This window comes from Alligator mississippiensis, chromosome 7, assembly GCF_030867095.1.
Source record: "Alligator mississippiensis isolate rAllMis1 chromosome 7, rAllMis1, whole genome shotgun sequence".
Classification (NCBI taxonomy): Eukaryota; Metazoa; Chordata; order Crocodylia; family Alligatoridae; genus Alligator; species Alligator mississippiensis.
Window position 1 is genome coordinate 7,702,488 of NC_081830.1, and position 62,486 is coordinate 7,764,973.

General features: G+C 59.4%; 5 protein-coding genes across 9 annotated transcripts; 2 read left to right on the plus strand and 3 right to left on the minus strand.

Annotated features, from left to right (window-relative positions):
• Nucleotides 1-709: 709 nt before the first annotated feature.
• On the minus strand, nucleotides 710-10,462 carry JPH4 (junctophilin 4). Of its 3 annotated transcripts, none has more exons than XM_019482738.2 (6): nucleotides 10,020-10,462; nucleotides 7,367-9,299; nucleotides 5,793-6,588; nucleotides 4,143-4,261; nucleotides 3,211-3,740; nucleotides 710-2,372 (listed from the first exon to the last, which is right to left on the minus strand). In XM_019482738.2, exons 2-6 carry the CDS (start codon nucleotides 7,743-7,745, stop codon nucleotides 2,292-2,294), a joined length of 1,905 nt encoding a protein of 634 aa, XP_019338283.1. In that variant the 5' UTR covers nucleotides 7,746-9,299; nucleotides 10,020-10,462; the 3' UTR covers nucleotides 710-2,291. The 3 variants fall into 3 exon arrangements, with proteins under 3 accessions (XP_019338283.1, XP_019338284.1, XP_019338282.1); XM_019482739.2 differs by lacking the exon at nucleotides 10,020-10,462 and adding an exon at nucleotides 9,412-10,010; XM_019482737.2 differs by lacking the exon at nucleotides 10,020-10,462 and having other exon boundaries at nucleotides 7,367-10,010.
• Nucleotides 10,463-10,570: 108 nt separating this feature from the next.
• On the minus strand, nucleotides 10,571-16,412 carry LOC102562999 (dehydrogenase/reductase SDR family member 4). 2 transcript variants are annotated; one of them, XM_059730456.1, is made up of 9 exons: nucleotides 16,344-16,412; nucleotides 16,097-16,178; nucleotides 15,112-15,289; nucleotides 14,749-14,850; nucleotides 14,588-14,658; nucleotides 14,447-14,498; nucleotides 13,726-13,860; nucleotides 13,582-13,637; nucleotides 10,571-10,807 (listed from the first exon to the last, which is right to left on the minus strand). In XM_059730456.1, exons 2-9 carry the CDS (start codon nucleotides 16,159-16,161, stop codon nucleotides 10,591-10,593), a joined length of 876 nt encoding a protein of 291 aa, XP_059586439.1. In that variant the 5' UTR covers nucleotides 16,162-16,178; nucleotides 16,344-16,412; the 3' UTR covers nucleotides 10,571-10,590. The 2 variants fall into 2 exon arrangements, with proteins under 2 accessions (XP_059586439.1, XP_059586440.1); XM_059730457.1 differs by lacking the exon at nucleotides 10,571-10,807 and adding an exon at nucleotides 13,050-13,240.
• Nucleotides 16,413-18,571: 2,159 nt separating this feature from the next.
• CARMIL3 (capping protein regulator and myosin 1 linker 3) lies at nucleotides 18,572-40,502 on the plus strand. The gene is made up of 40 exons (XM_059730458.1): nucleotides 18,572-18,660; nucleotides 20,614-20,708; nucleotides 20,879-20,929; nucleotides 21,169-21,228; nucleotides 22,138-22,259; nucleotides 22,354-22,433; nucleotides 22,693-22,763; nucleotides 22,992-23,065; nucleotides 23,555-23,630; nucleotides 23,868-23,956; nucleotides 24,170-24,264; nucleotides 25,179-25,265; nucleotides 25,472-25,581; nucleotides 26,144-26,221; nucleotides 26,307-26,383; nucleotides 26,505-26,609; nucleotides 27,375-27,444; nucleotides 27,656-27,737; nucleotides 27,851-27,947; nucleotides 29,053-29,107; nucleotides 29,360-29,532; nucleotides 29,709-29,777; nucleotides 30,810-30,903; nucleotides 31,003-31,101; nucleotides 31,807-31,935; nucleotides 32,663-32,776; nucleotides 33,404-33,579; nucleotides 33,698-33,785; nucleotides 33,951-34,085; nucleotides 34,217-34,280; nucleotides 35,033-35,253; nucleotides 37,667-37,779; nucleotides 37,854-38,154; nucleotides 38,221-38,346; nucleotides 38,594-38,654; nucleotides 38,744-38,833; nucleotides 39,102-39,229; nucleotides 39,370-39,523; nucleotides 39,625-39,729; nucleotides 40,123-40,502. The coding sequence occupies exons 1-40, from the start codon at nucleotides 18,621-18,623 to the stop codon at nucleotides 40,245-40,247; spliced, it is 4,179 nt and encodes a 1,392-aa protein (XP_059586441.1). The 5' UTR covers nucleotides 18,572-18,620; the 3' UTR covers nucleotides 40,248-40,502.
• A 2,125-nt stretch (nucleotides 40,503-42,627) lies between these two features.
• CPNE6 (copine 6) lies at nucleotides 42,628-54,107 on the plus strand. The gene is made up of 17 exons (XM_019479149.2): nucleotides 42,628-42,699; nucleotides 44,853-45,010; nucleotides 45,217-45,384; nucleotides 46,125-46,199; nucleotides 46,615-46,689; nucleotides 46,956-47,039; nucleotides 47,119-47,208; nucleotides 47,736-47,834; nucleotides 47,920-48,006; nucleotides 50,964-51,023; nucleotides 51,114-51,247; nucleotides 51,789-51,843; nucleotides 51,938-51,989; nucleotides 52,655-52,785; nucleotides 53,102-53,335; nucleotides 53,562-53,696; nucleotides 53,804-54,107. Exons 2-16 carry the CDS (start codon nucleotides 44,858-44,860, stop codon nucleotides 53,673-53,675), a joined length of 1,611 nt encoding a protein of 536 aa, XP_019334694.1. The 5' UTR covers nucleotides 42,628-42,699; nucleotides 44,853-44,857; the 3' UTR covers nucleotides 53,676-53,696; nucleotides 53,804-54,107.
• A 1,566-nt stretch (nucleotides 54,108-55,673) lies between these two features.
• NRL (neural retina leucine zipper) lies at nucleotides 55,674-59,151 on the minus strand. Of its 2 annotated transcripts, none has more exons than XM_014604506.3 (2): nucleotides 58,105-59,151; nucleotides 55,674-56,985 (listed from the first exon to the last, which is right to left on the minus strand). In XM_014604506.3, exons 1-2 carry the CDS (start codon nucleotides 58,483-58,485, stop codon nucleotides 56,647-56,649), a joined length of 720 nt encoding a protein of 239 aa, XP_014459992.1. In that variant the 5' UTR covers nucleotides 58,486-59,151; the 3' UTR covers nucleotides 55,674-56,646. The 2 variants fall into 2 exon arrangements, with proteins under 2 accessions (XP_014459992.1, XP_059586442.1); XM_059730459.1 differs by having other exon boundaries at nucleotides 55,674-56,967; nucleotides 58,069-59,151.
• Nucleotides 59,152-62,486: the final 3,335 nt, after the last annotated feature.

The window sequence follows — 62,486 nt, forward strand, 5'->3', positions numbered from 1 at the left end:
CTGCTCTAACCTTGTAGATCCCGCTTCCAGATGTCCAGGCTCCCAGCCCCTTGTGTCACCCAGCCAGACCTTCCCAGAGTTGGTTCCTAGGTCTCCAAGTTCCCAGCCATTCTGCCTCTAACTGGCCGGACACAGCTCTCCTCCATGAGCTGGGGAGAGAACCCAGGTGTCCTGGCTCCCAGAAGCTCCACAGCTAATCACGGGGCCTTGTAATCCCAGTGTCCTCCAAGGCTCTGCCCCACCAAAGGAGACCTGGTCATCTCCACTGCTTCAGACCCCCCAACCCCACTCCACTCCCAGAGCCAGGTCTTTCTGGATCTGGCAGTGGCTGGGTGACTGCTGGCAGCCGCCCTGTAGATCCCACCTAGTTCAGAGGCCCTGCCAGTGGGAAGAGAATCCAGGAGTCCTGCAGCAGCTGCTCATCCCAGAAGCAGCAGTGTGTGGACCAGGAAGTCCAGGTCCAAAATAAGGGCTATTTCCCATCCCTGTTCAGCTGGATAGGTTGAGTGAGGAAAGAATTCAGGTGTCTGGGCTGAACTGTATTGGGGTACAACCCCATTTCCCTGTCCCTGTACTGGGATACAATGAAGGATCCAGGACATCTGTGTTCTTTCCCAACTGCAGGAGGTCAATTGGGCTGGACCTGAGCTTCTGGACACCTGGGTCCTTACCCTGAAATAAAGTCATTTCAGTCCTTTTCTTCCTTTTTTTTATTAATATATTCTTTATTTTTTATTAAATTTCTCTTTTTTTCTGCAAGACGGTTTCTTTTTTCAATCCCAAAGACACGATATAAGAAATAGACATTGGAAAAGGCTTTTCGGAGGGCAGGGAGGGAGGGGAACAAGGCCTTGGAGCAAGGTACGGGGGAAGGTAGAAAATATTGGGGTTGGGGGGAATGGAGCAGATTATACACATTCCCAAGATACAGAGCACGCAGCGAGCGAAGTCGGATTTCTCATGCATTTTCCAAGGGGGCCGAGAGGGAGCATCCTGCCGGGGGAAGTGTCCCCATGATGGTGGGGCCCGCCCCACCCCCCGACTTCCTAACCCTACCTTCTCCCTTCCTCCCCCACCAATGAATATCAATTCTACCTTGGTGTGGTCTCACCTGCCGCTACACCATCAGACAGCGCTACCCCCAAGCCCCAGGTTGGCCTACATCCTTTCTCCTTGCCTCCCTGAAGGCAGGACTTCCTGTTTCACCCTATGGGGAGAGTTTACTCACCCTCCATGGGGTGGGACTTCCTGTATTGCACCATCTAGTCCCTGCAAAAAGCAGGACCCTGTTGTGCCCCAACCCCTGCAAGGAGAGTTTGGTCACCATCTATAGGGTGGCACTTTCTGTATTGCACCATATGGTCCCTGCAAAAGGTGGGACTTCCTGTCTCACCCCCTACAGGGAGAGCTCTACACCATAGAAGTCAAAGCTTCCTCTATTGCACACTCCCTTCCTATTTTCCATCCTCCCAAAGGATGGATTTCCTATTTCAGGCTCTGGGAGGCCCTTTCCCAAGCTATGGGAGGTGGGACTTCTTGTCCCGCACCTCCAGGCCCTTCCCAGCCCCACAAGGAGGCCAAACTTCCTGTTTTGTGCCCTCTCCAAAATGGCCTCCCAAAGGTGGGACTTCCTGCTTTGCTCCGATGAGCGCGTTATTCCCCACCATGATGGGGGCCGGGCCCCTCTTTCCCCCATGGCGGCAGGACCCTCCTCTTCACCCCTCATTAACTGGAACATAACTCGTTAGTTATTCCGACAAGGCGAGGGAGAAATCATTTTCCATTAAAAAGCAGAAATTAAAGGGGGGGGCAGGGAAATTCACCCACTTTTGGGGGTGTGGTGGGCAGGGCCAAGGCTGAAAGGCTTCCCCCCTTGGCTGGGAGACCCCTGCCCACCTTATGATCTCCCCTGCCCCCATGGTACATTCCCACCTTCAGGGTTGCCCCAACACCCAGGGTAGAGTGTGCCACCCTCCGGGGATCCTGGGCCATGAAACACCCCAATCCTGACCCAAGCAGGGTGCCCCCCCAGTGGTGCCCCCCACTCCGATCCTCCTGCCCCAGCTACTGATCCCCCCCAAAGGCAGGACGGGGGGCGAGGGGGGGAGAAGGGGAGAGGGGAGATTTTGCCGTGGTCTCAGAGGCAGAGAGGGAGAAATCTCTGCTAGAAAGAGCCCTTTGTATGTAAACCATTGCGACGAGGAGGGAGGCTGGGGCCAGGGCAAGGAGGCCCAAGACCCCTGGGAGAGGGGGCATCTGTGGGGAGATCCGGGTCTTCCCACCCTCTGGCCTCAGGTGAGTAAGAGAGAGAAGAGATGAGCCAAGCACACGTCCAACAGCACCACCGCTACCACCACCAGGGGGCTGGCACCCTGCAAAGCAACATGGGTAGGTGGGTGGGTGGGGGGAGGGTCTAGGCATGCCCCCTGCTCCCACAGTCCTGCTGAGGCAAGGCCCCTGCCCGATGGACTCCTGCTTCACAGCCCCCACCCTGCCCCATGGCCCCCCATGCCACTGCCTTCCCAGAGAACCCAGGTGTCTGGGCTCCCCAGGCATCCTGAATCTCAGCCTCTGCACTCCTAACGCACCAGACCCCCATCCCCTGCCTCCACCTGCAGATAAGGGAGGGAGCCCAGGCCTCAGGGCTTGCAGCCCCCCCTACTCTAACCCACCAGGCTGCAGTCCACCCCACAGGTAAGGGAGAGAACCCAGGTGTCCAGGCTCCCAACAGCCCCCCCTGCCCTAACCCACCAGGCTGCAGTCCCCACCCCCCACTCAGATAAGGGCGAGAACCCAGGTGGCTGGTCTCCCAATACTTCCCTGTTCTAACCCACTAGACCCGTCCCCATCGGCTCCTCCCATCATCCCTGACTGCGGCTGGATGCTGCAGTGTCGGGTGGGGGGGAGGGGGAGAGATGCCTGATCAAGGATGCAGTTGCTATGAGACGGGAGCCAGGATGCCAGCCAATCCTGGGCTGCCACCTCAGCTGGACGTGGCCCCATCCCTCCCTCCCAGACCAGGGAGGGGAATAGGGGCTAGAGGGAAAGGCCTGGGAGCCCGGATGCCTGGGTTCTCCTCCTGCTCAGGGAGGGAACTGTGTCTGGTGGGGTAGAGCAGGGGATGCTGGGAGCCCAGATGCCTGGGTTCTTTCCCCTCCCCACCTCTGGAAGCACCCCCTAACCTTGGGGTGCCCCTGCCCCTCCTCTTACCTGTCTCCTGGCTGCTCCTGTTTCCTCCACATCTTGGGGTGCAGGCCCTGTGCCAGCTGTAGGCTCCAAAGCCCCTAGTGGGGAACCCTTCAGAGGCCCCTGTACATCTTGGGGTCCCCCCATGTCCTGCGGCAGGGGGTCTTCCTCTTCTTCCTCTTCCTCCTCCTCTTCTTCGCGGAGACTCCCAGAGCTGCCACTGGGCGGGGTGCCCTCCAGGGGGTGCCCTGGCGCCTCGTCCTCTTCATCTCCTTCCCATAGCCCATCGGGCGCGAACCCCGGCGTCCGGGAGGGGAACCCCCGGCAGCCCCACTCCTCCTCGGGCTCTCGCAAGGGGCCCCCATTCTGTAGGGGGGGCCAAGTCCGCCGGAGGTCACCCCGCCAGGGCTGCAGGGGGGTGGGGGGGTAGGTGGGGGGCAAACTGGGCTCGGGGCTGGCATCGGATGGGGTGACACCGTTCTCGTACACCCCAGGGCTGTCGTAGTCCAGAGGATCCGTGTCACTGCCCTCCGAGTCCAGGCAGGGGCGTGGCTCTGGGGAGGGGGTGAGGCCACAGACAAAGGGGCAAGGTCAGCATGGTGGGGGGCAAAGGGGGAGCAGAGCTGTGCCCCTGCCCCCGATCCCTCTGATACAGCAGCACTAGCTCTGGGTGATGTTGGGGTTGGCAGGAGCTGAAGGTCCTGATCAACACAACCCCCCAAATTTCAGGCCCCACTTGGGAGAGGAAGAGGGGTGCTAGGGGGGATAGAGGAAATCGCAAGGCACAGGGGTGGGAGGCAGGACAGGGACCCAGCCACCCCTTATTCCAAGCCTGGGGATACCAGTACAGATGTGGGATGGGTCGCTTGGGGAAAGAACCCAGGTGTCCGAGCTCACCCAGAGGTAGCTCAGAGGGACTAGGGACACCCCATTGGGCCACCCCCCTGCACACTCACCAGGGTCACGCAGGGTGGGCTGCAGGTCTTCAGCCAGGATCTTGGCCAGGTGGGAGGCCTCCAGGGCCTTCTCGGCCGCCGCCAGTGCCCCTGCTGCCTTCAGCCGGGCATCTGCCGTCCTGGAGGGAGCACAGGGGTGAGGGGGCTTCCCAGCACCTGACACCCACCCTCCTCCTAGTACCCCCCTTCTCTACAGCTGGCACCCACCCAGCTCCCAGCCCCCACCCAGGAACCCAGTGCCTGGCACTATTCCTTGTTCCCATCTCTGCCACCCATTTCCCTCCTCCCCAGTGCCCACTTCTCACAGGGATATCACCCCCCCACTCCCCTTCCCCAGCTTTTCTGGAAGCCCCCTGCCCCTCCCCCAGTTCTGGGCCATGTCCCCTCCCCCAGCATCTCTGGTCCAGGCCCAGTGGATGCTGCTGCTCCGTTGTTTCCTTAGCAACCACCAGCCAATTGCCATGGCTGCTGCCCAGTTGCCAAGGAGACCAGGCAGCCTCCGCCAGGCTCTTACACACACACACACACACACACACACACACACACACACACACACACGAGATGAAATCTGCCCCCAACTTTGCTGGGGCTGAAGGGGTGGGGAATGAGGAGGGAAAGGGGAAAATGGAGAGAAGGAGAAAAGGACAGGGAGCAGGAGAGAGGAGAAAGCTTGAGAATGAGAGAAGGGCCAGGGGGAGAAATAGCTGAAAGAGAAATGAGCCAGAGGGAGCAAGACGGAGCACAGCATACACCAGGCAGAGAGACAAAAGCTGACGTGGCCTGTTGGCACAGCCAGCATCTTCCCCCACCCATGGGCTGACATGGCCACCCATGCCCCTCACCTGTGCCAGCTGGCAAGGCCACAGCCTCGCGGGATGGGCCACCATCCCAGCCTACACTGCTCCATGAGCCCAGGCCACTTGCTATGCAGTCTACTGGGCCCATTTGCCCACTTTCAAGATGGCCACCCCAAGGGGAAGGAGCCAATGCTCAAGATGGCCACCCCAAGTGTGTGTGTGTGCGTGTGCGTGAGTGGAGGTGGGTGGGGGGGTGGTGGCTGGATTCAGTTTTCAAGACGGCATCCCTGCCAAGCTGAAAAATGGCTGACCCATGCAGGGCTGGCTTGGCCAACGTTCAATATGGCTGCAATCAAGCCTTCCTCAGTCTCCCTACGTGGGTTGGTTGGAGGATCTTCATCCAAGGTGGGGAAGGCACCCGATGGCACCTGAGGAGGAGAGGGGGTGGGCAGGGCCTTTCCATTTCCTTCCCCCCAGTATGGAGGAGAGTGTCAGCTTCTGATCTACTGAGGCCTACAAAGCCTAGATGAAGCCTGGGCCTCGCCTAAGCTCATAGCCAGAAACAGAAGCCATTTCTGGGGGGTAATTGAGCAGGCAAATCCCACTGTCTTGAAGCTGCAGGGCGGGGTGGGGGTCAGTTCACATGCCTACTTCTCCTGTTTCACTCATGCCCTTGTCCCTGCCCACAGGCCCCCGATGCCCCTGTCCAGTGCCACCACACTTCCCCCCACACGACACCCTGCCTCCTACCCCCCATCCTCATCTAAACTACCCCGTATCCCCATTCTCCTCCTACCCCTATGCCTTTCAGCCCCCAGCCCCCCACCCTTCCCTGCCCCCATCCCCGCCTGACCTGGCCACTGCTAGCTCCTGCTTTTGCCGGGCCAAGCTGACGGCTCTCCGGGCCACCTCCACGGCCCGGTCCACCTTCTCCTTGACCTTGCTGCGCCGCAGTGGGATGAAGTTCTTCACCTTCCCGTTGACCAGGCGGTTGAGCTTGTACTTGCCCTCCTCCTTGGTGCCGTCGGGGTAGGTGGTGCGCCCATAGCCATGGCGACGGTTGCCCAGCCACTCACCCTCGTACCGGAGCCCGTTGGAGCGCCGGCTGACCCCGTAGCCACTGCGCCGGTCGGCTCGCCACTCCCCAGCATAAACCTCGGTGGAGGATCCTTCAATGGCCAACCGTGAAGGCATCTCAGGGGGCTCTGTCTCAGCATAGCTGAGTGTGGTGGCCTCACTGCCTGTTGAGCTGACCCCAGCCTCGCTCTTGAGGGAACCCCGCTTACTCCCTAGGGAGGCCTTGGACTCTGCCCGCCGCACCCGCAGGCCGCTCAGAAGCAGGGAGCGCCGGAAGAAGAAGCCCCCTGACTTTTTCTTGGTCCCCTTGGGGAAGTCTGGGTCGCCTGGGAAGGCCAGAACAAAGCCACCCCGGGAGCCGGAGGCTGGGCTGTCCCCTGGGAGCAGAGGAGGTGGAGGCAGTGGGGCAGAAGGCAGCGGGGCAGGAGGTGCGCCAGGGTCAGGGTCACTGCGGAGCGACTCCAGGGAAGTCCGGCGTGGAGAGCGGACCAAAGCAGCCTGGCGGTAGGGGACACTCTGGCGGACGCCATACCCGTGACGCTTCCCAGTCTGCCACTGGCCTTGGTAGGTACCTGCGGAGGGTAGAGAGGGCATCAGAGGCAAGGCGGGGGGTGGGGAGGGGAGCAAAGGGGGCTGGGAGGGACCGAGGGAAGGAGGGACAGAAGATGCACGAGTTTTGGACCTCAGTGAACAGGATAGATGGATGGATAGGGGTGAGATGTCAGAATGGACAGAGAGAGGAAAGGAGAGTGTATGGAGGGGTTTTAGACCTCAGTGGATGGGTTGATGGACAGTCTGATAAATGGAGAGATGGATGATCAGACAACAGAATGACTGAACAGACATATGGGGGAATGGAGGGAGGATGCCTGGCTCGATGGATGGACTGATAGACAAACGGATGGACGGAAAGATGAATGGATGGATGGACAGATGGGATGGAAAAATGGACGGATGGATGGTAGGAAGGAGGGACGAAGCAAGGAGGGGGATTGGACCTCGGTGGATGGATAGACAGAAGCATGGACAGAACAGAGCACCAGTTGGGTGAATGGCGGTAGATGTGGCTAGGCTGTTGGACCAATGGCATATAGGAGGGCAGATGAAGGACTCACCAGGGCAGCCAGAAGGCTAGGAAGACACTGCTTGGGGGTGGGGGAGACAAGTGAACCCCCCTCCATGCTCCTTCCCTGTCCAGCCTGACCTCCCACCATCCATCTGTCCACTGTTTTTGTTTTTGTCATCTGTCATCCATCCATCTGTCCATCCATCCACCCACCCAAGAATTTTCTGCATACCTCCATCCATCCAATCAGCCCTCCCCTCCCCTCCCCTCCCCTCCCCTCTCACCTCCATCAGCATAGGTCTCGGTGCCGTAGCCGTCCTGCAGACCATCCCGCCATGTGCCCTCATAGGTGACGCCTGAGTGGCTCTCCCAGATGCCAGTGCGGCCCTTCAGCCCATGGCTCCACTCCCCCTTGTAGCACCATTTAGCCTTGCGCTCCACACCCAGGCCGTCCCGCTTGCCGTGACTCCAGTAGCCTTGGTAGGTGTTCCCGCCAGGCCAGGAGTAGACCCCCAGGGACTCGAACCCCCGGCGCCACTGCCCGCTGTACTCCCCCTGGGCCCCGGGGCCCAAGCAAACCCCATAGCCATGTGCCCGGCCCTCTTCCCAGTCACCCACGTAGCAGCCTCCATCGTCAAACTCAAACCTGCCCCCGTTGGACATGCACGTAGTGGTGGGCCCCCCTGCACCGGCTACCCACAAGGCCCTGGGCTCATTGCCGGCCCTGCCCCCAACCGCCTGAGGTGGCACTGTCCAGCATGGAGTGGGAGGGTGGCCGTGGTCACTCCGCCATCAATGTGGCTGTCCTCCGTGGGCAGACAGCATTGAGGGTGGGGGATGTCTTCTGTTTGGGGAGGAGGGGCTACAGCCGGGCCCCGCTCCTGGAGCTCTTTAGTGACAATTGGAGCGGCAGTAGTGGGTGACAGGTGTTGAGAAAGGCTGGCCTCCGTGGAAAGTCCTGTTAGGGCCACAAGATGTTTCCACCTACTGGTGGACAATGGAGCTACAGTCAAACACCAGTCCCAGAGTCCTTTGGGGGAGATACAGGCACTGAGGGGAGCTACAGGCTTCAGGAGATCTGGAAATCCTCCACTGACAGGCAGACAGTGGAGCTGTAGTTGGAGGGAGACACCTGAAATCCTCCACCTACAGGCACACGATGGAGCTACAAGCGCATATGGATCCCAGAATCCTCCAGCTACAGGCACAGGGTGGGGTGACAGGCGCACAGCAACTGCATGCGTTCTTGGGCTATAGGCATACACGGGGAGTACAGTCGTGCAAACGTACTGAAGACCTCCACCTACAAGCGCACAGTGGAGTGTGAGGATGGAGAAGCCCGGTATTGTCCCCTCTGGCAGGGTAGTCTGCCTGAGACTTCTCTAGCTATAGAAGGGGAAAAAATGGGGTTGTCGTTGTACAAAAGTTCCCCACTTCTTTGGCTACATGTGTCAGGAAGCCTTGACACTTACAGGTGTCCCTACAGTTCAATGGTGCCCTGGAGTCCTGCAACGACTGGGACAAGGTGAATGTCAGGCTAAAGGCATACGGGGCTCCCAGACTTCTAGTACAACAGTTGTAGCATGGTCCCAGAGTTCATTGGGTACAGGCAGATGGCTTCCTTCAGACCTGTAGGGACCTTGGGATGTGGTCACGCCACGTCCTGCTGTGTGCCCGTCTCCTACAGGCAGAGGGACTGGCTGTTCTCTTGTAACAGGTGCATGCCCACCCTGGGTAGCTCCAGCTCCAGCTGTAGGATCCTCCCAGAGGTGGCTGGGAACAGGCAGTCCTGGAGTTCTTGAGTTCCTGCCGTATCTAGATACAAGCAAAGCAAGAGCCCCGACTCCGCTGCCTACAGTCGTCCATTGGAGCAACACACCAGAGATTACTGTTACAGGTATGCGGTGGATGGGATGGGCTTGTAAGTCCTCCAGATACAGGCTGATGGCAGTTTCTCTGGCTACAGGCAGATGGCGGGGGTGCCAATGGGATTCTCTGTCCTACAGGTGGATGGGGGCCAAGAGCACTGCAGCTACAGGAGGACAGTTGCCAACAGGCTCAGGAAAGGCCTCTGGGGTCTCTGGCTACAGGCGTTGGGCTCTGTTCCTTGTCGCTGGTGGCTCAGAGGGGGTCCAGGTGTTGCCAGGAAGTAGACAAGTCTGTGGAGGGCAGAGCTGAGCTGGGGGTACTGGCCATGGGCCTCATGGTACAGGGTATCTACAGTGAGAGGAGACAGAGGGGCCATGGGGGACAGGGAATAACCATCCCCCTGCCCCACAAGCAACAGACAGACAAAAATACACATGCCCCAGTCAAAAAAAAATCATACCATTCCTATTGACATGCATTTAGCCCAAATCTAGATAAATGGAGGGGTGCAGAGGGCCAGATGGAGCGATGATGGGGCGTGGAGGGTATGGAGGGATGGATGGAGGATGCAGGGATGGATCAGGGCCATGGGGGAATGGATGGATGGGTAGATGGATAGATGGGTTGATGAGGGCTACAGGGATGGATCAGGGCCATGAGGGAATAGATGGATGGGGTCTAGGGGGACGGATAGTTGGGAGTTATGGGGATGGACGGATGGAGACTGGGGGGATCAGTGGATGGAGGGATGAGGGTTACGGGATGCCTGGAGAAGAAGGGTGTGACTGGATGCTTGGAGCAGCAAACAGCCAGGCAGAAGGGGCTGATAAGGATGGAGACGTGGTGAAGGGTGTGCATGGATGAGCAGAGGGATGTGTGGGGCTGGAGGGCAGGGGGCCCGATGCGGGTGGTGGTTTGAGAGCCGTGGGGCTGAGAAGGATGGAGGGCTCACAAGTGCCTGCACGGGGGGTGGAGGGAGGGATGGCTGGATGAAGGGGTGCAGAGGGAGGGAGGGAGGGATGGCCCCCAGCTCCCACCCAACGTCGCCACTGGTTTCCTGCCACTCACCCGGTCTCGTCGCTGCGGGGCGGGGGGTCCATGCAGCCGGGAAGTAGGGGAAGGAGAAAGCCCAGATGGAGGGAGACACAGACACACCCCGAGCAGCGGGAGCGGCTGCGCTCACAGCCGGGCGGCGGGGGATGGAGGGAGCGCGGAAAGCCCCCGGGGGAGGGCGGGCGGCGGCAGGAAGAGGAGAAAAGCCATCAACGGAGGGATGCGGGGGGAGACGGAGACAATGGGAGGGAAGGAGGGATGCGGGGGATGAAGGGAGTGTGGACAAGCCCCGGCGGAGGGAGAAAAGGTGGCAGGGCTGAGGCGGAGGGAGGGAGGGAGCCGGGCAACGCCTGGCAGCGATGGATGGAGGGAGGGAGGGAGGGAGAGAGAGGAGGGAGGGAGGACTGTGTGTGGAGCAGCCCCAGACAGCCCCGCCCATGCAGGGGCGGGGCTTCCACTGGGGGGGGGGGCAAGGCATGCCCCGCCCCAAACAGCCCCCCGGCCCCCCCCCCCCCCCGTTTTCCCATGAAGCCCCAACAGGGGACTCCAAAACACGAGGCAGATGAGAGAGAGGCAGAAGGTTTATTCACTCAATACAGCAGAGATAGGGGGGACCCACAAACTCATCAGCCCCTCCCCCCCATTTGCGGGGGTGCAGCAGGCCCCGCCCCCCGGCTGGGTTCAAAGGGGGGCGGAGCTGGGCCGGGGTCCTGCACCCATCCCGGGGGTCCCCTGGGGTGTGAGCAGCTTGCGGGGAGCAGAGGAAGGACACGATTCTGGCATAGTTGCCTGGGACCCCCAACCTGGGGGAGGAAGAGGGTGCAGTGGAGAAAGATCCAGGAGTCCAGGCTCCCACCCCTTCTTGGTCTGACCCACCAGCCCCCACTCCTCTGAGTGGATGCCCCCACCCAAGAGTGGGAGAGATCAGTGGCCCTGGGGGATCCTGGGGAACCCAGGTGTCCGAGCTCCCGACCCTGACTGCTCTACCCCACTGGACCCCACTGCCCCTCCCTTGCTGAGTGGGGCAAAGAACCCAGGTGTCTGAGCTCCCCGGAGCCCCACACTGTCTCCACTAAGCAGGGCAGGGGGCCCAGGTGTCTGGCTCACCATGGGGCTAAGGCACAGATGCTTGGGTTCTGGCCCTGCAGTTTGGCAATGGCCCAGTCCACATTTGTGTAATGCTGTATGCTCAGCACCTCATGCCCCATCCTGGGGCAGGCACCATGCCACGGCCAGCCCAACCCTGGGGGGCTGTGGGTTGGGAGTGAGGGGCACCAGCAGGGCTGGGGGGTAGGGGGCTGCAGGTTGGGAGTGAGGGGCACCTGCAGGACTGCAGGGATAGTGAGCTGCGTGTTGAGAGTGAGGAGCACCAATGGGACATCTCACCCATCCATGGAGCCAGTGACCAGTGCCATCTTCCCAGTCAGGCCCCTCCCAACACCCCTGGCCCAGTACTGGCTCCAGCCCACCTACACATCCAGAAAACCCTCCCCAATCCCCTTCCTAGTGGGAAAGACATGGGTGAGATCCCAGGGCAGGGAGCACTTTGCCCCCTGCCTCCCACCCCCAGCCCTGTTGGGGCCCCTCACTCCTGACCCACAGCCCCCTGCCCTACAAATCCCTCTACTGCACCCCTTCCATCTTTGGGGGGGTCCCTAAGGTAGACCCCAGGTCCTCTCCCCCCAACATGGATCCATGTCAGCAGCTGGAAGCCCAGTCTAGCCCTGGCAGCTGCTGAGAGAGGAGCCCTGGGTAACACCTGAGCTGGGGTAAGCAATGATGGTGGCTTGTGGAGGGGCCTAAGGGGAGGTCAGGAGGTCCCAGGGGGAGCAGGTAGGGCCAGGGTGCCCATAGGTCTCACTGGCCTGGCCTAGGAGTGGGGCCAGGCCAAGAAGGGGCGGAGCTGGAGGCTGGAGCACCTGGGGGTCTCAACTGCCCCAGAAGCAAGGCCAGGCTCTAAGGAGAAGGACTTCAGCTAAGGGGGCCTTAAAGGCCATAGTGGGAGACGAAGAGGTCCAGAGTGCCCCTGGCCCAGAAAGGATGAATGGAGCCCAGGTGTAGTTAGGACTGATAGGGTATATTGATACCCAAAGAGATCCAGGTAAATGGGGGCAGAGGGTACTCCAGGGGCATTGCAGCCCCCCTCAGGAGCTGAATCTCATTAGAGAACACGGGCTCCCCAGGGTCTGACACCTCCTTGCCCCACCCCAGACCCCAGGTGTCCCAGAGAACCCAAGTGTCTGACATCATCTGCCCCCCACTGCCCCGCCAAGAACCCAGGTGTCCAGGACTTGCACGCAGGTACAGGGAGGGACCCAGACATCTGGGATGGCTCCAGCCCAAAGGGGGTCAGGGGGGCTTCCCAGCCATAGGCATCCGTGCTGCTGCTGCTGGGGGGTTTTGGTTCTACTCAACCCCCTTGTCTGGGGACTAACGAGCTAATTAGTGGCTGCCCTGGTGTAATTAATGCTGCAGCTGCTGGAGACACACCCAGGGGACTCCACCAGCCGAATGCAGGGAAGGACCCAGGTGTCCAAGGCCAGATCCCTAAAGCCTGGGGCTGGAGTGAAAAGGACCCAGGCATCTGGGTCTATGCACCTGCCCCCCCCACCCACAAAGTCCATTGCTTCTTGGGGAAGGGAGGGACCCAGGTGTCTGAGGCGATAACCCCCCCTCCTCAGCCCCATGGCATGGGGAGAGGGAACCCAGGTATCTGGGGCCACCCCTTCCAGCCCCCCTCATGGGATATGGTATATTCTCTTCCCCCCCTGGGGATGATATGGTACCCCCTCCCACATGCACCCTACTGCCCTATTTAGGTGCATCCCCACCTGAGCTGGAGGGGGGCAGTAGGGGAGGTGGGCTTGGATGCCTGGGTTCCCCCTGTGCTCGTGGCACCGCAGCCACGACAGCTCTGGTTCAAGGACTAGTTGGGGTGGGACTTCCAGAGCCTGGGGTTGGGGCTACACCACGCTCCGCCCTTCCCTCCCCTGAACCTGCCCCCCACTAGGCCCCGCCCCCCAGACAGTGGGCATCACCCTAGCCTCCACAACTCCATTTATTGGCTGCTGCGGGAGGCAGCAGCGGCAGCAACTGGGGGGCCTGGAGGCCTGCCCCACATTCAGAGCCGGGATGGGGCCCCTCCCCCAACCACAACGGTCTCGCCCGTGATGTAGGCGGCGTCAGGGGAGCAGAGGAAGGACACAATCCCCGCACAGTCCTCTGGGGCCCCCAACCTGGAGAGAAAAGGGGGTTGTGGGGAGAGAACCCAGGCGTCCAGGCTCCCAGCCCCTCACCTCTGGACAACCACTCCCCTCCCAGGGAACCCAGGCATCCAGGATCTCCTTCCTGACCAACTCCGACCCACCAGCCCCCATTCCCCTCCCAAAGAACCCAGGTGTCTGAACCCCTAGCTCCCTTCCCCCCCCCGCCATCTAACCCACTAGCCCCAGCTCCACTCCTGAAGAACCCAGGTGTCCGGCTCCCAGCCTCCTGCTGCTCAAACCTACTAGCCCCCCCACCCCGCAAGGAACCCAGGCATCCAGGCTGGTCCCAGGAGGGAAGGGGGTGGCTGCACCTTTTCACTCGCAAGGCCTCCATCATCTTCTCCGCCATGGCCTCATCTTTCCAGAGCTGCAGCAAAGAGTGGGGTCCACAGTCACGCCCTGCCCCATGGGAAGGCCCCGTCTCCTCAAGGAGACTCCACCCCTCCCACACTCACCGCAGAGCTGAATTTGGTCTTGATGACGCCGGGTGCAACACAATTGACCCGCACATTCCTGGCACCTAGTTCTGGGGCCAGCACCTTGGTGAGGCCCAGCAGAGCCGTCTTGCTGACACTGTAGGGGCCCAGGGCCTGGGGGGCGGGGGCAGAGTGGGTGGGGCCCTGCCTCCATCAGGGAAGGCCCTGCCTACCCAGCTGGGCTCCCATCATCCATCGACCTCCACCTACCCAATGGGGCCTCATCAGCCATTCATCCGCCTCCACCCTCACCCACCCAATGGGACCCTAATGCTGATCCATCCACCTGTCACCCATCTATCAGCCTCCATCCACCCAGCAGGGACACTGTTGTCCCTCCATCCACCCAACTGACCCCTGTTGTCAGTCCAACCTCTGCTTACCCAGTGGAGCCCTTTCACTCATCCATCCAGGGACTGTTGCCCGTTCACCCATGTCCATTCACCCAAGTGCCAATCCTTCCACCCAATGGACCCCTGTGGCTCATCCATATTCCTCTCCCACTTGATAGGAACACTGCACCCATCCATCCCTCCCCATAGTCCCGACCTATCCGTACAACCCTCCAACTATCCACCTAACTCTTTACCCCTTCTGCCACCAACCTGCCCCTCCATCCATCCACTCGCTTGCCTCCATCCAACCCTCCCTCTAGTGTCCCAGCGTCTACCCCAGGGGTGGGCTGGACCATGGGACTCACCTGGAAGGGGGAGAAGCCAGCAATGGAGGAAACTATGACAATGGAGCCACCCCTGTGCAGAGAGAGGGGATGAGATGGGATTAAGGCTGCCGCCCAACCCTTCTCCTGTCCCTACTGACCCCCTGCCCCTCCCCCGCTCACCCCCTCTTTTCCATGTGTGGCACGACCAGATTCACCAGCATCGCCGTCGCCGTCACATTGACCTTCATGATCTGAAAGCAGGGGAAGGGGAGGGTCAGGTGTCTTCTGCCTTTCTCCCACCCCTGGCCTTCCCCCCTTCCCCACCCTCCCCTGCCCCATACCTTGTCCCACACCTCCTCCGAGGCATCCAGTGTGTTCCCGAAGAAGGGGTTCACGGCCGCATTGGACACCAGGATGTCAATGCCCCCATAGTGCTCCAGGGCCTGCAGTGGACAGAGCCTGAGACTCACACAGGGCAGAGAACCCAGGCATCTGGGTTCCCAGACCTCCGCTCCACCCCCTGCTCTAATCCAGCATGCTCCATGCCCCCGCCAGGAGTCTGGCCCCTCCAACCCAGCCAATCCAACTCCCTGAAACCCACCCCCGCCCAGAGCTTGAGGGAACCCAGGTGTCCAAATCCTTCTCGCTCTGATCCTCTGTCCCCACCCGCCAAGCGGGGCAGGGGACGCAGGCGTCCCGCTCACTGTGGCAACGAGGTGTGCCCGGTCCTCAGCCTGTCCCACATGGCACACAGTGCCCAAGACGCTCAGGTTCTGGCCGCGCAGCTCCGCCACGGCCCGGTCCACATTTAGCTTCCGCCGGCTGCTCAGCACCACATGCGCCCCATCCTGCGCCAGGCGCCGTGCCACAGCCAGCCCGATCCTGGGGGGGCATGAGGGTGAGGGGGGCTGTGGGTTGGGAGTGAAAGGCACTAGCAGGGCTGGGGGGGCAGGAACTGCAGGTCAGGAGTGAGGGGCACTGGCAGGGCTGGGTGGGGAGGAAGTATGGGGAGATGCAACACAACACACCCCAGGAGCGATACAACAGCCCCACACATCACATGCACATCCATGCCTGGGACACACACACACAATGCTAGGTGCACAGCACAACAGGTACATGTGCACAAACACACACGCAGCACTGCTGGGACTCGGGTCCAAGACCCCCACTACACAGCCACCTAACAGCCCACCCCCCACAAGATAGCAGGTACACAATGCAACACTACATAGACACAAACACACAACCCCCTCCTGTCTCCCAGGAGCTCCCACTCTGCAAGACACGGCTACACAACAGCACAACACGGAAAGGCCACGCACAAGGCCCAGAACGCCGGGCACCCGACACAACACAGCTGGGAGACGTGCCCCCTGGATTCCCCTGCTGTGCAACACAATGAATATGCACACCAAGAGCACCCGATGCACCCGCCCACCCACCTACGGTATGGTATATGGACCCGGTACACGACACAGTCACACACCACTCTTCAGAGCACCTGCTACACAACACTGACGGGACAGACAAGGGTGTCAGGCACATGCACAGCCCCTGCTACCTACACACCCACACAGGACACAGCACGGCCACACCCGCTACACACTGACACAGGAGACCCCCAGCACCACCCCCGCAAGCACCCGGGGCTACGGGTCGGGAGTGAGGGGCACCGGGGGGTCTCACCCGTCCGTGGAGGCCGTGACCAGCGCCACCTTCCCGGCCAGACAGCCTCGCATCCCCAATAGCATCGCGATCCCGATGGACTCTGCCCGGGAAAGCACGTGGGTGGCGGTCAGTGCCCAGCGCGGGGCAAAGTCTCGCCCCCCAGCCCCGCCGACGCCCCTCACTCCCGACCCGCAGCCCCCCCCCCCCATTGGTGCCCCTCACCCCCGACCCGCAGCCCCCTCCCCACTCCTCCCCCAGCTCCGACCTTGATCACTTTCAAGCTCAGTAAGTTCCTAGCCCCGCCCTCCGCTCCTGATTGGCTGCAGCCCCCGACCCCCCCCAGCTCCCCGCCCCTAACTGACTGCGTTCTGCAGCCCCCAGCCGCACCCCCCGCCCCTGATTGGCCGGACCCCGCCCCCTGAAGACGTATGCCCGCCCCCGCTCATGATTGGTCGCGGGGTCCCTAGCCCCGCCCCCTCACGATGTACGCTCCTCCCCCTCGCCCCACTTAATAGCCGTATCCTGGCCGCAGCCTTGGCCCTGGGGCAGGGGCTGCGGGTCGGGGGTGAGGGGCGCCATTGGGGCGGGGAGGTATCCCCGACTCCACCCCCTTCCCAGTCCGTCTGTCCTTGGGGCTGTCAGTCCGGCTCTGTCCTGCTGCCTGCTTTCAACCCCCATCCAGCCGTCCATGGCCCCGCCCGCCTGCCAGTCTCTGCAGCCAGCCCGCACCTCCCCCCGCCTCTGTCCGTCTGCGTGTCCGGCCAGCGGGTCTCCCGCGCGGCCTGGTCTGTGTCCGTCTGTGGGGCCGTCTGTCCCCCCCGACCCCCCATCTCTCTCCTGCACCCCTCTGCCTCTCTACTTATGGGTCTGCCTATTTCTCTGCCCACCCAACCATCCATCCATCCGTCTGTCCCCATAGCTCCGTCCATCCATCCCATACACCTCATCTCTCCCTGCCTCCCTCCCGAAAGCCCTCGCCCACCCATCCAACCCCCCACCTCTCTGTCTGTCTGTCTGTCTGCCGATGGGACAGTTCCTACCAACTTGTCTCTTCATCCATCCACCCTTACATCTCCCATCCAGCCATTCATCCCTCCCTGTACGTCCCGTCTCTCTCTCCCTCCATCCTTCCCTCGTTGCAGCCCTGTGCACCCACCTGTCCCCCCAGCACCTGGCCCTGCAGCCGGCTTCACACCTCTGTCTGTCCATCTGCCCCTGTGCGTTTGTCTGTTCATGCGTCTATCTCCCGCACCCTCTGTCTGTGCCTCCTCGGCTCTCCTTCCCCATATCCAGGCTGTCTCTGTCTATATAGGCATCTATCCCATGTACTCTGTCTCCTTCGCCCTCCCTCCAGCCTCTTCTCTGCCCCTGTCTGTCCGTCCATCCCCCAGACCCATTTGTCTGTTCGTGCCCATTGCTCTCTCCCTCCCCCTGTCCCCGCACATCCCATCTCCATCCACCCCCACAGCCCGCGTCTGTCCGCCTGTCCCCCGCAGCACTCGGCCCGCACCCGCCATCCAGCCATCTGCTCCCCTGTGTCGGTCTGTCTGTCTGTTCAGCCCGCCTGGCCTCTCCTAACACTCCTCTATGTGCCTGCTTGTCTGTCCGCTCCACACCCCACCGCCCGGCCGTGTCCGTCTATCCCGCCCTCCCGCCATGCACCGTGTCCCGGCCCCCCTCCCCGCCCATCCCCGAAGCCCCCCGCCCCATTTCCCCCCCTCTCCCTACACCCCTGCTCCACCTAAGCGTCCTTTGTCCATTCATTCCCACGCCATGTCGATCTGTCTGTCCAGCTGTGTTTGCCCTTGCCTGTTTCTCTACTCTACCTGTCCCTCCCCATACCCCTCCGTCCGTACGTCTGTTCCCATCCATCCATCCATCCCCATAGCCCCCATCCATCCAGCCTAATGGGGCCGGGCGGGGGCTGCGGATTGGGAGAGAGGGGCACCGAGGGGGGGGGGCACTGTGCTGCGGGGGGGCTCTGACTCTGTGCCCCCCCCCTCCCCGTCAGGAGATTAACGAGCTAACTAGCTCCTAAACCGCTGTAATTAACGCCTGTTCCTTCAGCTGGGTTTAACTGGGGGGTGGGGGGCACGGCTCCGGGATGCGAGGCCACGCACCCAGGGGTCCCCCAGGTGCAGAGTGCGGGGAGAAGGGACCCAGGCGTCCGGGACGGCGCCCCCAGGGGACCCCGCAGCTCCAAAAGGCAGGCAGGGACCCTGGCGTCCGGGACCCACCCCTCGGGACACCCCACAGCTCTGGGGGCGATGGGGGGACCCAGGCGCCCGAAGCCCCCGGGATGCAGAGAGGGACCCAGGCGTCCGGGCAGGTGTCCTGCGGCTCCCCAGCTCCAAAGGGCCCAGGCGTCCGGGACCCACCCCGGGGGGCCCCGGCTCCAGGAGGGACCCAGGCGTCCAGGGGGCGGGGCCAGGGCCGGGAGGCGGGGCCTGCCAGCCCGGCGCGGGGGGAGGGGATGCGCAGCCGCCGCCGCCGCCGCCCAGCCCGGCCCGGCCCGGCATGTGGCTGCGGCCCCGCGGCTGCCATGGCCCGGCCGGCGGGGGACGTCGCCCGCGAGCTGCAAGGTACCGGGGCCCGGCCCCCGCCCCCCCCCAGCCCGGGACGTGGTACCTTCCACCGCCCCCAGCCCGGGACGTGGTACCTTCCAGCGCTCCCCCCCCCCCCGTCCCTCCCCGTCCCCTCCGGCCTGGACTTGGCACCTTCCACTGACCACTCGCCCCACTCCGGCCAGGACATGGGGTCCCTCTGCCCCCACTTCTGGGAACATGACAGGTGGATCCTGTCCATGGTACCCCCCACACCTGCTAATGGTACCTGCTGCCTCATCCCAGCCCCTGTCTCTGGTACCCCCCCAGCCCACCCCCAGCCTTGCTAATGGTACCTTCTGGACCCCCTCCCCTGGCCCCAAGCCCTGTTCATAATACCCCCAGGCCCCTCAGTGCTGCTCACGCTATTTCCAGACTCCCCCTGCCCTGTGCCAGACCCACCCAGCCCTGTACATAGTATGTTCCAATACCCCCTCCCCTGTCCCATAGACCCCTCCCCAGAGACCCTGCACACCCTCACCCCCGCCCTGCCCATGGTACCTCCAACCCCCTTAGGTCCTAGCTGGTATTCCCCTGACCCCCCCCCCAGCTCTGTCCATGGTACCTTCCAGACCCCCTCTCCAGCTCTGTCCATGGTACCGCAGAGACCCCTCCCACCTGTGGTATGTTCCAGGCCCTGTCCATATTACCCTCTGAAGACCCCCCCCCCCACACAAATCCTGTCCATGGTACTGCGCAGATGCCCCTCCCTCCCCCCCCCCCCCACCCACCCTTGTCTAGACAACTCCTGACCCCACCAGCCCCCCTCCATGGTACCTTCCAGCCCCCCCCCTCCGGACTTATCCATGGTACCCACCACCTTCCCCCATTCCCTGAGTTTTCTGGGAGGGAGGATGGGGGCTAAGAGCCCGGATGCCTGGGCTCTTTCCCCACTTGGGAAAGGCAGTGGGGTCTGGGCGTGGCTGGGAGCCTGGATGACTGGGTTCTCTTCTGGCTGTGGGAGGGCGCTGGGGAGAAAAAGTTGGAAGCCCAGAATCCTGAGTTCCTCCCTGGGCTCTAGGTGTGGGGTGAGGGTTGGTGGGGAGGGCAGAGAGGGGCCGGGTGCTGGGAGGCCTGGGCTGGGAGGGGAGTGGGGTTGGTGGGTTTGAACAGGGTGGGGCTAGGGGCCCAGACACCTGGGTTCCCTGCAGGCCAGTTGTGCCTCCCTTCCCCTCAAACCACCAGCCAGGCCCCACGGGGCCAGGGGAAGCAGCTGCCTGCTGAGCTGGGTTGCAACACAGGAAGTGTGGTCAGGCCTGGGTACAAACACACCAAGTTCAGACATCTGGGACAGACAGACAGACACCCACACCCCACCCACGGGTGTATGCATGCACATAGCCCGTGTGTCTGGGGGACAGGCACCCAGGGATCTGGGTCTCTCTCTGTCACACACACACACACACACACACACACACCCAGACATCTGGGTCTCTCATACATACACTCAGACACACACCTCAGCAGTCCCCTGCCCCTCCATGTGTCCATCTGTCCATACATCCCAGCAGCCCTCAGCCTCCCCATCTCTGCCCTGAGCACCCCCACTCCCACTAAGGACTGTCCCTGCAGCCATCGTCACTCCCCCATACCTGCCTGCCCCCACAGCCACTCCCCCACCCGCTTCCATGCACCTCCTACCCCTGCACCTATCTGTCTGGTGTGTCCCTCTACCCCCACCTTCCATCCATCCATCTGTCCATCTGGCTGTCCACGCCATCCTGGTGACCAACCAGTTTGGGGAACCGTCAGCAGCAGGGGGCTGAGGGTCAGGAGTGAGGGGCGCCAGCAGAGCTGGGGGCAGAGGGCAGCAGGTTATGGGAGGGAACCAGGTGGGCAGTTGCAGGATAGAGGTCCCATCCCCATGTTGGATGGAGCTTGGGGGGGTCCAGGGTGACACACCCCAGTTCTGACCCCCCTCTCCCCTTACAGAGAGCATCCGGAAGGTTCTGAACCGGCCCCAGATCCACCTCCTCGTCCGGGTCAAGGTGGAGACAAAGCCCAAGAAGCTAGAGGACCGAGTACTGGTGAGGGTGCTGTGGGCTGGGAGTGAGGGGCACCACCTGGATGGGGGGGCAGGGGGCTGCAGGGCAGGAGTAAGGGGCACCAGAAAGCCTGAGGGGCAGGGGGTCATGGGAGCTCCCAACCCCTTCCCTATGCACATTGACCAGGTGCATCTCATTCCTTCCATCCTCAGGTCCTCACTGCCTGGCGCATCTACCTGTTTGGGGTCAAGGTGCCTGCGAAGGTGAGTTGGGAACCAGGACAACACAGCACGTGCACAAGGAACCCAGGCATCTGGGAGACACACATGTACACACACATGCACAGGATCCAAATATCCAGTACACATGCACGCACACACATAACCCATGTGCCTGGGTGGCACATGCACACACATGCACACACAAACACACACACCACTCAGGTGTCCAGGAGACAGACACACACACACGTACCCCCTCACTCCTCTCTCCCCTGCCCCAGGTCGAGAGCTCCTTCAATGTCTTGGAAATTCGGACCATGAACAAACTCACCCCCAGTCAAGTAAGTGCCCCCTGTTGCCCCCCCACCCCCACCCCACAGCTCCCTCCTCTGCTGCCCCAAAATGTCCCCCTCCCTCAACATACCAGCAGGGGCTGTGGGTCAGGAGTGAAGACACAGAACATCTGGGACACCCATCCATCTCTGTAGAGATGCGTCCTGAACACCTGGGTTCTGTGCCCTCACTCACAACCCACAGCTCCCCCCTTCTGCTCCCCCCCCCCCCGCCACTGGAGTGACCCTCACTTACAAACCTCCAGGCCCCAGCCTTGCCGATGTCCCTCCTCCCTCTCCCCTCAAGGGCTGAACGAGGTGAGCAGTTAATGACCAGGGTGCCTTTGCGGGTGAGGTGACACCTCCAAGGTGGGAAGCACTGGATGCAAATCAGCTCAGCTCAGGCTGGGCTGCCTCCTCCCACCTCCTCCTGCCTCCTCCTCGCTGCAGAACTTCCCTCCCTCCCTGCTTCTGCTCATCCCCCCACAGCTCCACCCCTCCCTCCATCCTTTCACCCCCCATCCCTCTATCCACCCTCCCTCCATCGCTTCCCCCCGCTCGTCTGTCCTTCTGCCCTTCTCCACACATCTCATTCCACACACTGCTCCACTCATCCATCTGTCCATCCATCCCTACACACCTCACCCCTCTCTCCATTTCTCCATCTAGCTTCCATCCATCCTGCCCCCCATGCATTTCTACATTTTTCATCCATCCTTCCATCTGGCAATCCATCCTTTTATCTGGCAACATCCATCTCCATAGCCCCATCCCTCCACCCATAACTTTATCCATCTGTCCATCCACCCATCCCTCTCTATGCTCATCATTGCTCGTTCCACTATTCCACACATCCCATCCCTCTGTCTGTCTGTCCATCCACCCATCCATCCCTTTCTCCCTCTCTCACTCCCTCAGATCCTGTTTGACACAGAGAAATCCACCTACAACCTCACATTCCCAAGCCTGGACAGCGCCGACCACGTGACCCGCCACGTGAACTCTGCCCTTGCCAAGATCTTCCCCAGCTCTGCCTCGGGGTAAGCAGGGCCAGTGGGGGGCACCGTGCTGCAGGGGGTGGGGCATGCCTAGCATGGGACCTGGGTATCTGAGCCCCCAGCCCTTCTTCTGCAGGTGCCTACGGACCCCTGATACCCCCCGGGACACATCCCCCAACTCAGAGAGCTCCACCTCCACCAGCCACAGTGTCTGTGGTGAGCAGGGGAGGAGAGGGGAAGGGGATGGATGGGTGGATGGATGGAGCAATGGGGATGGATGGAGAGATGCCATGGACAGATGGATGGACAGGAGGCTGGATGGAGAGAGGGCACGCAGGGCATTGAGTCAGGAGCAGGTGGTTCTCTAGATATGGGGAGGCCTGCCCAGTGGGGTGGGGTGGGTCTCTGTAGGGAGGGGCTTCCCAGGACAGGGGTGGGGTCAAACACAACCTGTGTCCATCTGTCCACCCATCAGGGGGCTTCTCAGAGACCTACGCTGCCCTGTGTGACTACAACGGGCTGTGCTGCCGGGAGGAGGTGCAGTGGGTAGGTGGGGACAGGGGGTGTGGCTTGGGGAGGGGGCGAAGCATCCTGGGGCTGTGGAGGGGGCGGGGCAGAGGGGAGGGGGGAAGGACAGGTGAGGATTATTGGGCTGTCATTGGTTGAAGGGTGGGTGCAAGGAGAGGAGTGGAGACAGTGGGGTGGGGAAGGGGATAGGCCAGGGGAGGGGCCTGTGGGGGCCCACCCACTTGCCCATCTGGCCTCTCCCCCCAGGATGTGGACACCATCTACCATGCTGAGGACACGCGGGAGTTCAACCTGCTCGACTTCAGCCACTTGGAAAACCGGTGAGGGCCCCGTGGCCCTGGAGAGCCCCCATCAGGCCCCAGGCCCCCATGAGACACCCCCACATCCCCTGAGACCCTTCCAGGTCCCCTGGGACCCCCCAAAACACCTCTGGGGCCTCTAGGGTCCCATGTGACATGCCCCAAGGCCCCCTGAATTCCCCTTGGTCCTCTGGGATTCCTTTGAATCTCCAGTACCTCCCCCAGACCCCACAAGACCACCCTCAGACTCTCTAGGACCCCTTGAGACCCCCCTCAAGACCCTTTTGAGACCCTTCCAGGTCCCCCATACCCCCCAAGACCCTCCAGGTATTCCAGAGCCCCCCTGACACCCCCCTCGGACCCACAGGACCCCTTTCTGCCCTGCCCCGCTCCCTCCATCCCATATCTCCCTGGGAGGAAGGTCCCTCCAGCTCTGCCCACAGTGCTGGGAGGGGTGCTGGGGGGGTCAGTTCTGGGGATGCTGACTTCTTCCCCCCCACCCCCCACCAGGGACCTGGCTCTAATCGTGGCCGCACTGGCCTATAACCAGTGGTTCACCCGGCTGAGCTGCAGGGACCTGCGCCTGGTAAGTGCCCCCACAAGTGCCCCCTACCCCCTTTGCCCTTGACTGCTCCCCATAGCTGCCCCCAGCCCCCCACAACTGCCCCCATCCCCTGGGACTGCCCCCACCCCTCCAAATCATCCCCCAGCACCCCTGTGTTTGCCTCCATGGACCCCAAATTGCCCCAGCCGCCAGCAGAGGAGAGGAAGGGGCCGGGGGTTGCCCCCAGCTTCATCTGTCCATCTGCGCATCCATCTGCAGGGCTCAGAGGTGGCTGAGCAGGTGCTGCACACGGTCAGCAAGTCCCAGCACCTGGAGGAGCTGGCACTGGACAATGCAGGGTTAAAAACGTGAGTGACTCCCCCCCGCCACACACACACTGACCCCCAGCCCTGGGGAGGGGAGGTCCAGTTTTGGGGGGGACTGAGCCCAGACATCTGCCCCAAGGTGGGGGTTCAGGGCATCATGGAGCCCTGATTCAGCCCCAGGGGCCCTCAGCCCTATGGTGGGGGGCTGGAGGGCATTGGGTGGGTCTGGGTGACGCCCCGCCCCCACCTGCACAGGGACTTTGCTCTGAAGCTGGCAGCTGCGCTGGGCGACAACCCTGGCTCGGCCCTGCGTGGCCTTGACCTCTCCCGCAACCCTGTTGACGACAAAGGTGGGTCCCCTGCCTTCCCGGAGATGCCCAAGATTCCCGAGAACCTGCCAAGTCCCTACACCCCCCCGAACCCCCAGTCCACCCTGTCCACCTAGACCCCACCAACACTGTGGAGGGCCCCAGCCCATGAGGTCCCCAGGTTCCCCCTGGTCCTATGGACCCCTGAAATCCCTCCAAGACCCACTGAGACCCCCCAGCCCCCCAAGACCCTCCACAGCCCCAGAGACCCCCTGTGGGTTTCTAGAGACCCTCCAGCCCCAAGACCTCCAAGACCTCTCACTCTCCCCTGCCCCCCATCCCCTAAAACCACCCAGATCCTCCCCAAGCCCCCGCTAATCCCCAGGCTCCTAATACCCCTAGGCCCCCAGGGCCTCTCCCACAGTCCCCCAACCCCCAGGGCCCCCAGATGCCCCCAAGATTCCCCATCTGTGCCCCCAGCCCCCCAAGACCTCAGAACTCCCTCACAGTTCCCCCAAGACCTCCCCCAGGCCCTCTGCTCCTCCAGCCCCCCAGGGCTCCCTCAAGCCCCTCAGCCCTTAAAGAGCCCCCCTTGAGCACCCCCCAGGGTCCCACCTGAGACCCCCCCCACAGCCCCCAAGACCTCCCCCCAGCTCCCCAGGGCCCCAGCACCCTGGGATGCTCCTAGCCTCCCAAGACTTCCAATGCCTCCAAGATCTCCTGAAACAGTCCCCAAAAGCTCCCTTGGGTTCTGAGCCCCCTGCCCACCCAGAGCGCCCCTGCCCCCAAGTCTCTCCAGTCCCCTGAGACCCCCCTCAAAGCCCTTTGCAGCTCCTTCCAGCCTCCCAGGTGCGCGCCCCCCCCCCTCCAATTCAGGGACATACCAGGGGTTGGGCAGGAGGCGGTGACCCCCTGGTGCCCCCTAGCTCCCATGACCCCCTGCTGCTGCCCCCCAGGTCTCGGGGCACTGAGTCAGCAGTTCCTGTGCCTGCCTAAGGGGCTGCGGCTGCTCGGCCTGGCCCGGACAGGGGTCACACCCCGAGGTACCAGGGTCAGGGGAAGGTCTGGGGGCAGATGGCAGAGGAAGGGAAGAGGCCAAGCTGGGGACTGGGGCAGAGGGTGGAGGGTGGGGAATCACACAGGGGAGGGGCATAAAGGAAGTGGGTGGGGGAGGGGGCATGGCCTCTTAGGTGCCTGGGGGTGTGACCAGGTGATGACCCCACCCTCTTGCCCCCCCTTCCCCTCCCAGGCCTGACTGCCCTGTGCCAGCCCCTTGGGGCCAACCCGGCCTTCAGCAGCTCTTTGCAGCACCTTGACCTGAGCAAGAACCCGGGGCTGCTGGCAGGGCCGGAGGCCCATGTGAGTGTGGGTTGGGAGTGAAGGGCACCAGTAGGGCAGGGGACTGTGGGTTGGGAGTGAGGGGGCTGGAGCAGGACAGGGGCTGCAGGCTGGGAGTGAGGGGAACTGGGGAGCAGGGGATTGTGGATCAGGAGTCAGGGGCACCAGTGGGACTGGAACAGGACAGGGGCTGTGGGTTGGGAGTGAGGGGAACTGGGGGATGGGGCTGCAGGTCGGGAGTGAGGGGCACCAACAGGGCTATGGGGGTAGGGGCTGTGGGTCAGGATTGAGGGGCACCAGGAAGAAGCAGGGCAGGGACTGCAGGTTGGGAGTGAGGGATACCAGTAGGGTTGGGGGTGTGCAGGGGCTGTGGGTCGGAGTGAGGGGCAGTGGGAGGAAGGGGGCAAGGGGCTGTGGGTCAGGAGGAAGGGTCACCAGTGAGGCCAGGGCAGGGCAAGGACTGCAGGTCGGGAGGGAGGGTCCCAAAGGGGAAGTGCGTTGGGGCTGTGGATTGGAAGTGAGGGGCACCAGCAGAGCTGAGGAGTCCCTGTCCCTGCCATGTGTGCCCTTCTGCACCCCCCAGGGTTTATTCTCCTTCCTGGCTCAGCCCAATGGTCTCATTCACCTTGACCTGTCGGGCACTGACTGCGCGGTTGATGTGGTAAGTGGGGGGGAGGGATCCACCCCCAGCAGGGGGCCCCAGGGGCTGTGTGGGGCTCAGCCTGAGTGTCTCTGCCCCCCGCCAGCTCTTTGGGGCCCTTCTCCATGGCTGCTGCCCCCGGCTCAACTACCTCAACCTGGCTCGGAACAGCTTCTCCCACCGGTGAGTACTGGGACTCCCGGTGCCCCTCACCTTCGACTTGCAGCCCCCTGCCAGTGTCCCTCACTCCCGACCCTGCAGCCTATGGGGTCCCGGGTCAGGGGTGACATTGGGGTCCCTCCAGGAAAACCAAGGAGATGGTGATGCCACTGCGGCAGTTCTTCTCCAGCGCTTTTGCCCTCAATTACGTCAGCCTGGCCAGCGTGCGCCTGCCCCTGGAGGCATTGCGGTGAGTACACACATGTGTGAGGGTGTGTGCAAGTGTGTGTGCTTGTGCATGTGTAAGCAGATTCAGGGGCACAGGTATGTGTGAGGGTGCTGCTATCACAGACGTGTGTTATGTATGTGCAGAGGAATGTGAAGGAGCATGTGCAAATGTGCCAAGGCATGTGCGTGTGTGGTGTGTGCAAGCACATGCATGTGCGTGTGCATATGTGCAGAGACGTGCAAGTGTGTGTGGGGTGAGTGCAAGGGTATGAAGGAGTACGTGCAAGGGCATGTGTAAATATGTGCGGGGCTGTGTGTAAGCATATGCAAGTACATGTGGTGATGTGTACAAGCGCATGTAGAGGTGTATCCAAGTATGTGTGTGTGCAAGCGTGCATCGAGGGCATGTGGAAAGGCATGTGAATGCCTATGTGGAGGTGTGTCAAGCATGTGCAGGGCCATGTGCAAGAGGGTGTGACAGGGTGTGCCACTGTGTGAAGGAACATGTGCAAGATGTGCCATGGTGTGTGCAAGCTTGCATGAGGGCCCATGCAAACATGTGCGAAGGGTGTGCCCATGTGTGAGCAAGTGAGCAAGCACATGGAAGTGCATGCATTGGGAGTGATGGGATGTGAAAGCATGTATGAGAGCATGGGCACATGCAGATGTCTCTCTGCTGCCCCCTTGGCACGAGAAGGAGCCTTCCGCATGTGGGCGGGGCTGAGAAGGGAGGCAGGGACTGCCAGAGGCTCTGCTCCCATCTCCCTTTCTCCTCCCCACCCCACAGCTCCCTGCTCCAAGGGCTGGCGGCCAACACCCACCTGTGTGACATCCACCTGGACCTCAGTGGCTGTGAGGTGGGAGCAGAGCTGGGGTCATTGGATCCAGGGTTTGGGGGCAGGGCTTGAGAAAGGGGAGGGTCCTGGGGTTACTGGGGATGGGGTTTGGGGTGGAGGAGAGGCTTAGGGCATCGGGGTAGGGGAGTGGGCAATCAGGGGCAGGGCTGTGGAGGAGGGCAAGGGTCCCTAGTGCCCTCTAGCCTCCCATGCTCTCCCCTCACCCCCACAGCTGCGGGCACCGGGGGCACAGGCCCTGCAGGAGCTGCTGGGGGGCATCAGCGCTGTGGGCAGCCTCGACCTCTCTGACAATGGTAAGTCCTGTTGTCCCCGCTGACCCTGTCCCAACCCCAGGGGGCAGGGCCATGGGATGCCCTGCCCCCTGGCCATGCCCCCTGACCACATATCCCCGATTTTCCTTCTCTAGGCTTTGATGGAGACCTGTTGACTCTGGTGCCAGCCCTGGGCAGGAACAAGGCTATCAAGCATCTCTGGCTGGGCAAGAACTTTAATGTCAAGGCCCGGTGGGTGAGGCCCTGCCCCCTCCAGGGTCCATTGCCTGGGTGAAGGGATCTACGGTGACCCTTCACTACCTGTTGCTTGAGAGATGGGCTCTATGGTCACCCATCAGGACCCATTGTTTGGGTGATGGTAACCATGGCTACCCTGCAGCACCCATTGCCTGTGCAACAGGTTTTGTGGTCAACCTTTAGGACCCATTGCCTGGGTGACAGAATCCATGACAACCCTTGCCTGGGTGATAGACTCCATGGCAAATCTACAGGCCCTGTTGCTTGGGTGATGGAATCCATGGTGACCTTTGTAGATTTGTTGCCTGGGTACTGGACTCCACAGTCACCTATTGCTTGGGTGATACTCTCCATGGCAACCCTTCAGGGCCCATTGCTTGGGCAATGGGATCCATGGTCAACCTTCAGGACTCATTGCCAGGGTGATGGAATCCATGGTGATCCTTCAGAACCCAATGCCTAGGTGATACAGTCCATAGAGATCCCCATGGACCCCCTGGGGCGGGCAGAGACACTACAGTGATCCCTTAAGACTTACTGAATAGTCTCTGGTCTCCATGGCAACCATTCTAGCCCCATCCCCAGGTCACTGGCCCCCATGGTGTTCACCATGAACACTGAACCCCTGTGATAGTCTGTGCATGTCATGCCAACCAATCTGCACCCTTTAGCAGGGGGTTGGGTACCATGGAGATCAACTTAGACCCATAATAACCAAGCAAGACTCATAGGAGGGGCAGAAACCCCCTGGCAATCCATCCAGTCCCATTAGATAGCTGCTGGCATCCATGGCAACCCTCCTAGCTGTGCCAGATGGTTATGACCTCCATGGCAACCATGCTGAACCCATGAGAAGAGGTCATATGCCTAGATCAGCCCGATGGGCAGAAGCACTCATGGCAACCACTTGTTGGATGGGTGACTGGTGTCCTGGGGACCAGATCAGATGTCTGGTTGGGGGCTGAGGTGGGTTGGGTTGGGTTGGGTTGGGAGCTGGATTGGTGACCTCCATGGTGCCTAGGGCAGGGAGTTGGGGGATGGATCCCTGGCTCCCCCTCTTTATTAAGACCCCCTGGACTTGTCCCCTTCATGTCCCAAGGATGCTGGAGGAGATCCTTCATAAGATTGTGCAGATGATACAAGAAGAGGATTGTGTGAGTTTGCCCCCTCCCCTGTCCCCCAGAATTGTGATGTTTGTGCAGGTCGGGAGTGAGGGGCACCGGCAGGGTCAGGAAGGGCAGGGGGCTGCGGGTTGGAAGTAAGGGGCACTGGCAGGGCTTGGTGGGGATAGGGGGATGTGGGCTGGGACTGAGGGACACTGGCAGGTTGAGGGGACATGGGACAGTAGGTCAGGAGTGAGGTGCACCAGCAGGGCTGGGGCTGACCCCTCCCCACATCCACACTAGTCCCTACAGTCCCTCTCAGTGGCTGATTCCCGGCTGAAGTCCCGCACAACCATCCTCATCAATGCCTTGGGCAGTAACACATGCCTGCGCAAGGTGGATCTGAGTGGGAACAGCATGGAAGACCTGGGTGCCAAGATGCTCTCCAAGGCCCTGCAGATCAACAGCACCCTGCGGTGGGCTTCTGTCTGGGGTAGGGGGGGCAGGTGGGGAGGGGAGCAGTGTGGGAAGCCTTAAGGTGAGGGTGCCCTGGGATGGGGGCAGGGGGTGAATTGATGGGATGACTGGGGAGCGGGGGATCACCAGGGGAAAGTTTCTTTCTTACCCCGCTCAGCTATCCTCACCTTCACAGGAGCATTGCCTGGGACCGGAACAACACTACAGCCCTGGGTTTCCACGACATCGCTCGTGCCCTGGAGAAGTGAGTACTGAGGGGCTGGGTTGGGCACGTGGGGGTGAACAGGGTGGGCTGGATTGAGTTAGACATGGGGTGGGGAATTTATGTGGCTGGTTGAGCTGGGTTGAACTAGGTTGGGGGATTGGGTTGGGTTGGGTTAGAGGGGTCAGATTAGGGGTTGGGTTGGGGGTTTGGTGATTGTGGGGCCAGAGCTGCATTCTGGGCTGGGTTGGTTGGGAAGGCAGAGCTGGCTGATGGGGGTGGCTGATTGGACAGGCTTAAATCAGGTTAAACAACTCGAGTGAAGGTGGGGACAGAAGGGTAGTTCGGTTCATTTGGGTCATGCATTGGTTATGGCATAAACAGAGTCAATTGGATTTGGTAGACTTAAGTATGGAAGGGGTAGAGTTGGGGGTGGGTAGGGCGATGAATGGTTGATGAATGGGAGTGGAGCTGGTGATGGGTGAGGTGATGGACTGTTGATGGATGGGGTGTAGTTGGGTGGTGGGTGTGGTGTAGCTGGGTTGCTGGTGGGTTGCTGGATGAGTGTAGTTGGGTGGTAGGTGGAGTGGTAGATGGTTGATAGGGTGTAGGTGGGTGGTGGGTAGGGCTATGGGTGGTTGATGGATGGGAGTGTAGCTGGGTCATTGGTGGGGAGATAAGTGGTTGGATGGAGTGTAGTTGGGTGGTGGGTAGGGTGATGGATGTGGATGTAGCTGGGTTGCTGGTGGGGTGATGGATGAGTGTAGTTTGGGTGGTTTAGTAGATAGTTGATGGATAGGTTGTAGCTGGGTGGTAGGTAGGCTGATGGATGGGATGGGGTGTAGTTGGATGGTGGATGGCTAATGAAGGTGGTATAGCTGGGTAATGGATGGGGGTGTGGGTTGAGGGATGGATGGGGTGTAGCTGGGTGAGTTGACAGCTGGGATGCAGGTGGGTGAGTTGATGGATGGGTGATGAATGGGGGTGTCATCGGGTGATGGGTCAGGTGGTGGGTGGGGTGGTCGATGGTTGATAGACGGGAGTGTAGCCTCACTTTCCCTGCTTCCCTCCCAGCAACTATACCCTGAAGTTCATGTCCTTCCCCCTGAGTGACATCACGGCTGCCTACCGCAACACCCCTGAGAGGACGGATGAAGTGTGGCAGAAGGTAGGTGCTGGGGCTTGGGTCAAGGCCCAGCTCCCCCTGGAGGCGAGGGGTGGTATCTTTCCCTCCCCACCATCTTTTCTCTTCTCCTGCCACCTCCAGATCCAGTGGTGTCTTCTCCGAAACGGGCACTGCCAGAAGTTCTCACAGGAGCAGGCCTTTCGGCTACAGCAAGGAATCGTTACCAGCAGCGCCGAGCAAGTAAACGTTCCCAGCGCTCCCAGCCCTCCCCCCCCACCAAAAAAAAACAAACAGAAGTGTCAGTAAAAAAGTTGGATCATAAAAACAGTTGTCATTAAAAAAAAAAGGCTTTTTCTAGTCCCAGGGTGGGGGCCTTTCCCCACCAGGGCACCAGTTCCTATCCAGTCCCAGGAGAGCAGATGGTCATTTCCTCCTAGGGGCACCAGTTACCTTATGGACCTAGGGCAGGGTTTGGGGTGGGGTGGGGTCTTTCCCCACCAGGGGGTACTAGTTCCCAATCAGTCCACCCTAGAACAGGCATAGGTGGGCTCAGGAAGGTAGGAGATGGGGCAGAGGCCTCTCATCAGAAGGGGGTGCTGGCCACAAAGCAGAGCATGGAACATAATGGGGCGGGGCAGGGGTATTTCATCAGTGGGAGACAGTGGGTGGGTAGGACTTAGAGGGTGGGACAAGTGAGGGGTCTTACTCCTCCATGAGTTGCCAGTCTCAACCCAGCCTCAGGATGGGGTGCAGGCAGGTTCAGGGTAACAAGGCAATGCACCAATGGGAGAGAGTGGGTGGTGCTTGGAGATGTAGGGAGGCAGGAAAAGGAGGGGGATTTGTCCCCCCCTACAGGGGGCACCAGTCCCAATTCAGGGTTAGAGCAGGGTAAGAGGCTGAGCAGGGGCGTGGGGGGTTGGTGCTGACACTGCTGTGCCCCAGCAGATGCTGAGCCGGCTGTGTGTGCGGGTGCAGGAGGAGGCGCGGGCTCTGCGGGGCTGCCCAGCCCAGGCCATCCAGGATGAGGTGCAGCAGGCCCGGGAGCTCGTCAAGGAAGCCAAGAACTCACGGGCGGTGAGATGGCCCTACTCCCGCCCCACTCTGCCCCCTCCCTGGCCAGCACCGCTCCCTCTGCCACCCCACCAAATTCTATCTACCTCCCTCTTCATCTTATCCTGCTCCCTTACTGAAAAAGCATCAGTAAAAAAGTTGGGGTGTCAGTAAAAAAAAAAAAAGGTTTACCAGTTAAAAAAAGAACAAAACACACACAAAAAATGCTTGAGTTGGCAACCCTGGGACCTAGCCCCCATCGGGGCCCAGGGTATGTGGGGGAGGTGGTTCTCCCCCTCCAGGGGCCTCCAGTTCCCAACCAGCCAGCCCCAGGGCAGAGCACAGGTGGCCTCAAGGTTGTCAGGGGCAGGGGTGGGGCCTCTCTCTGCTAGGGGGTGCTGGCCCCAAGGTGGAGCATAGGATATATGGGGTGTGGCAGGGGCCTTACTAATGGGAAAGAGTGGGTGGGGCTGGGGGCAGGACCACATGGGGGCTTTCCCTGTCCTGTGTATCTTATGCATCCATCCATCCATGCAATGTCCCTCCAGATGTTCCCCACATCTGGTTCCACTGTCGCCACTTCATCTGGTTGCCATGGGACACAGTCCCCCTGCCCCCACTAGCTGTGACCCACATCTGGAAACCACTGCCTCTGGATTCCCCTGAGGTCCCAGTTACCTCCTCCATTGGACTCGCCCCTTATACATCTCCCACTAGCCCTCACAGCTGCCCCATTCTTCCCCCTCCCCAGCTTTTCCCCAGTCTCTATGAGTTGGGGCACATCCTGGCCAGTGATGGGCCAGTCCGGCATCGTCTTGAGGCTGTGGCCAATGAAGTGGCCAAGGCCGTGGACAAGGAGCTGCAGGTGAGCAGGGCAGGGCTCTAGGGTTTCCACAGGGGTTGGCAAATCAGTATAGGAGCTCCCCAAGGCTCAGGGTTTTGGGGGGTTGATTTTTGGGGGGTTGTTTGGAGGAATCCCAGGACTTGCAGGGAAATGGCTGAGGACTCAGTCTGGGGGGATGTCTGGGGTGATGGGAGGGGGGCTGGGTCCCACTGGAGGTCCCCTCAGGAGCCCCACACCTGTCCATCCACTAACCTCCAATCCACCAGGTATTTAGCCAACCATGTACCCAGCCATGGTCTACCCATCATCTCCCCCACAACCATGAAACCATGTATAGAACATCATCCATCTATCCAATGTACCACTCCATTCATCTCTCCATCCATCTGTCCATCTAACATACCTATCCATCCATCCGTCTGTCCGTCCATCTGTCCATCCGTCCAGTGTACCTCTCTATCCGTCCATCCATCCATTCATCCATCTGTCCATTCATTCAGTATACCTCTCCATCTATCCTGCCATCAGGGCCTACATCCCTCAGGGCTCACGAGAGGGACCGAGTAGGGGCTCCCTGGGGGTGGCTCTGTGCCCTTGGGGTTTCTCTCAGCCCCAGGTCCCCCCATCCCCTTTCCCCCTCCCTCGCAGGTGATCCTGGAGTCCATGGTGACGCTGACACAGGAGCTGTGTCCCCGAGCTGTGCAGGCAGCTGAGGGCCACAACAAGATGTTGGGGGCAGTATCAGAGCGGGTCACTGTCCCCCGCAACTTTGTCCGGGGAGCCCTGCTGGAGCAGGCTGGGCAGGACATCCAGAACAAGCTCAAGTGAGCAGGGAGGATGGGGGTGGAGCTGTGGGAGGAGGGGGATGGCCTAGATGGTGGTGGGCACTGGATGGGGTATGGCCCAGTTTCTGACTCTCATTCCCACCTCATCCACCCCCAGTGAGGTTAAGCTGTCGGTGGTGACCTACCTCACCAACTCAGTGGTGGAGGAGATTCTCCAGGAGCTCTATAGTGTCCACAAGAGCCTGGTAAGCCCCCCAACCCTGACCCCACCTCCATGGTCCTGCTATGGGACCTGTCCCCTGGCTCCTCACCCCTAAATCACCATCCCATTCTCCCAGCCCCAGCATCCTCTCCACCCTTTTCCCTAATTTTCTGCCACTCACAATGGGCTCTCTGCCCCCTTCTCCCAGGCCCAGCACTTGGCTTACCTCCGACAGCTCTCCACAGAGCAGGACAGCTCTGGGGGGGACCTCCAAGACCAGCTTCCCCGGAGCCGACTCCGAGACCAGGAGGAGACCACAGATGACGAGATGGGGACTGCAATTGTAAGAGGCGGGGGAATCTTGCATTGGATGGGTGTGGCATGGCCCAGCCCCATCCCTAAACCCCTCAGGGGGCAGGGAGGGGGTGGCCTGGTATGACCACACCTGGGTCACACACCTTGCTATTCCCCTAGGACACCATCGCCATCAAGAGGCAGAAGCATTGCAGGAAAATCCGACCTGCCTCAGCCTTCATCAGTGAGTGATGGCAGGAAGCCAAAACCTCCTCCTCTTCCTCCCTTCATCCATCTGAAGACACCTCCACCTGTCCTGCTTCATAGCCACATGTCCATCTGTTCTTCCATCCACCTGTCACTCCATCCACCCAATGTACTTTTCCATCTGTCCATCTATCCACCCACCCACCCTCCCATCTTTCCCCATCTCAACCACCTTCCAGGTATCCATGATCCATCCATCCATTAACCACTGCTCCAGTCCCTCTACATATCCTTCCAATCCCATACAAACCTCCTCCATCCATCATATAACCCTACCACCATCCATATATCTTGGATGAATCTATTGATACACCTCTCCATCTATCTATCCATCCACCCACCACCACACCTTGCCATACCTTTTTCCAACCATCCACCTATCCATTTATGTGGCCGCCGCCCACCCAGTGGGAAACTACTCCTCTGCCCATCCATCCATCCATCCATCCATCCATCCATCCATCCATCCATCCATCCATCCAGTGTACCTTTCCATCCATCCATCCTGCTATCCATCCACCACTACACCTTGCCATCCCTTTTTTCAACCATCCACCTATCCATTCATGCGTCTATCACCCACCCAGCTAGAAACCACTCCTCTGTCCGTCTACATCATCCATCCATCCATCCATCCCCGTAGCCCCCACTGATTCACCCATCCCCATCACCCCATCCATCCTTCCATCCATCCACTCACTTCTCTCCCCCGCCCCCCTTCCCCTGCAGGCAGCACAGACCCAGAAGCCGAGACCCCTGCACCCTCGGGCCCTGACTCGCCACCAGGTCGGCCCTCGTCCTCGGCCAGCAGCAGCCAGTACTCACGGTCCCGCAGTACCTCCTTTGAGGTCCTGGCAGACCTCCCCACTGAGGGCACCCGGCTGGAGCATCGCACCCGGGGGCGCCCCCGGCCCCCCCGCAGTGCCCCCCCAGCCCCCCGGCACAACCACGTGAGTCTTGGGCTCGGCCTAGGAACACCTAGCAAGTCTTGTCCCTGGGCACCGCTAGCTGCATGATCTTGTTTTTTTCTGTGTTTACTCCTCCATTCCAGCATTTTTTCATTCACTTTCCTTTTCCATTCACTCATTTTCCTGTTCCCTCAGCGCATTCATTTCTTATATTGGTTTTCTCTCTTTCCTTCCATTTGTTCTTTTTCTCATTCATTTTTCCCTCTCTTCCTCCATTCATTTTGTTATTCATCTGTTTCTCTTTTTCTCCATTCAATCATTCATTCATTCACTTCCTGGTTCATTCATTCCTTTTCTCCTTCATTTCTTTTTCTTTTCTTCTTGTTTCTTTCTTAGTTTTTTTCTTCCATTCATCCATTTCCCCCACTTTTCTTCCCTTTATTCATTCTTTCATTATTTATTCCTTTACTTTTCCATTTCATCATTTTTTTATTAATTTTTCTTTTCCAGTTATTCATTTTTCCTTTTTCCCTTGGTGCATTCATTTCTTTCATTGGTTTTCCTTCTTTTCCTCCATTTGTTCATTTTCTCAGTAATTGTTCCTTTTTTCCCATTCATTCATTTTCCCATTCATTTCTCTTTTTCTCCATTCATTCACTTGTTCACTTCTTGGTTCATTCTTCCCTTTTGTTCTTGATCTGTTCTTTTTTTCTCCTTGTTTCTCGCTTTACTTCCTTCAGTTTCTTCATTTTTCCCTCTTTTCTTCCCTTCATTCATTCGTTTAGTCTTTCCCTTACTTTGTTCAGTCATTTTTTCATACTTTTATTCTTCATTCATTTTCCTTATTTCTACAGTTCATTCATTTCTTTCATTGGTTTTCCCTCTTTTTCTCTAATTGTTCATTTTCCCATTCACTTATTTCACTTTTTTTCCATTCCTTCATTCATTCACACATTCACTTCCTGGTTCGCTCATTCCTTTTTCTCTTCAATTTCTTCTATTCTCCTTGTTTCTCTCTTTGTTCCCTTCCTCCACTCATTCATTTTCCTCCTTTTCTTCCCTTCATTCTTCCTGTCATTCTGCCTTCCTTTACTCCATTCAGTCATTTCTTCTTCATTTTTCTGTTTCTCCATTCATTTGTTCATTCATTCATGTTTTTCCTTTATTCTTCTGTTCATTCTCTTTTTTTGTTATTTTTCCTCGGGATGTTCATTTTTTAGCTTGGTTTTTCCCTCTTTCCCTCCCTTCATTCTTTTCCCGTTCGTTTCTCTTTTTCTCCATTCATTCACTCATTTCTTCCTGATTCATTCATTCCATTATTTTGTTTCTCGCTTTTTTCTTCCATTCATTCATTTTTGTTCTTTCTTCCTTTACTCTGTTCAGTCATTTTCTTTCATTTTTCCTTCCTTCCTTCCCTTTTCCTCATTTCATTCATTGTTTCCCCTCTTGTCCTCCCCTCATGTATTTCTCTCTTTCACCGTTCACTTTTTCCCTATTCACTCTTTCCCTCATTCACTTCCTGGTTCATTCATTCCTTTTCTGCTTGATTTCTTCTTCCTTTCTCTTTGTTCCTCTCTTCATCCCTTTCCTCTGTTTGTTCATTCCCTCCTCTTCTTCCCTGCATTCATTCTTTTGTTCTGTTTTCCTTTGTTCTGTCCAGTCATTTATCCTCATTCATTTCCTCCTCCTTCACTCATTTGTTTATTTTTCCTCTTCCCTTTGTTCATTTGTTTCATTCCTCCTTTTCTCCCTTTGTGTCTGTTTCCTCCTTTTCTCATTCATTTTCCCTGCCATTTGTGATTTTTTTTTGCCTCTTTTCATTCATTCTCTCATTTTCTTTCTTTTCTCCTGTCTCCAATGGTTTTCTCATCCATTTTTCCTAGCTTCCATTAGTTTGTTTTTCCTTTTTCCTCCCTTTCTTCGCTCCGTCTTTCTTTTTCCCTTTTCTCCTCTATTCATTCATTTCCTCATTCTTTTCTCTCTGTTCATTCTTTTCCTTATTTTATGTTTTCCTTCTTTTCCTCCTTTCATACCTCTTCTCATTCATTGGTTTATTTTTCTCCTTCCTTCCTTCTCTCTTTTTGTTAGGGAATGGGCCATCTTTAAAGCTGGAAGACCTCCCAAACAGGAAGACCTGCTTCCTGCAGAAGGAACTTCCTGTGTAGCCTGGGGAAAGGGGAGGAGCCATCCTAAATGTGGGAGGGGCCAAATGGTCTGGGTCACCATAGGAGGAAGTCCTAGTCACTGGGCTCTTGACTTCCTGTTTCCCCCTCAAAAAGAGGGAGGAGTCATCTTCAATGTGGGAGGGTCCTGAAACAATAGACCCTCCAAAGAAGGAAGTCCCAGCAGCCAGACAGGCCAGACTTTCTGTTTTGCCAGGAGGGTGGGGGAGGAATCTATCTTAAAGTGACAGAAGCCCATTCTCCTCCCCTGTCCCTCCACCTTTTCTCCATAGGCTCGGACACCTGGGACCCCGGAGCCCCAGCAGCAGGAGAATGGGGCGGCACCACGGCTGGATGAGGGCCTAGAGGAGTTCTTCGGCAGGCGGGTCCTGGTGGACAATGCCAGGTGGGATGCTGGTGGTGTGGGAGGGGCACGATCTGCCCCTCCAAGCTTTTCTGATGCCTCAGTCTCCCCCACAGCTTCCCCCGGCCCCCACGGGGCTGTGGGCTTCGACCAGGCCCCTCCGACCCCTTGCCCCCTGTGCACAAGAAGAGGAGGAAAGGCTTCTTCCATTTCCGCCGGCACCGGAGCCTCAAAGGGGAACGAGATGTCGAGGAGCCGCCCCCACCCAGCCCGCCTGGCCCCCTGCTTATGGGCCCCAGGGACCCCCAGGCCCCAGCTGGCCTGGAGGAGGAAGAGCTGGAGGCCTGGGGGCTGGCCATGCCCCTGCCAGGCATGGGGAGTGGGCCAGTGAAAGGGCTGCCCCAGCGGGGGAGGCAGGTAAGGGGCGGGGCCAGGGGGGCGCTGGGGGCTAAGGGGTGGGGCTTGACAGCTGCATCTCCACAGGGTCTCCATGGTGACCGGGCGCCTGTCCCTGAGAGGGTGGAGCCACTGCAGCCCCTCCGCGTGCAGGGCATTGCACTGCCTGGGATGGGGCGGAGCAAGGGGTGGAGCCTGGATGGGAAGAGAGAGGTAAGGAGGGGGGTTGGGCTGGGGCAGAGGCCATACCCACTCCCACCCCACTAGGTGTGGTGCCAAGAGGCAGTGATGGCGGGGCCCGTGCCCATAGGCCACACCACCTCCCCCTTGTGGCATATAGGTGAGTGAGGGGTGCGTCTATGGGTGGGGCTTAGGGTAAAGGCCACACCCACTTTCATGGCCTGCCACATGGGGCCTGACAGCAGAGGCCACGCCTCCTTTGACCCTTGGCCACCCCTAGGGGGCAGAGCTGGAGCGTGGGGGCAGCCTGCGGGAGCGCCGCCGCTTGTCGGATGACTCAGGTGAGGCCCTGCCCCCAAGACCCACCTCCCTGCTTCGCCCCATCCCCTCCACCCTCTGACTCCTCCCCCCCTCTGTCCCCGCCCCCCAGGGCAAGGCGGCTGGAAGCCCACCCCACCCCCACAGAGCTCCAAGCCCAGCTTTGCTGCCATGCGCCGGGCCGAGGCCAGCTGGGACATCGGTAAGGCTGCGAGCTTCCCCCAGCAGTGTCCCCAGGGCTGCGAGCTTCCCCCAGCAGTGTCCCCAGGGCTGCAAGCTTCCCCCAGCAGCGCCCCCTGGGCTGCAAGCTTCTCCAGCGGTACCTCCTGGGCTGCGAGCTTCCCCTAACAGTGCCCCTCAGGCCTATGAGCTTCACCCAGCAGCACTCCCAGGGCTATGAGCTTCCCCCCAGCAGTGCCTCTAAGCTCCAGACCTGATTCCTCCTCCCACCTCCCCCCACCACCCCTCAGCGGAGGAGAGCGTCTTCCGGGACAGCGAGCAGACAGACGTGCTCCCTCTGGTCACGGTGAAGAGCGAGGAGTGGGTCATGGACTCTGCCCTGGGCTCTGAGAGGACCCCACAGCTTGCCCCAGCAAAGGTGAGAGGAACTGGAAGCAAGGGAAGGTCCGGGGGGAAAGGCAGGCGGCAAGAGCTGCAAGCCTCCCCCCAGCAGTACCCCTGGCTGAGAGTTGGGGCTGTAATGCCTGACCCCTTCCCCCCTCCTCCCCCACCCCACAGAAGCCAGTGGCTGTGCCCCGGAGCTGGACCCCCCCTAGCCAGCCCGGACGGAGCCGCAGCAGTGAGGAGGGGGGGGCGGCCGGCGAGACCCCTGAGGACCCCCAGGCACCCCTCCCTGGTATGTGCCCCCGCCTGGAGGAACCGGACCCAGAAGGTACTTTGGGAGGTGGGGGAGACCAGGGGCTGCAAGTTTCCCCCAGCAGTGCCCTGGGGCGGGAGGGAGCAAGGGGTCCATCACTTTCTCTCCCATTGCAGGGGAACCTGAGGGGGGCCGCCGGGCCGCCCCCACCAAGCCCAAGAGGACACGCCGGGCGCAGTCATGTGACAAGCTGGAGTCTGACCGGGATCTGGGCCTGGGAGGTGAGACTGCCCACCCCCGCTCCTGGGGGCTGCAAGCTTCCCCCAGCAGTGCCCTGGTGGGGGTGAGGAGCAGGGGCTTCAAGCTTTCTTCAGCAATGCCCTCAGTGGGGAGGCAGGGCAGGGGCTGCAAGCTTCCCCCAGTTGTGCTTTGTGGGGGTTGTGCAGGGACTGTGAGCTTCCTCCACCAGTGCCCTGGGGGGAGGGCAGGGGCTGTGAGCTTCCTCCACCAGTGTCCTCAGTGTGGGGGTAGGGGCTGTAAGCTTCACCCAGCAGTGCCCTGGAGGAGCAGGGGCCTCAAGCTTCCCCTGACAGTGTCCCCAGGGTGGGGGGGAAGGAGCTGCAAGCTTCCCTTAGCAGTGTGTTGAACCACCCTGCTTCTTTCTATCCTCCTAGGTGCCGCTCTGCCTCCCCCGCCCCCGCCCCCGCCTCCGGAGCGCAGCGTCCCCCCGCGCCGGCCCCGGCCCCCCCTGGCCCAGCCCTTCCTTGCAGTGGGAACCCAGGAGTCCGGGCCGGACTGATGAACCCCCCCACCCCGCATCACCCAAAGACATGGCCCCAGACATGGGACATCCTAGTGTGGGGGGCAGGGCCCCGCCCCCCTCAGGAGCCCTGCCTCCTTCCTCGGAAAGGCCAGGCCCCCTTCATTGGTGGTGAGGTCCCCTGCATTTCCCTGGGGAGGTGGGGTCCCCTCTACCCCAGCACCCCCCCCCCGCCTGCTCTTGCCCCCCTGTCCTGGCTTGTACAGCGTGGAGAGAAATAAATTATATATGAGACTGGAGCGTGTGTGCCTCATTGACCCCCGGGGCACCAGGGCCCAGATCTGTCCCCCTGGGGTAATAGAACAGGGATCTGCCCCCCTCAGGGGCGAGAAAGCCTGGATCTGCCCTCAGGGGCTAGGTTACATAGCTGCACTCCCTGGGCAACAGAGCCAGGATCTGTTCTGTTTCCCCCCCCCTCCCCTGGGGCACCAATGCTTGGATCTGCCCCCCAGGGGTAATATAACTGGGATCTTCCCCTGGTGGGGGAAACAGAGCCCCAATCACGCCCCACCCCTCTTGGAATTTGCCCATCCCAGGGTGACTCCTGCTCCAGCCTGGGGGCAGTATATAGCTGGAATCTGTCCCCCAGGGTTAAGAGACGGAATCTGCCCTTCCCTGGGGCAACAGAGCTGGGATCTCTCCCCCACTCCGGGGCAACAGTGCCTGCTCTGGCGCAGAGAATGCATCGTGTGTGCCAGGAGCAGCCACTGGGGGGCAGCAGAGATACGGACATGGCAACACACACACACACACACACCACACCACACCACACCACACCACACCCCATGTTGTGTATGGCTGTGCTCCCATTGCAAGTCCTGCTGTGCCTGGTCCTGTTGGGTATGTTCATGTTGTGTACGACATGTTTGTGTGGTGTCACAGCCCTGCGTTTTGTATCTGTTGTGGCAATTGTGTTGTATGGCCAGGTAGCAAGCTGTGGGGGGTGTATCAGTTGTGCATGGTGTATGTTGTGTGTCTGCTGTCATTTGTGTAGCTGTGGGGGAGGGGGGAAGGGGTGTCCCTGTTGTAGCTCTCTGCAGTGTTGTGTGTGGGTTTCTCTGCTGTTGTGTGTCCCTGCTAGAATATATGCCTCTGCCATTGTTTGGTGTGTGTCTGCAGGGCGCTGTGTCCCAGTTGTATATCTTAGCTGTGTGCTCCTATTCAGGGCGGGGGGTGTGCTGTAGGATGTGTGGTGTGTGCCCGCTGTTGTGTGTTGTGTGCCCAAGCTGTGTATGTGTGTGTGTGTGGGGGGGGGTGTCCCAGCTGTAGTATTGTGTGCTTCTCAGTTGTACTGTGTGGGGTGTGTCCCAGCTGTATGGTGTGTGTGTGTCCCCGTTGTAAGGCAGCAGGGGGGTGCATACTGTCACGTGGCTGTGGCAGATGTGTGGTATTTTGTCAGGTGCGCGTGCACATGCGTGTGTGTATGTGTGTATGCATATGCATGTTGTGTACTGTGTGCTTGTGTGTCATTGCAGGGGGTGTCACATTCCTGAGTTGTATATCTGTTGTGGTAGTTGTGTTGTGGGGCCTCTGCTGCTTTATTGTGTGGCCTAGGTGTATGTCCCTGCAGTGAGTGCTGTGTCCCAGTTGTATGGTGTGTATATGTGCTTCTTGTAAGGTGGGGATGTCCCAGCTGTGTCCCTGATATACTGTGTGCCCAGTTGTGTGTGTCCAAGTTGTGTGTCACTATTGTTCTGTGTGTGTGTCCCTACTGTTGGTTGTGTACCAGTTGTGTCTGGCAAGATCTGTCTCAGTTACATGTACTTGCTGTGTGTTGTGTGTCTCAGCTGAGGGGTATGTGTGTGTTGCTGCAGTGTGTCCAAGTTGTGAGGTGTGCGATGTGTCCCCTGGTGGCAATGTGCAGGGTGTCTGTGTGTGGGGTGTGGGTGGGGTGCCTCCCAGTCTGTGTGTGTCTGCTTTGGTGTTGTGAGTGTGCCACAGTTGTGTGCCCCTACTCCATTGTGTGTCTCTCCGTTGCATAGCATGTGCATGTTTCTTCTATATTGCGTGTCACAGTTGCGTGGTATGTACTCCAGTTGTATGTCCCAGTTGTGTGTCCCTGCTGCATTGTCTGTAGCACTTGGTGGGATGTGTGGTGTGTGCCCCAGCTGTGCCATGTGTGTTTGTGTCCCAGTTGCGTGTCCCTGAGTTATTGCATGCCCTAACTGTGCGGTGTGCACCCCAGTTGTGTGTCTGTTGCATGTGGCACGTTCCAGCCCGGTGGTGTGTGTCCCACTTGCATCCCTGTGGTGTGTGTCTACTGCATGTCTGTGTCCCTGCTGTATCGCGTGTCCCACCCGGCGGGCTGTGTCCCAGAGGTGTCCCCGGAGGGGCGGGGCCTCCGCAAGCCCCGCCTCCGGACGGGCCCTTATCTGCGGCGGGGCCGGGGCCAGCGCAGCGCGGCGGTAGCGGGCAGCGGCATCGGGCGTGGGTACGTGTGTGTGTGTGTGTGTGTGTGAGAGTGACACCTGGGTTGCGGGCGGGTGGTCGGATGCTTGGGTTCTGGCGGATAGGGGGATGTTGGACACCTGGGGTGTGCTTGTGTGTGTGTGTGTGTGCGTGCGTGTGTATCCCGGACCCCTGCGGTCCCGGCGCGTGTGCCCGGCCCTGTCCCTCCCGCGGGCGGCCGCTGCGGCAGCGCGTGTGCGGGTCCGGAGCTGCAGCTTGCGGGTCCCGCGTGGGGTGCGCGCGTGTGTGTGCGAGGAGTGCGTAGCGGGCGCTCTTGGGCGTTGGTCCCTTTTGCGTTGTGTTGCGTTGTGTACTAGGCACTCATGGAGTCGCGTGTGTCCGTGTTGTGTCCGTGTGTGTTGCGTGATGTAGCAGGCGCTCCTGGGGGGTGTATCTGTGTGTCCCCGCTGGGTTGTGTTGGGTCCGGCCACTCGTGTGTGTGTGTGTGTGTGTGTGTGTGTAGCAGGTGCTCTTCGGGTGAGTATGTCTGACCCTGTTGTGTTGTGTACCTGACACTGTGTGTGGGTGTGGATGGGTGCGTGTCCATGTGGTTGTCTAGTGGGTGCTTATTGTGGGGCACGGGGTGCATGCCTGTATAGCAGGTGCTCTTGGGGGTGCATAAGTCCCTGCTGCGCTGTGTTGGGTTGTGTCATGCCCTGGCACTCCTGGGGGGGTGCACACGTGTGGTTGTGTTGCAGACACTCACACATGTGTGCATGCATGTTGTTGGGGTGTTTGTTGTGTTGTATACTAGGCACTCGTGTGTGTGCGGTTGTGTAGCAGGCAGTCTTAGGTGTGTGTGCATCTCTGTTGCATCCTGTTGTGTAGCAGGCACTGGTGCATTCATGTGTGTCCCAGCTGTATTGTGATAGTAGGTGGTCTTGGGGGGGGGTGTCCATGTTGGGTTGCATTGTGTTGTGACTTGGCGTTCCTTTATGTCTGTCTGTCTGCCTGGTTGTGTAGCAGGCACTTTTGGGGACAGAGAGTGCATGGCCATGCTGTGTTGTGTACCAGGCACTGTGCGTGTGTGGGTGTGTGTGTACGGTTGCAGTCATGTGGTGAGTGCTCTTGGGTGTGCATGTGTGTCCATGTTCTATTCTGCCCTGGCACTTCTAGGTGTGCAGATGCGATTGTGTAGCAGGTGCTTTTGAAGGGGGGTACGTGTGTGCATCTCCCCATTACATTTTGTGCCTGCCTTCTTGAACATGTGTGTCCCTTCAGAGTTGTGTAGCTAGCACTATTAAGAGTTGTGTGTCCATCTGGTATTGTGCACATGGCACTTGCAGACTCATGTGTGACCCAACTGTGTTGTGTTGTTGTATAACATACAGTTTCAGAGGTGAGTATGTGTGGCTGTATTGTCATTTACTCAGCATGTATGTGTGGTGATGTAGTGAGCGCTTTTGGTGTGTGTGTCCTCTGTTGAATTGTGTTGCAGACAGATCCTGGGGGTTGTGCATGTGTGTCCCTGTTGCACTGTGTTGTGTGTCTGGTATTCTTGGACTTGTGTGTCCTTTCGGTGTTGCGTTGTTATGTAGCAGGGGCTCTGAGCTGTGTTGTAAAGCAGGTGCTCTTGGAGGGGGGTTGTGTGTCTCCTTGCTGTGGTGTGTGTATGGCACTGTTGTGTTAACCTTAGGTTGCATTGGGATTATGTTGTATTTTCCTGAGCTTTCTCCTTTCCACCCCCCAGCCCTGCTGATGCCCCTCACTCCCAACCCGCACACCCCTGCCCCCCAGCCCTGCAGTGCCCCTCACTCTGGACTTGCAGCCACCTGTGCTGGGCTCCCCTGTCCCTGGTGCTGACGCTGACCTAAGGCCTTTTCCCAGCTCTGAGCCAAGAAACAGCAAGGCCAGAAATTCAGGAAGAAGCTGACGCGGCAGGAAGGTCTCCTGGGTGGATCTGCCCAGCTGGTGCCCCTCACTCCCGACCTGCAGCCTCCCTGCCTCTCCCCCTCCCCCAGGGTCCCTCACTCGGGATCCACAGCCCCCTTCCCCCCAGCCCTACTTGTGCTCGTCATTCCTAACCATCCGTCTATCCCCATAGCCCCTATTTCTCCATCTTCACCCTACATCTCTTCCCTTTCCCCCTCTAACTGCCTCATATGTTCCCTCTCTCCCTCCCCCCATGCCCTCCAGGCACCATGACAGATCCCATCCAGTCCCAGCCAGTGGCACTGGGCGCCTCCCGGGTCGAGCTCCGTGTGTCCTGCCAGAACCTGCTGGACCCAGACGCCGAGGCCAAGCCAGATGCCTTTGTGGTGCTGAAGATGCTCACTGAGGGGCAGTGGGTTGAGGTAGGGGGGAGCACAGGGTCCCCACAGTACCCACATTCCCCTCCCCTTCCCTGGGAACCCCCTTGGCCTCCCACCCCCACAGGGAGCATGGGGGGGGGGTGCGGTTACCTCAGCCTCTCCCATCTGCCCCCACTGGAACTGGGGATCCCAGGACTTGCCCCTGTGGCCAACACCCACCTGTGCCCCCATCTCCTTTCCCTTTGCAGGTGGAGCGCACAGAGGTGCTGGCCTCCAGTCTGGACCCCATCTTTGCTCATGTCTTCTCCTTGGACTACTTCTTTGAGGAGATGCAGGCCCTGCTCTTTGAGGTCATCAATGAGGCTGAGTCCCAAGACAGTGGCCCCTTGGGGGTGGCTGAGTGCACCCTTGGCCAGGTGAGGGTTGGAGGGTCAGGCTAGGGCCCAGCAGGTGAGGAGTAGGAGGCTGCTTGCATTGGGTCAGGTTGGGTTGAGTTGTGTTCAGTTCTGTTGCAGTGGGTGGGGTTGGGTTGCACTGAGTTGGGTTGGGTTGGGTTGGATTCTATTGCGTTGGGTTGGGATGGGTTGTGTTGTGTTGTCACAATGCATTGTGTTGGGTTCCACTATACTGTGTTGTGTTGATTTGTGTTGCATTATATTACATTAGGTTGTGTTGGATTGTGTTGCATTGTGTTGGTTCCATTGTGTTGTGCTAGGTTGTATTGGATTGGGTTCCACTGCAATGGGTTGTGTTGCATTTGTGTGGTGGTGTCTCACACTAGGTTGCACTGAGTACCATTGCACGGGATAAGGTTGGGTTGTTTTCCATTGGGTTGGGTTGCACTGCATTGGGCTTCACTGGGTTGGGTTGTGTTGTGCTGGGCTTCATTGGGTTGTGTTGCTTTTTGTGGGGTTGTGTTTCATTGTGCTGTGCTCCATTGCATTGGGTTGGGTTGCATTGGTTTCCCTTGGATTGGGGTTGCGTTGTTGCATGGGGTTGTGGTGTGTTGCACTCCATTGCATTGTGGTGGGTTATGTCAGCTCTTGAGGATCCCAGTCCCATGCCTCCCCCTCTGTTTGTTTGTCTCCTCACTCCCCTTCCCCTCCCCTGTGGGCCTGCACCCATCTGTCCATGTCCCCCCCACTGCCACCCACAGATAGTCTCCCAGAGGAACGTCACCCTGCCGCTGCTGCTGGACACGGGCGAGGCCGCTGGGAAAGCCTCCATTGTGGTACAGAAACGGGGCCAGGGTGCCTGGGTTGTAGTCCTGCTCGGGGAGGGGGGCCTGGACACCTGGGTTCTATCCCATCCCTGGGAGAGTTGTGGACCGTGGTGGGTCACAACTGAAGACCAGGACACTTGGTTTCTATTCTGGCCCTGGGGGCCTGGATGCCTGGATTCTATCCCAGCTCTGGAAAGGGTCTGGAGAGTCTCGATACCTGGGTTCTCCCCCAGGGCTGGGAAGGAAGTGGGGTCTGGTGGGCCTGGACATGTGGGCTCTGGAAACAGAGCGGGGCCTGGCCAGTTGGAGCAGGGAGGGCTGGGAGCCCAGACGCCTGGGTTCTATCCTGCCTCTGGGATGGGGTTGCAATGGACAGCTTTGGCGTCCTCCTCCCTTCGGTCTGTCCATCCTCGTCCCCCCGCAGATCGAGGTCGAAGAGGTCTCCAGCACCAATGAGCTTGTGCGGCTGGAATTCCGGGCTCTGAAGCTGGACAACAAGGTAAGGGAGATAACCCAGGTGTCTGGGCTCCCAACCCCCTTCCCCTTCCCCTTCCAGAACAGAGCTGGGACCCCTGGAGCAGCGAGAGAACCCAGACTCCCATGTCTTCCCCCCCACCACCACCACCCAGAGCAGGGCAAGAACATGGGTGTTCGGGTTCCCAGCACCCCCTGCTCTAGCTGTCTCCCCTCCCAGAACAGAGCTGAAGCCCCCTGGAGAGGGGAGAGAACCCAGGCATCTGGGCCTCATGTCTCTCTTCCCCCTAGGACCTCTTCAGCAAATCAGACCCTTTCCTGGAGATCTACAAGGTGAACAGCAATGAATCGGAGGAGCTAGTGAAGAGGACAGAGGTGGGGACCATGGTGGGGGGGACCTGGGGGCACTTGTGGGACACTGGAGGGCAGTGGGGTGACCCCTGTGCCCCCCCAGGTGGTTTATAACAACCTGAACCCCAGCTGGGAGCCCTTCCGCGTGTCCCTCCACTCCCTGTGTGGCTGCGACCCCGACAGGACCATTAAGGTGAGAGCCCGGACACCTGGGTTCACTCCTCGGAGCTGAGAAGGGGGTGGGGACTGGGAGCCTGGACACCTGGGTACACTCCTCTGGTCTGGGGGGAATGGCAGGGAGCGTGGGTCCTGTCCTCAGGCCTTGGGGGAGAGGGGAGGGAAGGGGAGGGGATAGGAGGTTGAGTCAGCTATGGGCCTGGATGCCTGGGATAAATCCGCAGATCTTGGAGGGCAGTGGGGGCTGGGAGACCGGACACCTGGGTTGACTTCTCTGATCTGGGAGGGAGTGGGGGCTGGGGAGATTACAGCTGGGAGCCCAGTCACCTGGGTTCTGTCCTCAGACTTTGGAGGGCAGTGGGGACCTGGAGCTTGGACACCTGGGTCCTATGCTCCAATCTGGGAGGGCGGTCGGGACTGGACAGGGTTAGAGCAGGGAGCCCGGACTCCTGGGTTCTATCCAGCTCCAGGAGGGGTCTGGCGGGCTGCATCGGGGGGGCTGACTCCTGGGTTCTCACTTTTCCCCCTCCTCCTTTGCTCCAGTGCATGGTGTATGACCACAACTCCAGTGGGAAGCACGACTACATTGGGGAGTTCACCACCAGCTTCCGGGAGATGCAGGAGGTGGCCGACGGCAATGAGGTAGCAGGGTGCACAGATGACTGGGTCCTCTCCTGGCTCCTCACCCCCACTGAGGTCAACCCCTGGCTCCCTCTGTGCCCTGCAGGTGCAGTGGGAATGCATCAACCCCAAGTACCGGGACAAGAAGAAGAACTACAAGAACTCCGGCCTCGTGGTGCTGGCCCAGTGCAAGGTGACTTAGGCACATATAGGGGCTCCCAAACCACTGAGCTACTCTCCTCACCCACCACTTCTCCTGCTTGGGGTGGGGGTTGTGTGGGCCCATCATGGAGCTGGCAGACCAGGCAGGTCAGATGCCTGGCATCATCTCCTTTGAGGTGCCTGACCCCCCTGGGCCCAGATGCATCAGCCAGTTGGATGCTTCCGGCCGGTAGCCTGACAATGATTCTTGGCCTATTTATTGTGGCTTGTATTCACATGCATAATTAATGAGCGAGCGCCTGGCCTTTCCCTTCCTGCCTTCCCCAAAGCAGGGAAGTGTTCATGAATTTGCATGTTCATGACCCCCCACAAATGGTCCTAACCACTCTGTCAAGCAGGTGCCTGGTTACCATATTTACTTACATATTCACATGTCTTTCCCCAAATCGTCCCTCCATTTGCCATTTAACCAGACCCTGAATTACCATATTTACTTGTATATCATAGACCACTCCCATATCAACCCTGCCGCTGCCATTCAACCAGACACCAAATTACCATATTTTCCCATGTACTAATGCACTTCTTCCCCCCAAATTGTCCCTGCTACTGTCCTTTGACCACACACCTAGTTACTGTATCTTTTTGCTCATCCATGCATTTTGCCCCCAAAATCATGTCTATATTCCATCAGGCACCTGGGTACCATATTTTCTTGCATATTCATACATCAGTCCCTCCTTCCCCCAAACTCAGCCCTCTTGCTGCCATTTAACCACACACCTAATTCACATATTTTCTCACATATTCATGCCCCATGTCCCCAAATAATTGGCACCACTGCCATGCAACTGCACACCTAGTTACCATATTTTTTTCATACTGGTGCACCTTTTTCCCAAATCATCACTGCCATTCAACCACACTCCTAACTGACATATTTTGCGTATTGGTGCACTTCTTCCCCAAATCATCCCTGCAGTTGCCATTCAACCACACCAAATCGCTGTATTTTCTTGCATATTCACATGCTGTCCCTCCCAAAATTGTCTCTGCTGCCGCCATTCAGCCACATGCCTAATTACTGTATTTTCCTGCAAATTTACAAAGGGACTGGACACATTCTTGGAAGAAAGGGACATCAGTGGCTATTGAGCATGGGAGTGATGGGCACGGCCTCTAAATCAGGACCTCCTAGACCTTAAATCCTGAGGACTGTGAGTGAGAGAGAAACAGGGGGAAAAAACCTGGGTCAGACCCTGGTCCCTCTCTCTTCAGCACCCAAGATGGACCTATGGGCTGACCCAGTAAATAGCAGTTCTTATATTCACATATCATCCCTGACCCCCTGGATCATCCCACCACTGCCACACAACATGCACCCAATTACCGTATTTTCCCCTGCAAAATGACATTCCCCCCCCCCCCACCCAAATGAGGTGCATATTCAGCAGAAAAGCTGATTTTCTGCCCACATAAAAGCTTTCTGCTTTGATTCACAGCTGTTACATTACTAATCAGGAGGCTGAGGGGGTTGATTGCCTTAATGGCTCTTCATTCTGGAGGCCCTAATGACCATCTCTCCCTGTTAATGGCTTTGATAAACTGCTAATCTTTCTTCAGATGATTTTTTCCCCCTGCCTTGCTGCTCTGATTTCACAACCTAAGAGACTCTTTACAAAGTCATAGATCCACCCATGGGAACCAATCTTCAGCAGCATCAAGGGTTTCAGCTTTAGTTAAGCAGAAAAGGGGGATGGTGGGTCAGCTGAAGATGAGGCTGTGCCTCTGCTTTATATAGCTATAACTCTGGACAAATCTTTATTTCTTCATTTGAACACTGTCTCTACCCAAGGTACTTAGGTGCCCTCCCTCTCATGCCTCATTATCTTCATTCCCTTCATTGATTATGATCCTTCATTACCATTGGGTTAATTGGTACAATTAGTAAGCAATCGGTACAATTAGTGGGGTCCTTCAGGAGCAGCCTCCATTGGGATTTAATGAAGGCTCATGGGGTCATTTCTCATTAAAGGGTGGGGATCCTTAATATTTAATGAGCTGTCATTGGGTCACGTGTTGCTAACAAGTGACATTGCTTGATTGGCCTTCTGGCATTAAGGAGCTGGTGGCAACAGTGGCTTTAATGTGGCTTAATGACCCTAGCTAATGACTAACAAGCACCAGTTGGATCATTTCATGTTAATGGCTGCTGCTCATTAATAATTAACAAACAGTGATTGGGTTGTTCTATTATGAATGAGTCACTTCGCTCAATTTGGCCTTAATGGGCCCAGTGCTTGTGGGATTCATTTTGGCTTGGATTACACTGGCTAATTACTGCCACTGCTACTATGTGAGGAGTGGTATTGGGTTTGTCAGCCCTTGACTATATTCATCATTTAATTATTATTACTGAACGGATTAATTATTCTAGTTAATTAAATCAGTAACACCCATTTCGATAGTTTATCACTAATATGAATTGTATTGGCCATCACTATTGATTTGACCAATAATTAGCAAATGAATATAAATAACTATTGATATTGATACCCGCAGTTATTGGTAAAAACAATTAAAATAATAATTTAGTAACATCTATATAAATAATAGTTATATGTATTGATTTGACTAATTACTATCTATATTCAGTTTTACTAATTATTCTTATTAGTACAAACAATATAAATAGTCATTGGTAATTTATTTATATTGATCTTGCCAATGATGATTTATGTTGATTTTTACTAATCATTCTTCACGTTTTGTTTAATGTTGGCAGCTTTTAGGGGTTTCTGGGGCTTTAGTTCACTGGCTAGGTGCCATTAGCCCTTGGCATTGAATTGACATTGCTCTATGAATATATTTGCATGAATTAATGTAGCTGACAGGGGGCGGGGTGGGGGGGCGGGATGAGCTGGGCAAGCCCCTAGGGAGTGTCTCTGATGTTGAAGGCTCCTTACTGCATCTGCCTCATTACTGCAGCGGGAGAAGGTGCACACCTTCCTGGAGTACATCATGGGTGGCCTCCAAATCTACTTCACGGTGAGCATTTGTGGTGGTGGCGGGGAGTGGATGTCTCTGTCCCCCCATCCTGGGTCTCACACCCCTGCCCCATGGTTGCCCCCATGGCAGGTGGCTATCGACTTCACAGCCTCCAACGGGGACCCACGGAGTGAGCACTCACTGCACTTCATCAACCCGCGGGAGCCCAACGAGTACCTGCAGGCACTGTCGGCCGTGGGCCAGATCTGCCAGGACTATGACAGGTAGCCCTGCATCCTCGCACCCGGACACCTGGGTCCCACCAGCCTCAGCAATCGGGGCTCCTGACCCAACCCGGTTTCCCACAGTCCTTTGCACCAGGACTTCCATCCCACCCAGTTATCCACAATCCTTTGCACTGACGGCCATGTCCCACCCATTTACCCACAGTCCTTTGCAGCAGTGGCACCTGTCCCGCCCAGTTACCTACAGCCCTTTGTGCTGGAGGCCATGTCCTACCCACTCATCCACAGTCCTCCGTGTCAAAGGCCACATCCTACCCATTTACCCATAGTCCTTTGCAGTGTGGGCTTTTGTCCAGCCCACTTACCCACAGTCATTTGCAACAGAGACCCCCATCCCACCCAGTACCCACAGTCCTTTGCAGGAGGCACCCCATCTTGCCCTGTTACCCACAGTCCACAGAGATGCCCCCAAGGGGTTAGAACCAGGCTTTTCCAGACTCCTGGGTCTCCTTCCCAGTGTTTCCCACCCTTCAGTGAGACCCCCAAAAGCTGCAGCCCCTCCTCACTCTGTCTCTTCCAGTGACAAGAAGTTCCCGGCATTCGGTTTTGGGGCACAGATCCCGCCGGACTACGAGGTAAGTTTGTGGGGGGGGGACTTGGGCTGGGGGGCTGGGGGGCCGGGCAGAGGGGTCCCTGCCCCCATCTGACGGGGGGACTCTCCCCTCTCAGGTCTCCCATGATTTTCCCATCAACTTTGACCCTGAGAACCCTGAGTGCGACCGTAAGAGCAGCCGCATTGGTCTCTTCTTAATGGATATTCATGGTTTAATTAATTAGACATGCTCCCAGCCCTTCCCCTCACCCTCTCGAATGCCTCAGACCCCATCTCACTTCCTTGAGCAGAGAGAGAACAAGAGAACCCCGATGCCCGGGCTGTCAGCCCTCCCCGGATCTAATCCGCCAGACCCTGCTCCCATCCTGGAGCGGGGGGAGAACCCAGGTGTCCAGGCCCCATGCCCCAGCCACCCTAGAGGATGCAGCATCCAGTGTCCCCAGTCCCCTGCTGGCACCGGCCACCCCAGGGAGCCCTGGCATCTGGTGTAACTGGCTCCTTGTTCCCCATTACCCCAGGGAACCCAGGTGTCCTGGCTCCTGCCCCAGGGAACCCAGGCATCCTCACTGCCCCAGGACACACTGCCCTGACTCTCCAGGGAACCCAGGCATCCGGTGTTCCCAACCCCATGCTGCTCCTCACCCCAGGGGACCTAGGTGTCCTGGTTCTCACCTTCCCCCCTTCCTGCCCCAGGGGACCCAGGTGTCTGGCCCCCCACTCACCCACCACAGCCACCCTGGAGACCCCAGACATCCTGCCCTCCCCACCCCATCCCCCACTCCCCCCCAGCCCTAACCACCCCAGGGAACCCAGGCGACCGGTGTGCCCGGCAGGGATCGCGGGCGTGATCGAGGCCTACAAGCGCTGCCTACCCCAGATCCAGCTGTATGGCCCCACCAACGTGGCGCCCATCATCAACCGTGTCCTGGCACCTGCTGCTGAAGAGGGGAACGGGCAGCCCACGGTGAGGGTGGGACTGTGGTGGGGGGTGGGGGAAGTAGGTGGAGCCTCAGTTGGGGGAGGGAGGGGAGAGGGCCTTAGGGATAGAGTCTCAGACAGGGAGGGAGGAGGACTGGGGGTAGGAAGAAGGCCTTAGGGGCAGGGTCTTGGGATGGGGGAGAGGAATGGAGAGGGCCCTGAGGGCAGAGCCATAGTTGGAGAATGGGAGATGAGCCTTGGGAAGGGAAGAAGCCCTGTGGGTGGGAGTGCCTGGACCCTCTGAGGGGGTGCTGCCATGACCCTAACCCCGCCCCCTCTCCCCTTCCCCCCCCCCCGGGCAGCGGTACCGGGTGCTGCTGGTGCTGACGGACGGGGCGCTGAGTGACATGCCAGCGGCTCGGGATGCAGTGGTGCGGGCCTCACGCCTGCCCGTCTCCATCATCATCGTGGGTGTTGGCCGTGCCGACTTCAGCGACATGCGTGAGCTGGACGGTGAGCACGGAACCCTGGAGTCCGGGCAGGGCCGCGCCGCTCGCGACATCGTCCAGTTCGTGCCCTTCCGCGATTTTAAGAAGGTTTGGCTCCCCCTCCCCCCTGTGCCCTGGGGCCTGCCCCCCACTCCAGAACCCCGCCCCCTGCCTCGGGCTCAACACCCAACTCAGAGCCCCACCCTCCTGTCTTCAGGCTCTGCCCCCTACCCTGTTGCCCTGCCCCCTGTCTGGTGGGCTTCTGCTCTGGTTTCAAGGCCCTGCCCCCTTCCCTGTGGCCCCGCCCTCAGCCCAGGGTCTCCCCTCCCCACAGATGCCCCCGTCGGCCCTGGCCCGCTGTGTCCTGGCCGCCATCCCACGTCAGGTGGTGGAGTACTACGGCAGCCGTGGCATTGCCCCTGGGCCCCGCCGGCCCCGCCCCCAGTGAAGTGGCTCCACCCCCATCCTGGTAAGTGCAGAAGAGGGGGGATCCTGGGTGAGAGTGAGCAAGGTGGGTCATCAAGCTCTACCGCTGTGCTCATGCTCCGTCCCCTTCTTCCCTTCATCCCCAACCAGGTGCCGCCGCCACCGACCTGCTGAGATCCACACGCCCCACCCCTGCCTGGGGGGAGGGGCCCCCACCCCAGGGACCCCCCGACGCAGGCGAAGGGGGGCAGTGCCCAGCCCCCGACTGCTCCCACAGGGGGGGCGACCCCCTGGGGATCCCTCCACAGCACACCCGCACGCCCCTCCCTGACCTTTGACCCTAACTCCAGCCTCCCTCCCCTGCACTTATATCTGTCCCCAAAGGGGATCTCTCCTGAATCCTGGCTCCTGTCCCCCAGCTCTCCAATAAAGCAGTCCCCACAGTTACAGCTTGGCCCTGCTGTGATGTCTCCTTCATGTGCTCTGGGGGCAGCTGGGAGCAGGGCCAGGGATGGGGGAATGGTAGGGAGTAGAAGGAAGGATAGTTGGGCCTGTGGGGAGGAAGGGAGAGAGGGATGCATGGAGGGGGTTGTGGGGTGTAAGGATGGATGCAGGCTATGGCTTTGGAAGGATGAGCACTTTGAGCATGGAAGGTTGGATGGAGACAAACGGGAAGGAGGGATGTGGCCCTGGGGATGGAGGACTGAAGGAATGGATGGAAGGGCACAGGTTGGCAGGCAGATGGAAATATGTGAGGCTCTGGGGATGGAGACAGGATGGAGGGGGGGATGTGACTGGCCAGGGGCCATGGGTACGGATGGCTGGAGGGAGAAGCTATGGGGCTGGAGGGAGGGGAATGGGGACTATTGGGTGGTGGGTGAAGGTGTGGATGGAGGAAGGGATGTGGCTGGGGGTAGGCTGAGGCTGTAGGGTGGTGGGGATGGATGGAGGGGCGGGGGGCTGGGGTGCAAGCTGGCAGGTGGGCAGACTTGGTGGCAGCTGTGGGGTGCTGGGAAGTAGGTTGACGGGTGGTATTGAGCAGGGGAGCTGGTTGGGGATGGTGCTGTGCCCAGAGGAGAGAGGGTGGGAGCCAGGGATGGAGCGGGGGATAGCTAGAGGCAGGTGGGGGATGGATGTGGGGTTGGAGGAAGCAGACCAGGAGGGTGGGACAGGTGGAGGGGCCTAGAGAACTGGGGGATACAGGGGAGGCTGGAGAGAGCTCGGGCCCAACTAGGAGAGCAGTGGCGGTCTCCTCACCCTCACCGCAGGCTTTGGTCTCCTCCAGGTCCAGGGTCTGCACGTGGGGCCAGGGGCAGCCACGGCCAGGAACGCAGAGCTGCGGAGCCAGCAGCCCTGTCGGTTCCCCCCCACCCAGTGCCAGCTGGCTCAGGCCCCCGGCCCCCTCCCCCGGCCTATTAATTACGCTGACTCGTTCCCTCCAGGGAACTGATGAGAACACAGGAGCCAGGCGCAGCTGGTGCCTGCGGCAGCCTCGGCCAGGCACTGTGCCAGCCCGGCACTCAGGCCCACTGCGGCAGGGCACGCCGCCCATCCATGGGGAGAGGACATGGGGGTGGCTGCTGGGTCGGGGTGGGGGGCACCAGGGGAGCAGGGGTTGCAGGTCGGGAGTGAGGGGCACCCGGGTTGTGGGGCTGTGCCTTCACCGCACCCCCCTGGGTTGCTGGGTCTTGACAGTGCCCCCTCCCAGCACCGGAGCCAGCACGTGCCGGGGGCAGGTCGGGTCACAGCTGGCCTCAGCACTGCCCGGACAGAGAGAGCAGAACCAAGTTGAGGGGCAGGGACCCAAGTGTCTGGGCCCCCAACTCCCACCTGGAGGGGATGAGACCCAGGCATCCGGGCCCTACCCCTGCCCTGCCTGTTACACCCTAGTGGATGACTTTGGTACCGCTACAACACCCATGCCAATGGCAGGACTTGTGCCCCTTTGGGTGTGTCCTGCCAGGCCCCGCCCCTCCCCACCCCTCCCCTGGTCCCACCCTCAAGAACCTGCAGCGGCACATCACTTCCAGTTTTGTTTTATTTTACAAAGTAGATTGGTATAGCCCACCTCGGCCCTGCCCCATCCTTGCCTAGGGGCGGGGCCTGCCCTGCCCCATGGGCAACTTTTCAAGGGCCAGGAGCCCACTTAGAGGGGAGAGAGATGAAGCCGGTTCAGTGGGGCAGGGGGAGGAGGAGACACACACACACACACACCCCTTGAGCCCCCTACAATCAACAGGATATACAACACACACATAAATATATCCTACATCCAGGTGGATACACACGCACCCTGGTTGTCATCACTCATTAGATAAATGGAGAAAGACACACACGCATGCACACATACCCTATAACTGGACACACACTCAAACACCCCCCCCCCAATCCTTCACACTTGTCATTATATTCCTCGACAACACATGCACATAGATGTACCCTACAATGGGAGACACACGCCAGTCACTGCACCCTACCAGTACCTGCCCCACACCGTCACAACTCAACACCCCCCAACACAAACATGCCATAGCACAGACCCTGAAGCACTCACAGCTACACATGCAACTCTGTGCGCGTGTGCACACCCACACCCCTGATCCTTCACACTTCTCATTGCATTACTCGAAGACACACACATATAGCTGTACCCTACAACGGGACACATGTGCGTGCAAACGCACACGCACGCACACTCATGACTCCCCTTGGGCGAGGAGGGGGTATGGAGGCCCGTGGCTGTCTCCCCCTGGTGGCCACGGAGGGCACGTGCCCTGTTGCTGATGCCCCTGGTGACCACGGGGGGGGAGGGGGGGCACCCGAGCGCCCTTGGCTCCCCCCCACCCGTGGGCTCACAGGGTGCAGCCCCCCCCCCACGCCTGGTGCCTGGGTGACATGGCAGAGACCTTGCCTCTGTCTCCCCACGGGGGCCAGGAGGGTGCTGACGCCCGGGGCGCCTGCGTGTCGCCCCCCCCGCCCCCGCCTCGGGGGGCTTAGAGCAGGAAGCGGGGGGGCGAGGGGGCGGAGGCGCCCGCCAGCAGGCGCTCGCAGCGGGCCTTGTAGAGGTCGCGCTCGCGGGCCAGGCGGGCGGCGTCGGCCCGCAGCGCCTCCAGCTCCCGCGCCAGCTGCGCCTTCTCTGCCTCCAGCAGGTGGCGCTGCTGGGCCCGCTTGAAGCGGCAGGACTGGGCGTAGCCGCGGTTCTTCAGTGTCCGGCGCTTCTGCTTCAGCCGCAGCGCCTCGGCTTTGCCCACGCCGCGGAGCTGCCGGTTCAGCTCCCGCACCGACATGGCCACCAGCTGCGCATCCGAGAACCGCTCCCCGGGCGCGCCAGCCTGCGGGGGGCGGCGTTAGGGCACAACGGTGCCCCCCACGGCCGACCCCCAGCCCTCTGCCCCCACAGCCCTGCAGGTGCCCCTCACTCCCGACCCCCAGCCCCTGCGCCACCCAGTCCTGCTGGTGCCCCTCACTCCGGACCCCCAGCCCCTGCGCCACCCAGTCCTGCTGGTGCCCCTCACTCCCGACCCCCAGCCCCTGCCCCACCCAGTCCTGCTGGTGCCCCTCACTCCGGACCCCCAGCCCCCTGCGCCACCCAGTCCTGCTGGTGCCCCTCACTCCGGACCCCCAGCCCCTGCTCCACCCAGTCCTGCTGGTGCCCCTCACTCCCGACCCCCAGCCCCTGCCCCACCCAGTCCTGCTGGTGCTCCTCACTCCTGACCCCCAGCCCCCTGCGCCACCCAGTCCTGCTGGTGCCCCTCACTCCCGACCCCCAGCCCCTGCCCCACCCAGTCCTGCTGGTGCCCCTCACTCCGGACCCCCAGCCCCCTGCGCCACCCAGTCCTGCTGGTGCCCCTCACTCCCGACCCCCAGCCCCTGCCCCACCCAGTCCTGCTGGTGCCCCTCACTCCGGACCCCCAGCCCCCTGCGCCACCCAGTCCTGCTGGTGCCCCTCACTCCTGACCCCCAGCCCCCCTGCTCCCCCGGCCCAGCAACGTGACATAATATAAATGGCTGGAGATTAATATCTAATCCCCCCACCCCCTGCTGCCCTTCACCCCTCCCCCCAGGTCTGGGCTGGAATTAAAGGGATTAATATTATCCCCTCAGCCAGGGAGAGTGTGTGTGTTTGTGTGGGTGTGTGTTAAACACCTAGGGGGTGTGTTTTTGTCCCCCAAACACCTGTGGGGTGGTGATTCTTGGTTGTGTGCATGTCTTGGATGCCAGGTTCCACGCATGTCCCACACACCTGGGTTCTGCCATGTCCTGGGCACCTGTGTTGCATGTGCACATGTGTGTGTGTGTACACATCCCAGATACCTGGGCTCCCTGTGTGCATGCCCTGGACACCTGAGTCCTTGTTGCACGTGTGCGTGTGCACGTGTCCTGGACACTTCCCACCCGTGCACGTGCTGGTGTACCTCTGCCAGACACCTGGATCCCGCACCTGCACTCACCGGGTGCTGTGGGGGGCCCACGTAGGCTGGAGGGTGGGGCAGGGCCCCGGGGCCCCGGTACATGGCCTCCCCAGCCAGCAAGGCCTCCACGGCCTCCTCGGGGCTGAGCCCTGGCCCCTCGCCTGATGCCCCCTGCTGGTGCAGTGCTGCCATCCAGTAGAGCTCTTCCAGCGCTCCCCGGGGGTCGGCCCCCACCTCGGCTCCCCCAGGCTCTGGGTCACTCAGCGTGGGCGAGGGTGGTACTGAACTGCAGGGGGAGGAGCCCAGCGAGGCCCCACCCCCACCTGGCTCCCGTTTCACCTCGAACTTGAGCAGGTCAAAGTCGTTGAGGTACTCGAGCGCCAGGGGGCTGGCAGGCAGCTCGCCCAGGGGCCCTGCCATGCTGCTGGGCCAGAGTCCTGAGAGAGAGAAGGGAGAATTATATGAGCCAGGGCGCTTGGCTGTATGGACTGAGAGGTGCTCTTTGGGATGGAGGGGGGTCTCATATGGACCAGCTGCATGAACCAGAAGTCTATATGGGCCAGGGGGTCTTTGGGATAGAGAGGAGGTCTCGTATGGACCAGGTGTATGGCCCAGGGAGATCTATCTAGACCAGCTGTATGGGCTGGAATTCTTTTGGATGGGGGGCATCTCATATGGATCAGCTTTAGGAATGTACATGGACTGGATGTACAGGCCAGGGGTCTTAAGGGACTGGCTGTATGGACTGGGGCTATTTGGGATGGGGGTGGATGTCTTATATGGACCAACTGTATGGCTCCAAGGTCTATATGGACCAGCTGTATGGAGCAGAGGTCTTTGGGATGGGGGGGGTCTCATATGGACCAGCTGTATGAACTGGAGGGATGGGTCTTTGAGATGGGGATGGGTCTAATATGGACCAGCTTTATGGACCAGGAATCTATATGGCCTGATAGTATGGATAGTTGGGGGTAGGTCTCATATGAATGAGCTGCATACATTGGGGGGGTATATATGGACCAACTACATATATGGACCAGGGGTCTTTGGGATGGAAGTGGGTCTCATATAGATAAGCTATATGGACCAACTGTACAGACCAAGGGTCTAGGGGAGAGGTCTCATATGAACCAGCTGCATGGGCCAGTGGTCTATATAGACTAGAGGTCTTTGGGATGGTGAGGGGCCTCATATGGACCAAATGTACAGACCAGGGGCCATATGAGCCATCTGTATGGATTGGGGCTCCTTGAGATGAGGAGGGATCTCATATGAATTAGAGGCTCTATATATAGACCAGCAGTAGGGACTGGGGTCTCTTGGGTGGCAGGGTGGGGGTTTGCATATGGATCAGGTGTTTGGATCAGGGGTCTTATATGGACCAGCTGTAGGGACTGGGGGGTCTGTAGGGACTGGCTGTATGGACCACGGGGTCTTTGGGGGGAGGGTTTTATATGACTCAGCAATATGGACTGGAGGTCTATATGGACCACATGTATGCACCAGGGGTATTTGGGGAGGTCTTGTATGGATCAACTGTATAGACCAGAGCCCCAAATTGACCAGCATTATCAATACAGCCTATAGGGGCTCTCTCCTGACCAACTGTATGGACCAAGGAATCTATATGAACCTACCATACAGACTGGGCTTCTATATGGACTTGGCATACAGACTGGGGCCCTATGGGACAAAGGATTCATAGGGATCAGATGGATGGATATAGACTATATTGAGTTTATATGGACCAGTTATGTCCAGCTCTATGGGACAGGGCAGATTCATATGGACCAGCTGTAGTGGCTTTATTGGCCAGGAGGTCTATGTGGACTGACCTTACTAACTGGTGGGGGCAGTTCTATAGGACCAGGGATCATATGGACCAACCGTACAGGCATAGATTATATGTGGGCTCTATAGACCAGGCATTTGGACATGGGGGGGGGGGGTTGTATATGGACTGGCCATAGGGATCAGGAGTATTTGTAGCCCATCTGTATTGCCTCAGGGGGAGGGAAGGACCAGAGGGTTCTATATAAACAGCTATATGGACCAGGGGTGGGCTATATGAATCTGCCATATGGTACAGCTTTCTCTACACAGCTGGGCTATACATGTTTCATAGTTGGTAGGGCCTTTGCTATAGAGACTGGTTATGCTGAAATGGGGCCGAAGGGAGGTATATGGGCTGGCTCCTATATGAGGGCCCGGTATATGGACTGGCTATATGGATCAGCTTTCTAGAGAGGCCACTTGCATTCCCTGGTTTGCAGTAGAGCCCATCTGTAGCGTCCTCAGTCCCTATACCCCTCTGGTCCATATGAGACTCCCCCCACACCCCCAAAGAGCCCCACATACTATATGGAGCCGACATCTGGACCTCTTTGCTATAGGGACTGCCCATGAACCCCTACAGATGTCCCCACCCCCCTCCACCCTGTATCTCCCTATAGAGAAGCCCCCCAGAACATGCAGGGACTGTATGGACGGGCTTGAGAGGCTGGTGATACAGGCTGGGCCTGTATAAGGCCCTGGTGAGGATCTGAAATGTTTATAGGTACCAGAGTCCTTGTCTCAGCAACCCACAGTGATGCCCACCCCGAGGCCCCTTGTGCATCCATCCTTTATCAGTAGAAGGCAATATATGGACCAGAACCCTATAGGGACCAGGGCTGCTTTTTATCCATCCCCTGTGGATAGAAAACAAATTATGGACCAGGGCCGAATATGAAACAGCTCTTCTGCATCACACAGCCTGTAACCCACTAACAGCAATGTCCCTTAGAGGCCAAGTACATCTATAGGGGCCATGGCGGGGATATGGACCAGGGCTGGATATGGACCAGGGGGCATATTATCCCCTCCACAAAAGCCGGGATGTGTCAGAGGCAACCCGGAGAGTTCAATAGGCCTCTATCAGGGATGGGGCCAGGCGTCTATATGGAGCAGGTCTCCATATGGACTGTACCTTATAGAAAGCATGGAGGGGCGAGGATGGGAAAAGGGTCGGCGGCAGGGAGGGGGGGGAGGCAATCATTCAACTCCTCCTACTGCCATTTGTATCCCCCCTGCTCTATATGGACCAGTCCATATACGGTGCCCCTCACTCCTATGCCCCTCACTCCCGACCTGCCCGCCCTACCTGTGTGCGCGGCGCGGCGCTACGCTGCCCGCTTGGGCCGCCAGGGGGCGCCTCCGCCACCGCCCCGAGCGGCGCTGCACCGAGAGCCCGGCCCGGGACACCTGGGTCCTTTTTAAAGGGCCAGAGCCGCTGAGCTCATTCGCCCACCGGCCAATGGGGACGGTGAGGCTCATTAGCATATCAAGGGCGGGGAGGAAGGGACCCCCAGTTACTCCCTGACTGGGAGAACTGGGGGGCGGGGCTTCTGCCCTAATTAGGCAAGAATCCAATTAGCTCTTGAATGGGTGGGGGCGCCCCCCCACGAGGCCTCCCATGCCCGGCCTTGCCCCCCTGCACCCCTCCCGCTCCAACAGGGACTTGGGGGCTCCAGGCCGGGAGTGAGGAGCACTGCAGGGCTTGGGGGGCAGGGCAGTCAGGGGCCCCTGGCGTGTGCTGAGGCCACCCTGAATGAGGCTGAGTGTGGCCTGTCAGCCACTATTAGGGACAATGGCTGGAGCCATTGTCCTGGGATTAGGGTTGACACAGGGCCCTGCTGGTGCCTCTCACTTCCAACCCGCAGCTCCTGCCCCCAGCCCTTCACTCTCGACCCACAGCCCCCTAACCCGCCCAGCCCTAATGGTGCCCCTCACTCCCGACCCACAGCCCCAGCTGACCCCAGTGTGCCCTGGACTAATCCCTGGCAGTGACACCTTCCAGGCCTCTCATCCCCCTAAGCAGCTTTGCTTCCCCCCCCAGGCCCCCAAGGGGATTAGGCACCTGAGGGGGGGGCAGGGGATGGGGTTGGGGACCAAACAGGGAGACCCCACACACACACTCCAGCAGCCTGGGCATGAAGGGTTAAAATTCCCGGGACACCTGGGTTCCTTTTGGCTCTGGGAGGGCAGCGGTGTCTGGGGGACCAGCAGGGAGACGTAAGGCCCCGACCCTGGGTCCCCAGCCCTGTGAACTGCCCCCCACAGCAGAGTCCAGTCTGGGACCTTTGGATCCTGGTGTGTGCTCAGGCGGTGAACCCTGGCGTCCGGGCCCCAGGCCTTCCCAGCACTGAGGGATGGGTCCCCTCCCTGCCTCACTGGGTGGGGGCCGGGCCCAAGTGGCTGAGCCGGGGGTGGGGGATTATAATTAATCAGCTCATAACAAGCCTGGTTATGGTCTATTGGGCTGGCCCGCGGGGGACCACGTGTCATATGGCCCCATGCACGTGTCAGCCCCAGCCTGCCCCCCTCCCCCGCCACGTGCCCCAGGGCCCTGCCGGGGCCATGCCGGCTTCTCCTCCTTGGCT

Excerpts from the sequence above, each read along its gene's own strand:
- LOC102562999 (XM_059730456.1), bottom strand. The coding sequence starts at position 16,161 with ATGCTATTGGGGATGCGAGGCTGTCTGGCCGGGAAGGTGGCGCTGGTC. Across the intron at positions 14,659-14,748 it reads CGGAGGAGGTGTGGGACAAG|ATCATGAAGGTCAATGTGAC; the intron begins GTATGGGGCAGG and ends CCCTGCTTTCAG. Across the intron at positions 14,499-14,587 it reads CCACACATGGAAAAGAGGGG|GGGTGGCTCCATTGTCATAG; the intron begins GTGAGCGGGGGA and ends CTCTCTGCACAG.
- CARMIL3 (XM_059730458.1), top strand. The coding sequence starts at position 18,621 with ATGGCCCGGCCGGCGGGGGACGTCGCCCGCGAGCTGCAAG. Across the intron at positions 18,661-20,613 it reads CGTCGCCCGCGAGCTGCAAG|AGAGCATCCGGAAGGTTCTG; the intron begins GTACCGGGGCCC and ends CTCCCCTTACAG. Across the intron at positions 38,655-38,743 it reads CCGCTTGTCGGATGACTCAG|GGCAAGGCGGCTGGAAGCCC; the intron begins GTGAGGCCCTGC and ends CCCGCCCCCCAG.
- NRL (XM_059730459.1), bottom strand. The coding sequence starts at position 58,485 with ATGGCAGGGCCCCTGGGCGAGCTGCCTGCCAGCCCCCTGGCGCTCGAG. Across the intron at positions 56,968-58,068 it reads GATCCAGGTGTCTGGCAGAG|CGGTTCTCGGATGCGCAGCT; the intron begins GTACACCAGCAC and ends GCGCCCGGGGAG.
- JPH4 (XM_019482738.2), bottom strand. The coding sequence starts at position 7,745 with ATGTCCAACGGGGGCAGGTTTGAGTTTGACGATGGAGGCTGCTACGTG. Across the intron at positions 6,589-7,366 it reads CGAGACCTATGCTGATGGAG|GTACCTACCAAGGCCAGTGG; the intron begins GTGAGAGGGGAG and ends TACCCTCCGCAG. Across the intron at positions 2,373-3,210 it reads CAGGAGCAGCCAGGAGACAG|GGTGCCAGCCCCCTGGTGGT; the intron begins GTAAGAGGAGGG and ends GTTGCTTTGCAG.
- CPNE6 (XM_019479149.2), top strand. The coding sequence starts at position 44,858 with ATGACAGATCCCATCCAGTCCCAGCCAGTGGCACTGGGCGCCTCCCGG. Across the intron at positions 51,844-51,937 it reads AGATCCCGCCGGACTACGAG|GTCTCCCATGATTTTCCCAT; the intron begins GTAAGTTTGTGG and ends CTCCCCTCTCAG. Across the intron at positions 53,336-53,561 it reads CCTTCCGCGATTTTAAGAAG|ATGCCCCCGTCGGCCCTGGC; the intron begins GTTTGGCTCCCC and ends CCCTCCCCACAG.